Genomic DNA, 56,630 nt, shown 5'->3' with positions numbered 1-56,630 from the left:
GTTTAATTCTTCCAGAAAGCCTGCATCTGGACTAATTACCTGAAAAAATATTCTTGAGGGTTTTGCAGCAGATCTTGGGCAGATCTTGCACTGTGCGTCACCAAACTGTGCTCTTACAGCTGGTGGGAAAAAAAGACACCAATAGGGTGATTGGTGTGGAGGTTGTCCGCGTTGTTCTGATCCTCTTTGAGGGAGAAGACAGCCTAAGTAGGAATGCCACAGCATCTCAGGCTTCAGACTCTACTGCTAGGCTGTTGCCTGAGTTTCAAGCTGACACTTTGGGTTTGTTGATTTGCCTTGTTGGCTTGTTGGGTTTTTTAAATAAATGATTTCCCCATCACTACTCAGAAGCAGCACAGTTCAGAGGTGCGGTTGTCACCTACTTGTTCTCATCCAAGATAACTCCCACGCAGCAGCCCAGACTAGCCCCAGTCCTGTGCCATCCTGTTAAGTCTTCTTCATCCCCTTGCCCACAGCATCTTTCACGGAATAAACGCTCAGGTTACCTTGGCACCCATTAAAAGCAAACCAGTACTATTAGCACCATAATGACTAATGGTCATTAGGCACTACTCAGCACAGTGGGAAGTACTCTGTAATGAGCATCCATGGAAAATTTTGCAACCCTACATAAGTAGAAAAAACAAAACAAGCAAATCCTAAAAGGAGCTCATGTTAGAGCTCGGTTAAACAATTTTTTAAACAACTTGAATTCTCCTTTCTCATTTTGATTTACAAACCCCATATGATTTCTTTTTTGTCAGTCAGAAAATTTTTATCAGACAAATTGTTTCCTGGTAAAGCATTTGATAATGTACTTTTTGCCTTCCTTAAATGCTTTTGGTCTGATTTTGTTAAGGACCTCATCAAAAGATCCTCCATGTACAAAGCCTAATGAGGAAAGACACAGCACTTAGCTGAGGAACCTTCTCCCTTCTCCCTCTAGAAACAATTTCTGAAGGCCAGCCCAAATCTGTGTCTCAAAAAAAAAAAAAAAAAAAAAAAAAAAAAAAAAAAAAGTTTAGTTGCCAGATGAAAATATTCGAGGTGTCCCTAGCATCAAAGAGCAGCAAGTCAGATTAGCATAAGATTTTACTACATCCTCCATACCAGCTGTAGTATTTTGTACACACCTTTCAAATTATATCAGTCTTGAAGAGTCATGTCCTTGCATTCCTTTGGGGATTGGAATTGCTGCATACAAGCAGAGAACATAGCTTGGGGCAGAGTTCTTGTTAGAAACATCCCAAGAGAATGGAACAGGAGTATTGCAGATATGATTTTGGTGCAAAGGAATCATGTTGAAAAGAACAAATGAACAAACTTGCATAGGAACACCTCATATTTCAACAGCACCTTCTGACAAAAGGGCAGAGATGAGGACGCATAAAAGTAATGAAGAAAAAAAAGTAATTTAAATACAACACCCTCTAACTTTGCAATCTCAAGGATGTTAACAAGGTAAAAATATTTATGCCTTCTTGAAATTACGAATACGATTTAATAAAATATCTGACTTTCTAAGTGTTTGAGTTTTTGAGACTGACATGCATTTGTCTCATAGCAACTCATGCATAGCCGGACTGAATTAAGGCTGTATAGCTCAACTTCTTCATATTACTATGATGCCAATACTTAGGTCTTCTTAATCCTTTTGCTAACATTCCCTAACATGTCCTGCTTCTGCTCCAGCCCTCCTTGCATTTTTACTCCAAATGCAGCCCTCCCAGAAAACAAGAAAATAACTGGCAAGTCAATAAAAGTTCAGGGAATTGACCACTTCCCTAGAGTCATAGCCAAAATGACTCCACCAGACTGCTGAATTCTCAGGAATCAAATGAAACACAACATGCAGAACAGCTCCTGGTTTTGCCCTCTGAAAGCTGTAAAACAACAACAGCAAAGATGTGTTTTCTGGCTGTAGAGAAGGCCAGCTTCAGAAGGATATTCATAGAAGAGAAATTTCCAAAATTCGAGACATCTGTACAGTGTGACAGTCAGCCACCATTTATTGCCCAAAACAATGTTGCACAGTGTTATTCAGTTCAACCCTCCACAGTCACCTCCCGTTTCCCAGACCTACAGTTGTTACATTTGTTTCTGCCCTTCTCTGTAGCACAAGTTATAGAAAGATCCTTTTCTGTTCCCTTACCTCATCTTCTCCTCTCAAATATTTTTCTTACTTTCATTTAGTCTTGTGGTCTTTATGTAATATTTCTGGGTTTTCAGAACTCTTCTAGTCTATGTGCATGGTTTACAAAATATTCCTTTAGCCTTTTTTTTTTTTTTTTTTTTTGGTAGAACTGTGTTTGCAAATGGATGAATCATAAACCTCTTTTTTTTTTTTTTTTTTTTTTGAGAAATAATTTCTACCTAAAATGCTGAGGAGCTGCAGTTTAGCTAGAGTGTTTATGGATATCTTATGTCTGAGGGGAAAGAGAAACTTGAGGTCAAACTTCCATGGTCCTGGCAATGTTCAGAAGTAAATTTGGGGCTGGCGGTGGGCACAGGAGATGGGAGGAGGGTTGACTTGCAAGGAAATGCTTGGCTCACTGGGTATTTGATTGTTTTCAGGTGCAGTTCCATCATAAAATTAGAATTGCAGGGATTAAACTACAAAAAATTCTCACTCCAGTGTCTGCCAGAATAAACAATCTGAATTTTCCTGTTTACTGGGAAGAGCACACTAACAGCAAGGCTATAACTGGTTGAGAAGTTCACAGAAGTTTCTGACTTGATGATGTAAAATTGCTTCATCACTGAATGCCTTTGACAGTGAGTGAATAGAATGTTTGTTCCCAGCCTAGAACTACTGACTTGTACAGCAATCATGTAGCCAACCTGACCTTATTTGCAGAAAGGAAGTCATCACAGTGGAGTAGGCAGAGCCTCAAAGCAGAGCTGGTTCTGCCTGTACAGGCTGCCAGGCAAAGGCTGGAGCAGAGGATAAGTTGCCAGTGAAAAAGGCAAGACCAGGAGAAGTCATGCGGTGCTGCTTTTTAAAAAAATGACTTCCTGCTTGGGTGAATTGACACAATGTTAACATCTGATTATTACACTTATTAGAGAGATTCGGCCTCTGCCCAAATTGAAGCGCAGGTGAGACCATGTGCCAAAGTCAATAGTACAGATTTTATTTAACAGTGAATGTCTAGAGAGAGACAGAAAGAAATTGAAAAGAGAGGAGAGGGTGAGAAACAGCTTAAGTAGGAAAATAGTCACCAACCCCATGGATCCAGTGGCATCCTGTTGGTCCTCTTCACCCTGGTCCCAGTGGTGGGGGTCCCAGGAAACATGGAATTCAATGGATTATTATATGTTCAGGTGTGTGTGGGAATGCCCAAGCACCTCCCCTGCAGGGAGTAGACCTCTGATGGAAGGCCTCAGAAATGAGCTGGGGCGTCTTTGATGGTTTATGACCCCCTCTAAGACATGACAGCTGCCACCTTCATAACTGAGCCAAAACTCTCCAAACACCCCAAAACACTCCTCCTCCCCCTCAGCTGGGGGGAGAGTGTGTACACTTGGCCTTAGCAAATGAGTCTGCGGGCTATGGCCTCCCCCTGCCACAACCAGACAGAGCTGATTTTCAGGACAGCTGCTGACTTGACTTTCCTTGTGGATACATGCTTCTCCCCCAGCTTCTCCTTGTTTACTTCTCCTTGGACCTGAGATAATCGAAAATTAGTGATGCCCTGTGCTTTTGTATGGCCACTCAGCTGCCAGATTGCCCTTTCCCAAGGATGCCACTGTGGGGTTACAGTAGATGAAGGATAGTGGCTCACTACTGCAGACAGCTCCCCTTCCCCTAGAGCTTCACGGCTTGCTTGGGAATTTAGAGGATAGCTTGTAAACTAACAGAAACAATACAAATCAGGGACAAAGGGTCTACTTTGTTTCTCTATTTATAGTCCTCATTATTTTAAATAATGGTTTGCTGAAGACATCAAAACTATGACCAATACAGGATAAGAAAGCCTCAACTTGTTTCTGTCACCTTACAAAGACAGTTCAAATATACTTTTTAATAAACATTTCTAATCCCCCCCAACTCCTTCAGCCTAATTCTCCCTGACAACACAGTGGCTAGTCTCCAAGATCATATTTATTCTTTATCTGGTTGAAGAAAAGCTGTTGGAGAACAGCATATCAGACAATCAGGCATCTTCAGTAATACTGTGGCAGAGAAGTTTTAGAAGACCACAAGATACAAAGGTCTAATTCTTCTCTTGTGCTGGGCTCTGTGGACCCAATTTTGGGCTTTCAGTTTCCTCTGCATTGAGAACATCTGGGTGTATGAGAGGGGTGTGGGGGGGTGGGACAGGGAGCAAACATGGTGCAGGGAGTATATTTATCTACCTTCTTGTACCGGTTTGGCACTTCTCCACAAGTTGCTGGCTGATATTCTCCTTTAGAGGAAAAAAGATCCTCTCCTTGCCCCTGCTTACCTCCTTTAGATAAAGGTCCATCCCACAGGATGTGGACCTAAAAGCCCAGCCCACAGGACTTGGGAGCAGCTGAAACTGTTGCTGAGGAATTCCCTGTGGGTCTTGGAGTCCTTCCTCCTAAGCTTCAAACTTGGCAGCTACAGTGAGCTCCAGCAGGTTTTATGAGTAGAGGTGGGAAGGAAGATTATCATTTATACTGCCTGGATTAGGCAGTGTGCCTACTCCTTACCACCCTTATTACTTCTTCAGGCTTCAATCTGTACTGCCAAGGACCAAACATTTTCTGCATAAACATTAAATAAAGGAAAAACACAGTTACAAGTCATTCCAGAATGAATCTTGAAGGGGGAAGCAGGGGTGAACAGTGCTGCTAGTGACTTCCAATTTTTTGTGTTTATTTTTACTTTTCCCCTTTTACTTTTTTTAAAAATATGCAAGACATATTTTAAAATGTGACAGTAATAAAACAAAAAGCTTCAAACTGATTAGTTTTCTTGTGCTAACAAGCATTTTAATTTTGGTTATTTTTGTCTTAAATCAGAAAAATATCAGCAGTAGCAAAGAAGCATTTTGTTCATATACATAGATATGACTATTAAAGAGCAGACACTTATACTGAATATTTTTTCTTTAGAATATTCTTGCAAATACAGAATCATAGAATAGTCTGGATTGGAAGGACCCTTTAAAAGTTACCTAGTCCACCCTCCCGAAAAGGGCAATGACATCTTCTACTAGATGAGGTTACTCAGAACCCAGTTCAGCCTGGTCTTGAATATTTCCAGGGCTGGAATATCCACCACCTTTCTGGGCAACCTATGCCAGCATTTCACCACCCTTGTAAATAATTTCTTTGTTATATCTAATCTAAACCTACCCAGTTTCGGTTTAAAACCATTCCCCCTTGTTCTATCACTACACACCCTTGTAAAAAGTCCCTCTCCAGTTCTCTTGGAGGACTTCTTCAAGTAGGAGAAGGCCACAATGTAGGCTCCCTGGAATCTTCTCCAGGCTGAACAAACTCAACCTTCTCAGACCTTAGAAAAGAGGTGCTACAGCCCTGGGATCATTTTGTTGCCCTCTGTCCCTACACCATACCCACAAGTGTGGTGCATTCGCTTACCCTGAGTACCTCTTTGATATTTGAAATAGAGATACTTGGAATAGGAGCAAACCAAATCACTGCAGCTGTGTTCAAGACTAGACATTCAATACAGCCAATGGGAACAGTTGGAAATGGGTTGTATTAAGTAGCAAATTACAGCATCATTTGTTCCTCTCTGCCTTTAAAAAATGAACATTTTGCTACCTTTTCTGGTTATTCCTGGGTTTGTGGAGTTCTTTAGTATTATACAAACACATGACTCCCTTTATCACAGAAGGATATCGTATATTAGGAAATGCAAATTAAGTAAATGCTTTGTTGTCTACACTCTTAAGCTACAGAAACCTCTGTAGCATCAGGGGCACCATCAGAGACCCCTACAGGGACAAAGATGCCTGGAAGCTGATTGCTTTCAGATATTTATTCTTGCAGCCCTTATATTGCAATAGCATCTAGAATGGCTCTGCAGGTGGGCACCTCATCAGAGGATAATTAGTTCTCCCTCCTCAACAGCTTTGGGTGAGAGCTCTGGACTTAATTGCAAACTGAAAGGGAAAGCTGTGTGGTACCCACTTCAGCACTGCAGGTCCAGTAAGAAACAGAAAGTCATCAACTGTTGATATCCAGCAGCAAGGAGATCTCTGCACTTTCTTCTCTCACTGATGCTCTTGAAATCATCAAATAGGTACAATCAGAACTAAACAAAAGCAAAGCAAGTAATTTCTTTCAAATGTGATGCCCCACAACACAGTCCTCAAAACTTCCCAAAACAGTGATCAACTACATCATTCTCTCCCTCCCCCCACCTTTAGACCCCTACTCCATCTCTTTTTTATGGTTTCAAACTACTGATATTCAAAATCCAGCCCACACCTCTGACACCAAACGTATTTGCTGACGATACACACACAGTGTGCAGGTGGGTGACTTAAGAAGGCTCCTAGGTATGAAGTTAGCTTGGGGATATTGCACACCCTGCTGATTACCAGAACAATTTCCAAGGGGGGAGGTGCAGGGGAAAAAAAAAAAGAAAAACCTCTTAAAGGCTGTGTGCCCCTGTGATTTCCAGCTCTTTGAAAAAGTAAGAAAGAACAGAAAAGCACCCCTGGTGTGTGGTTAAGATAACTACAAAGGAACTATTCTTAGCAGGTTCCTTCAGTAAAATGAAGGGTGCTTTGATTGCATTTTTTGGCTTTGCTAATCTGGCAGATATTGATGGATAATTCAGAACAGCCAAAATCTTTGTTCTAAAAACATTGACTCATACATGTTACACGCAGATGTTTTATTGGGTTCTTAGTAGATATCACTGGAAGTTGCATTTCAAACATTTAAGAGTGTATGCATGTAGGGGAGGGAAATAATAGAGAGAAGCTCCATTAAGAGCAGCTTAGAAAGGAGTATTTATGCCCCCCAACATGGACACTCTAAATACAACCCCTCCCAGAACTTTGTTTCTGCCTAATCAAGTCTGAAAATTAAGAGAACCAAGATCCTTAATGAGCTATTAGGACCTTGCAGGCTGGTCTCTCCACCAGGTACAACTGTATTTGCTTGTGTGCAAACACTCCACCAGCCCCTGCCTCACAGACAGGGCAGCAGCAGCAGCAGCAGGAGCCACCATGCCTGCCAGAACCATCCCTGTCACGTCTGAGAGCTGGCCCTTCATCTCGTCCAGAGGTAGAGGGCTCCAGTGTCCCACCTCCACTGGGATTCAAGGAAGAATTCTTTCATCTGAGGCACCCCCACACCACAAGCAGGGCTTTATCTGAATAAATCACAAATGAAAGCAAGCAAGGCACCCACAGAGACTCTCAGCAGCACTCTTCTCCCTCAGAGTGCCCCAACCACTAAGACCAGAGAGCAGCTGAACAGGCACACGACTCCAAAAATAAAGAGACAATTCCATGTGGGAAATAAAGACACGCACACAAATCAGACACAGAAGAGCAGAGGCCGCAGGTTGCAGCAGGGGTTTGGGAAATGCAGTGCTGTGAAACTTGCAGAATTTCTGAGTCATTTGGTGTTGGTGCCCCAGCCTGATTCTCACCAGCTCCTGACAGTTGAAGCTTTTATGTACTGGCTATCCCACCTTGCAGCAGTTTTCTTAAAGAAAAAAAAACTCAGCAAAGAGGGTATTCATCCCTTTATAAGGTAAAAAAAATCAGTAAATACAATATCTCTTTCCAAGAACAAAATTCTTCAAGGCGGTAAGCATTTTAGTAGAGAATCTTCCTAGTAGAAAACCACACAAGCAGACAAATGCAATGTAACAAGTATGAAGCATAGAGAGAATTTCTGATCTGTCAGGAGTCAGAGCTGAAGATCTGCTGCCAAAGAGCTCTTTTCCTTTCTCAGCATGTCAATGGAATCAGTCACTGACAGAGGCAGGTATGACATATTGCAACAGAGAAGAGAGTCTCCTGGGCAAATAGGATCAGGTCATTCCTCTGTGCCTGTTTGCAGTAGTGCAAAGAGCTTGTTAAACGTTAAAGTTTCCCAAATCAGTTTTAGACAATTCACTGGTAAGAAAGCTACCCAGCCAAAATGCTGACTGCTATTCTAGTTTAGACTAGTGTAGTCTGAAAACAAAAAACCCAAGGCATTATCATCACTAGCTGGGAATGCAAGATCCAGGAGCATTTTCATTAACCATGTGAAGTACAGTACAGGAAGAGAGGTTCCCCTGGGTGGCCTCACCAGCTGAGCTAAAATTCTCTGGAGTTGTTCAGAGTAGTTTCAGTCATTCACATAAAGGCAAAGACAAGAGCTGTGCTTTTAAAGATGGATTCTGAAAAAAAAGCAACTACTAGAAAAGTGTACTCTTTAAAAGACCTTTATTTTGGTTGCATGGTTACAATTCATTTATGCTTACAGTTAGATTGTTCCCAAATAATATTTCATAGCTCACCATGTACACAGTGCATTCTCTATCAGTCTGGTGTGGAAGAACTTTATAAAATACAGATTAAGTGACTTTTCCATCTGTAAAATTTTCAGATTAGTTCATCAAGATTAAGTAAAAAGGCAAATAATTAATTGGCAAAAAAGTGTTTTTACATTTTTAATATATTAGTACAAAATGGCACAAAAGGAAAAAGTTCATTTTAAAGGCTAGAAGCATCAAACTTTTTAAACACTTTCAGTCAGTTCAACCGATTTTAACATAATTTCAAATACCAGTGTTGAACTTGGAATTGAACTTGCAATCTTTTCTTAAGCTGTGTGAAGGACATCACATACAACTTTGGACCTGTTCATGGAAACTCAATCACAGCAGTTTCAGAACAGTGACATTCAAGTGCAGCTAGAAGATTGGGAATTTCTGTTCTTCCCAGTAAGTCGAAGAAGTCACAGACTAGAGCATATTTTCATCTAGCCAAACCCACTCATGCACACTTCAGATGCAAAGATACCAGATGTGTGCAATAAAACACAGTATTTCTTAATGCAAGGACGGGAACAAAAAATCCACATCATTCACCCTACATACCTTTGCAGGAGGCTTCCAGACATAACCATACTCGATTGCCAGATACAGAGAAAAATGGAGCATCTAAAAGATTTCGAGCAAACTGAAGGATTAATTCACAGGCTTCAGGTATAAAAGAAAGATCACACCAACTTCAGCAACCTACATTTTAATTTTGAACCACCCATATCAAATGGGTCGCTGAATGTGATGGAAGGGAAAGAGAGAAGAAATACATTTCTAACTTAAATTCTGAGATGTGAACTTGTTGCCTCAAGCAACAATTCAGGAGTTTGTTTTGGCAGCAACATATATCAATATCCCAAAAGATAATTACTCACCCTGTCAACAAAAATTATCATCACTTTGATTAGCCCCCTAAACCTTAAGATGTTTTAAGTTAACAGAACAGTTTATGACCTTGACTGTTTATTTCTGGTAAGACAGCACTCACATCCGAGAGGGCAGGCAGTTATACTGATGGCAGTACTGAGAACATTATTTCTCAGGTTAAAACAAAAGGTCTTAGAAAAAAAGTGTGATGAAGTACAGAACCACTATTTTACTCAGCTTCACAATGACCAAACCATGACTAGGAATTTCCTTTCCTAATTTAAATACAAAGTACAAAGCTTTCTCCAGAGACTTATCTTGAAGATAACCATATGATGATTCCAACAAGAAATGCTCCAACAGCAAGTATAATAATGAGTATGCACATCTTCTTTCGGGATCTTTGCTGCCAACAGAGAAAAAAAACAAGTTGATCGAAAACTGTGCAACATCAGAACATCATAAAACTATTCAGATGCTTTTCTGGTCCTACTGCTTGTGCAATCTAACTAAATTGTGTCCTTACATATAAAGATGTTCAAGTCACATAAAGACGTTCAAGGAAAAAAGAAAAGCTAAGTTATCTACATTACTTTATGGCTATATTATTCAACACAATGATTTCAGTGGTATTTTCTGGTATGCATGATAAATTAATGAAAGAAAACACAGTAGTGTAATGAATGGATGTAATTAGAACTCTGGGGGAAGTAACATGAGAGCACAGATGACAGCACAGAAAGGAAAATGGACAATCAGTTGCACAACAGAGGAGGTAGAAATGGTCTGCTAGAAAGACTATTAATGTGTATACAGAAGGAAACAATAGATTATAATTTTAGACTGCTGTGTATCCATTCACAGTTATGTTAAAGGTCTTTTTGGCAAGTTTCTTAGGTACAACTTACTCTTAAAGAAAAAGAACCACCACCACCACCAACAAAAAAAACCAAACCCAAGAGGCATGACTAGAGACCCACTTATATAGATGTCACTACAATAAAATCCAAATCATGAAATCATGAGCATGTTGAGAGCATTCACATTTCCTATACAGGTCTGTAACTTGAGATACCAAAGCACTCAAGACCAGAGGCAGTCTGCCATCCTTTATCTGAAAGATATGGAATCTGAAGGTTTTTTTCACAGGAAGAAAGAAAATTACCAATGGGTTTTCTTGGGCTCTTGCTGATAGCCAAGGAATAACAACACTCAGATATTGGGATTCTAGGCCACAGCACCATAAGTAAAGCCAGGCTGTGCTGTACTTGGCAAAAATTCTTCTGCCTGGGTGGTTTTGATGTTTTGGGCTTTTTTAATTTTCCTCTCTGAAGAGCAGCATCTGTGTCAGCTCTTCTTTGAAGCTGACAATTCTCTGCCACTCAGACCACCAAATTTCTTAACAATTCTCTTCTAGTTTTATTGTCTCATTGCCACTTCTCCCACCATCAGGCTAAGATTTCTTCATTTCATTGTTTTACTTGCTAGAACTCAATCCGTTTGCTGGAGTATCTTCCTCCTGTGGCCATTCTCTCCTCACACTCACAATCTCTTCCTTCTGCATCCTGCTGCCCCCCTCTTACCAGAAATGCATTGAAGTCAAACATTTTCCCTGTAATACTACTTAAGCAAGGCATGAAAAACTTACTTCCACATACAATTGATCATCATTTCTACAACTGCTGAAGCAGCCTGGCTTTGCTCAAACTGCTCTGCTGTGTGAATGCACTCCACATGGCAGATGAGTGATGCAGAGTTCACCCAACCACAATCAGGAGCTGTGAGGATATCCACAGCCTCATCGCCCCCAGCACACCTTGGCCTCTAACACTTTCTTGAGGGGGTCAGGCCAGATATAATAGTTTCTGAAATTTTTCAGCACCTTGGAACAAGTATGAGTTTTCAAACAAAGGAGAGTTCAAACGCAAAGCAAACTACACAGTCCTTTCAACCAAACACAGGGCAACCCTGCAGTGTTTGGTCTCTCCTGCAAGACCCACTGAACAGAAGCTTGTCAAGTCTCCTTAACCTTCCTTTGAGATCAGAAGATCCTTTCCTCAAAATAAAACATGAAGTTTTAATTTTAAATTTTAACCAGAAAACTAATACCTTACACTGAAAATTTTGGCTGCTACTATTTTTTTTCCTGAACTTTTAAAGTATCAAAATAGGAGCCATCAACCATACTTAATGTGCCAATTAGTCCCACTGAGAATACAGTTCAAGGATGCACCCTCTCCCACACTTCTGGAATCAGCAGGCAGTCTTTCAGACATTCTGTCACTCATTTACTGTCCTAGCTACTACTAACACACATTAAGATGATTTTAAAAAAAAAGTCTAAGGACTAACTCTAACTCAAAGGGGAAGATTAATTACTAATAAGATTATTTCTAATAAGTTCCAAAAATGTTATAAAGAAGTGGCATTGAAAGGTATTTAAAAGGCTTTTCAAAAAAGTTTGACAGTTTGCAAGATGTTTTCAGCATCACAGTAGCAAAGAACAAAAGTGGGATATATACAGCTTTGGGAAGATTTTAGACAGCAAAAATTGGTGCTAACTGGCCACATCTTCAGAAGACTTTCCTGCCTATCTTCCCTACTCCTCCAGTGATCTCCAGAGGCTTGCTCTCCCATACACAGGAACCTTTAACTTCTTGAATTATAAAAGGATGAGTCTGTTTGTGTAAGGTTTTTTTGTTGGTTTGAGGATTTTTGCTCATTTGTTTTTTTTAAGTAAAGCTGTAACTCCAGGTGGTCTCATAGAATCTCAGAAGGCTCTGAAACTGTGTGGCTGGAAACAGCCTCACAGGAAACCCAAAGCTTTAAGAAGTCACTGACTTTTATTTTATAGTGACCTAGAAATACCACTGTAGTCTAACATAAACCTTGAAGTCTTCAAGCCTTGAGGAACTTGCTGGGCAAAATCCGAACTGCATAAGAAGGTGTAAGTCAGGACTACTGCAGCAGGACAGCTTCACACAGCTGGCATTACCTGGTAGTTCGCTGCTCTTGACAGCTGCTGGTTTGCTTGCTGCACATGTACATCTGCATTTTCCACATTGGCTTCTATGCTGTCTTTGTTTTGAAAGGAAAGATTGCAAATTTTGATTAGTCATAGCCCAGACAAAGGTTTGGGATGCTGAAATATACTTGAGAGCATATATAACAGCTGCCCCCAAATGCTGGTGTCTTCATAAGTATTCACCAATGTACCTTGTATTATGAAAGCTTGGCCCATCCTACACTTATGCCTGAGTTCATTTCAGAACTGCCCAGGCAATGACTGGCTGAATTCATGTCAGGTTATAGCTGCCCTGTTCTACATGCAGGGCTAAAACTTAGGTATCAACCAGGATAAAAATTGTCAGTACTTCTACCTTTTCTTTTATTCTCCCCTTTTAAAATTACCTTTTACTTGTCCTCCAACTTGCTACTGACTTGCTACTCTCTGCTCAGATTAAAAGAAGTCCTAAGGTTTATGAAACAGAGGCAACAGACCAAACAACACTCTGAGAGGCATGAGTCTAGTTTGGTGTTCTACCATATTGACCCAGATTTTATTTTTTTCAGTGGAAAACCTTGACTGATTACAGGCCAAGGTGATAAAAAAAGCCCTGAAAATATATGCTGGACATAGACAACAACATCACTTAGCAGCTGATTCAGAAAACGGATTCTCCAATCACATTTTATTAAAACAATAAACCTGTTTGCATGAAAGGCAAAATATGTATCTCTGCTGAATCTGCATACTTAGATCCATTAGCAAATACGGTAAAATGCCCCACATAAACTCCAATTTCATGTACAAACAGTTCAAAAAACTACCTTAAAGACATTTTATACACATGAAAAATTACATGTTTTAAACTAGATTTTAAGCACACTTTCTTACTGTATTCCCAGTCATCTCAGCCAGTCTACCCATTATTATTAGGTTGCACCTGATTTGCTTTAGCATTGATAGTGTCATTAGAGGAATTTTTCCAGCAAAAGGAAGTTCTATACTGCAGCTGTCCAGAAAAACTGAATAAAAAAATTTCAGGTAATATTTCAATTGGACTTACCTATCACATCACCTTGTTCGTGAATCATCATTCCCAGATCTTTGAAAATTTCATTGATGTCCATAATATCAGCCTGCAAAAAACCAATCAAATCATTAATGGACATCACACATTTTAGTACCAATGTGCATTTAGATATAAATACTGTTTCTTGTCCTCCAGGGTATGCACCCATGACTCTTTAGGATGAGGATAAAAAAAAAACCTTAATGTACTTAATTTGAAGGTTTTTCTGGTACTTTGAGATCAAGTATATCATAAGCAAGCTATCTATCAAACCAAATGATGATCATGTCCAGAGAGTATACTTCAAAACACATCACAAACAGGACCTCTCATTGCAGAGGGCTTGTCTACACACACACTTGTATTACTTTAACTGCAGAGAAAAGCCCATGCCAACATTTCTCAAAAGCTAGACATTTAAACAAAATTAATAAAAGCATTTACAGGAAGTATATTGCATTAGTTTTAGTACACCTATTTGAAACACAACAATTTTCCTAAGCACCACAGTTTACAGAAATTACCTCTATAATATGGTTGGGGTTCTGTACCTATATTATCCTACTACCACCTGGTTGAAGTGATAGATGCCACATTAGCAACTGTGGATATGATCTCTTAACTAATGACTGATACATGCTTACTTCAATTCACTGTAAGAAAGTATGGGTGGCAAGGGAGAGATTATTGAAAAAAATTATACATTGAATGGGTTTTGTCACATGCATCAGGAAGACTTCCCAACAAACTCCAGTTCCAGCAGCTTTCGTATTGGTGGTAGAGATGTGGATTACAGATTGGCTGGAAAAATTAATTTTGTCTTCACAGAAGTCTCTTATGTCAGTACTTCATCACACATGGCCATTTTTCATGTTGTTTATATCTTGTTTTTAAACGTTTTTAAGAAGCCCTTATTTAGAAAAGTTCCAATGAAACAGAGTATCTCTGCATTTCCAGAAATGTTAAAAAAATTCCACTTAAAAATGAACATGTTGAAGAATATATTGGGAAGACATGTGAGGAGAGGTATAATATTGCTACATTTATATTCACTGTTTAAAATGTTTCTGTAATATGACCATATTGGAAAAAAATCATATGTACTTTTTCTTGCAATCACATGAGCATTCTATTATTCCATAGCTGAAGTTAAAGAAAGTATACCAAAATATGGCTTTCATACAGTAGATTTCAAATGTACATTTCACATCTAAAGAGTGTATTTGCAGTTTTGAAGGGAAAAACCACACCCACAGACAAACCCAAACACCTTAAGATTCATGTCTGCAATTAATGCTCATGCTCCTTTAAAATGCCATTTCTTTGGAACATTAAAAGCATATTCTGCTGTAAAACCACTTGTACTTACTTCAAGCTGCCTAATGGAAGATTCCCTCTCTTCAATAAGACGGAGGTCATCTTCTGTAATTTCTTCATCTTGCACTTGTGCTTGCGGTTGACTATCAGACAAAAAAACAAAACCAAAACCAAAACCCATGCAGAATTGAACAAACACAATGAGAAATTATTCAGAAGGATAAAACCACAGTTAAGTACATAGCACATTTTACATTATAAGTTAATAAAATGTGTGTTTTCACCCTTGCCTATCCCTGGCTAACACAGATGGTATAACCATCACAGCTTTCGTGTAGCAGAGCTGCTGAAGCACTGCTGCACAGATCAGGTGGCTGACTGGAAATTCTAAGTATGAATACAAAGTCAAAGTTCCTTCTGAATTATAAACTGCGGAGTTTACATCTATCTGAGTAACAAAAAAGAATCTGAGACTGAGAAACAGTTCTTGGAGAGTATGGAAGCAATGGGAGCTCCCAGTAAACACTGGGACCCCCTTATCATAACAGTTTTACTTTATTCAAGCTGGACTCTTCTCCCCTAAGCTTGGGTCTCAGAAAACCCAAATGCAGCTTAGGACAGCTTAAGAAGATGCTTGCAGCCGAAGCATCAGGACAAAAGCAGGGGCACTGTGTGAACTGCTTCTTTTTATTCCCATCTATGCCATCAACGTATCTTCTCTATGCTAAAAACCAAAAAGTCATGGGCAGCTTGCTTCCCTGCAGGCTGCTTATTATTCTGAGCTACGTTAAAGCCTATTAAGTAATTCGACCTACCTGTCCCAAGAGACAAGTGTTCCTTCTTTGTAGTTATCTTCTGGAGCCCCACCCTACATGATCAGTGTTTAAAAAACACAAATTAAACATCATAGCCCTGAAAAGGGCACTGTCAGCATTTCTATAAGGAGTCAATACTAGAAAGTTTATACTAAGTCAAACTGAAACATGACTTAACACATTCTCATCCTGATTTTGCTTTATGCGCGCATAAGGCTGAAATACAAGCAGAAGCATTCAGCTCAGTAAACTCCCTGCTACAATTTGCAAGTACAGCAATATGTATTTGGCACAGAGTGAAAAGGCAAAATTGATATACTGACAAGGAAAAGCTCAACATCTGAAGCTACTCAGCACTTCTCCACCTTAATACTCCATTGAAATCTGTCAAGTCATTCTTCCCCATAGGAAAAAACCTATTGATATCAAAAGGTAGAGCAAAAGCATTTCCAAATCTACTAGAAGTTGCTTTTGCAAGATTACAGTATGAACACTGGGGCAGTTCATGACTTTGTGTGACAAAGGCAAGGAAAAAGTAACAGTTCTCCAGGGAGGTTATTACAACTTAATGCAGCCTTTACTATAAAATCATATAGCACATGTTCTGCAGCATTTAGAGTCAGCTATAGCACTGTGGAGGCAAATCTGACATTGAACACCACTAATACCAAAGTAAAGAATATATTGGCACGTTTTCTGATACTTACAGACACCCTTGAGCTGGCTCTTACTCTGGCTACAAAGTCTTTTTCCTTCTCAGCAGCTTGCCTTTGGAGTCTTTGGAAATTAGTTAGTGCTGTGGTGAACTCCCCCACAAGACGGTCTTTCTGTATTTTTCTTTGACGCTATAGGAGAAAAAGTTTTACCAAGTCAACTGAGCTCATGCTTTTCAAGGCTTTACTATTTCCAGTCTGCTAAATACCAAGGCATATATATTCTTTCTTCTAAATTGGTGTAAGGGAAGGCTGTCAACAAAACCATTTGCAATTCCATGGATAAACCTTCTTTCCTTCTGGGATCACATAACCACACAAATTACGGCATTTAAAGACGAAATCAATGTATTTATTTTCATTTAACTGCTGGAAATGAAAAATGAGCAGGGATAAGAAAGATTCTACCCTCCTTATTATCTGCTGATTGTAAAATCTACTGCTTTGGTGTGAAATATTTTGACACTGAATGCTAAAATATGCAGAGGTGACTGAATGGAGAGGAAGGGCGCAGAAAAGAATGAACAGGGCACTTCTTATGTATTTTACATAAAGTTGAAAATACATCTTGAACTGAATCCAGAAGTGGGTTCACATACTCCTTGAAGTGCTTTAGAACAGTCCAGAAATACTTGTTCTAACCTTTCAGGTTTGTTTTGTTTTGTTTTTTTTAAGATGTAGTGAAGGGAAGAGGAATATTGGGCACTCAGGAGAGCCTCTACAATATTTTCTTCAATATATACATACATCAACCCTTACAAATTTCTGAAAGGTTGTGATTTGCCATTCATTAATCTATTATTTATGCATTTTGTTAAGACATACCTTTGATAAAAGGAGTAAAATTAAACAGTAAAACATTTCACTGTGAACTTTTCAGCTGCAAGATAAGCAAACAGAAAAAAGACAAAAAACGAAAGATACTTTGGCTGAACTAGAGGTTATATACCAAGAACAAGTTTTAACATCGCTGTTAGAAGTTTACAGCTTGACAAGATGAGCACACATGGATTATGGCTTGCCATTTGAACTCAGTGTTTCAAGACTATTCATTTCCCCAAAGGCTCCTTGGTAACCAGCCACAGACCAGGCAAGTTGTTTAAGTGACAATAACCCAAATCCATGTTTTCTAGGATCCTGTTGTTCTTCCCTTATTTAAGTGACAGATTTTGCTAGGATAAGAAACCACAGGAGGGCAGACAGGAGTGTGCTAATCACAGCAGCCACTTCACATGTTTCTGCCTGAAAGATTTTACACAGACCTCAGAAAGAAGCAGTTTCAAGACTGCACAGGTTGTTTTAGTAACAGCTCCTGTCTACTCCTCTTCAGAAATGTGCCTGTGGACAAGACATAGCACACATGCTGATGGGAGTGATGCAGAACAGACATACTGTGCATAATCAGATTATTCAGACAGTGAATAAACAGCATTTTGGCACACAATTCCTTGACCCTGGAAGCAGTCAGAGTGCCGGCAGAGTCAGATACAGCATCCCTGCCATGGATTATGAAGTGTCCAGCTACCTGAAGTAGCAGAAAGGCATAGCATACTGCCTTGATTCCCACTACTCCAGTCACACTACCTCATTCCTGATACATAAAAACAACTTTGGGACAAGTCTGAACAGCAAGAAAATATTCTTATGTTTTAAGTAGCCCTGCATTGTGCAAATGTGTTGACTAACTAAACAGTGCTTTGAAAACAGGAATAAAGAACTGAAGTGACTCAAATACTTTACATGAGCCAACATGATAGTCAAACAAGCCATGCTCTTTGGTTTTATACCTGTTCACTTGTTGCAGGCAAAGATCCAAACTCTTTAATGTATTTGTCAGTTTCTTTGGCAAGTTGGTTGGTGTATTGCTGCTTCTGTTGCCTAAAATCAAATGCAAATTTTCGTTAGAGACTATTAGGTTACTTTGCTGAATTTCACTGATTCTCAAAAAAACACCAGTACTAAAAGCTTCTCTGAAGCACACAAAGCCATCTTTATTCTGTTCTTTGCTGTAAAGGCATGAAATCATGGATTCCAGGCAGGACAGGTGTGGAAGAAGGTATGTTCCTCAGCGTGACAGCATCATTAATAATTGCTCACTTTTTTCCCTTAGGTTTCTTCAATTTTACTCAAGTGCAGCAATACATTTGTAGTCATTATGAATACATGAATATACTTCTGATATTATCACATAGTCCTTCACCAATATTCACTTTTTTTTCTGAAGCAACTCAAATTCTTTACCTGCTTTGGCATCCTCCCTGCCCAGTCTATATGAAAAGGTTTTATCTGGAATGCTATTATCAAGCCACCAGCATCAATATTTAAAATAATCATATAACTCTTGGAAAGGCCAAATATTCAGACAAGTGAAAAATAGATAAAACCTCAAGCAAGCTTACTATATATAAATAAATTATCCCAATAAAGGGTCTGGAACATGTCCTTCACAACAGTTTCTGTGCTATTTAATTGTGAATTTATGCCTAGATCCTGCTGGGTTATTGCATAACTGTGTATGTTGGTCTTGACCCATTTCCAGTGCCCAGCAGAATACCCACTGTGGATTGCACCTGGCTAATGTTATGGGCCCTGAACTCAGGCTATTATGAAGAAATTTGGTTCACACAAAATGAAAATCATGACTTTGGTCAAATACACGCCTCCTGCTACTATTAAGTGGCCACAGCACAGCATGAAAGACACTGAAAATGCCAGAGTGAGCTCAACATGTTGCTTACATGCATTTGTGATGCTGAGATCAATGTGGTAAAGGAGTTGAATGAAAAAATTATACCGGTTCATTAGACCATGCAGTGAAGTGGAGAGCAGCTGCTTTCTCTGCTAGAGGCATATTAGTGAAAGTCCACCTTTAGGTGACTGAACTCCAGCAGAGCATCTGCCTTGGAGTCTGATTTCACTTCTGTTATGTTACTATTTTTTGGTACATAGTTATTCTATAATGTCATCCCTTACTATAACTTTCATCACTAAAAATGACATTCCCCTTCTTCTCCCAGTACCCCACCTCATAAAAAACACACCCCAGTATATTCATTGTGAATATATTGTGACACTTACACAGCTTGGAAGCATTGACTGGAGTGGAGGCATGTAGGTGTACATTTTTGAGCAGTGATATTGCTTTCTGGTTGTGCCACTTTCCCTTTGCTGACAAACAGCACAGGTTTTATAGATGTACTGATACTGCAGGCAACGTGCACAGGCAAACCAGCTGATTAGAGTTTACAGACTATCCTACTTTCAAAAAGAACATCTCGACATTTAAGTTTCAAATATTTCTCTATATTCACCTTTCTCAGGAAATCAAGCACTCTGCCTAGCAAAAATCCACCTCACCACCTACCAGGAGATTGTTTACAATGCAATGAAATGAAGTGTTTTTATGTGAAGTACTCACAGCTGTTGCCGCAACTCAGGCGTGTCCTGTGGTGTTCCAAGCTGATGTAGTATTCTTTGTATTTCAGCAGCTGTTTGTGAAGAGGAAGAAAAATTTAAATGGGGCACAGAAAATTGCTATTTAGTTTTATGCATTTTTGCTTGGCAATTCTAAAGCCATATAAATAAATAAATTAACAGAAACTGATATGCAGGACTACTACAAAGATTCCATTTAAGTCCCAGAACAACTACTGAATGATTTTTGCCATGTCAGAGGCAAAACCTGAGGTTTCTTATGAAGGATGGGAATGTATTCAAATCTTTAGGTAGAAACAGGCAATTTAAAGATTTAAAGAAGTATATTTGTCCTCCCTGTATTTCTGTGGCTCTGCCCAGGCAGAGTGGTGTACCACAGACAGATATTATGTGGGAACCTCATTTCATTAGCTCACTACCTATTTTTTTTCAGTAAACACAGTTAAAAATTCAGTAAGTGACAACTCCACATAATGAATTAAAAAAAAAAAAAAAGGACTTTTCCATACACTATAGAAGAGATCTGAAAGAGACAGAACTTCAGGTAAAAGAAAAAAATAAGCTATGAGTTACATTAACCATTTAGATAAAACTGGAATTCCTTAAAGCAGTTTTAGTAATAATATTAATTCTGATCTTTGCTTCATAACAAGTCTCCAGTGAATGTTGTACATGATACTGGATTATCGACACTACTTTACAAAACATCCCAGTGCTGACAACTGCTACAGCCAATTCTTTCTGTGCACACCTAGGTAATGAAAACATTAAAATGGGGAAGTTATGTTTACGTACATAAAAAATCAAATATTTAAGGCAGGTGTTTTTGAGAGAACTGAACGGCATAAACTACTAACAGAATTTCTGCGGGGAATAGCACTGCAAGTTGGGTTTCATTCAGGTCGTATTTTAACTGAGCTGAAAACCAGCAAAACGTAAGTGAAGATTTTTGATTTTTGCCTACAGTCACCACTGGCCACTGAGGACAGCCCTTCCCTGCCTCCTGCCTGCCGGCCAAGGCAGTGTCTGGCTGCCCGCACTTCTCCTGGGCAGCTGCAGCTGCTCACACGCACTGATTAACAGAAGTAATTAAGCTTCCTTTTTATGGTCAGAGTAAATGTATTGTTTTAACACAAACAAACAAAAAGATAACTGGCTGGTGTTATCTTCAACAACACAGAGCTTTAGTATCTATAAAACCGAACACTAATTATCCTGTATTTGTTCCAAGGCGCTCTCCCTTTTGATTCCAGAGCCGAGGAGCTCAGTTACTCCGCATGTACTTTTAAAAGGAAAGAAAACCAAAGTACCGGTGTGTCCTACCGCCACCTAGAGGTGCATTATTTAACTGCAAGCACAGAAAATGCAGGTTTGCGTTTTCAATAAAGGCTCCCTGAAACAAGGCCGATACTTAAAATATTTCCATTCCAAGTTAATTGCATATTTATCCTACTTCTGAAGCTGAACAAAAGTAGATAATTGAGTGAAAATTAAAAGCCAGCGCTGCAAAATTGGGCAGATATACAATTCCAGAGGCAGATTTCATGGCAGTTCAGGTCGTGATTCAAAAATTTAGCATAAAATTAAAACACATTTCACCAAAAAGTCTTTAGGTATGCATCAAAATAGCAAAATTCTAATGGGTTTTCAAATCACAAGCAGAAAAAATAAAGTAAAGGAAAAAACCCCAAGGACTGAACTGACACCATTTTTTCTGTGCTTCTTGTAATTTAGTATTTTCCACCTTAACCTTCCACAACAATGGATATTATTGAAAAAATTTAATTAGTGGTTTATATGAAGTAGACTGCATAGAAAAATGAAACACTGCTTATTCAGGTAAGTAAGCAGAAAAAAAAACAGAGCAGAAAAAGAAAATTTTGGCCAATAGTCTTCAGCACTCCTGAAGATGGTTCATAAAAAAGCCAAAAACAAGTTGGTAGGAGCAGTATAACAAAGGAAGTAGAGAAGCTGACCTTCCTGAAATCTTGATTTACGGTATACACCCGCAGGTTGATGAGTTAAATAAATCCAGTCTTTGCACCCCCTCGTATTAATATAAACATACTGGAGTGTATACAGAACAAAAAATACATTCTTTATAGTCTTATAACTCTTCTGGTTTGGCTTGTTTTTTTACTGATTTCTCACTGTAGCTACTTCTCATTCAAACATTTGATATAATATTATATTTATAATCACAAAGCCACCTAAACTATAGAACTTCAGTCTATAGTCATATGTTCATGAACAAAACAAAATTTTTAAACAGGCTTAAAGACATTACCTCCAGGATCACAGAAGGAAAGGGTCTTCTTCCCTCACATGTACTCACAGATCTCACAGAATCTGATTAAAAGCAAGAACTAGCTTTGTAACTTCTTAGATCATAAGACAATATCCCTTCCTTCCTTTCCTCAAAGGAAAAGCAGGGTAGCCTTAGTGTCTCCTCCTAAAGGTTAGACTGCAAAAATACCTCTGCTTGTTCCTTCTACTGCTCCATTTGTGAAACAAGCAGAGAGAAGAACCAAGCAGGCACTGAAGAGCAAAACTGCTGGAAACCTGGGATTACTCTTTGGAAAACAGAAGTCCCTAAATTCCCGGTTTCACTGCTGATGGCTGTATTTATAATGGTACTGTCTCCCTCATTTAACCAGCTTTTCAGCCTGTGTAGGGAGTTCAGGCTGGCAGATCACATCTCTGGCCCTCTCAATCCATCAGTAACACTCAAATGTCCCAGAGACCCAAAGGCTTAGGCCTAGCTCACAAAGCCGTAGCTCTGCACTGCAAACATACCAGTAACAGTCAGGAACCAAAGGTCACAGCACAGTTTTGACAGCTTCCTAGGTTACCTCACTCTTTATGGTTTTCCCCTTCCTCAGTTTCCCAATTCTTCAAACATCCCAAGGAGTTCCAAAAGACAGGAGTAATCTAAGCTCCCTGCTCTCCTGGACATTACCAGTCCTGCAATAGAGACTGACTGCATCTTGTGCATGATTTTAATCCATTTTAATGCAAAGTCAGACACTGGCTCACGTGAGCACTTAGGCTCCTTGGGCATACGTACATGGCTGCTGGACTTTGCTCAGGAGCTGCACAAGGGCACACACCACGTGTGCATGCAGGCGTTCTTCACCAAAGTCACCCGGGTATGGCAACAGCCTGCATCAGAGGCTGCAAACTCCTGCAGCCACTTCACACTGCACAGCAGGGTAGATGTGTGCATAGAATGAAAATCAGCAGCTTTGTCAGGGCTCACACTATACCTGCAGGAACAGCACCTTGCCAGCTGTGGGCTGGCAATAAAAGAAAGCAAGTCCACTTTGGAAACTGAGCAGAACAGGAAGCTGGGTACATGACACCATGCAAGCAAAAAGCATTTTTTTCCAAGCAACCGCTGTCTTGCTTGCAAAGGAACCTCATTTTTTTCACCTGAAAATTAGGCTTGTCTTAGAAAGAAGCAATACCAAAACACTGAGAAGACTTTTCATGTCTTTGCAGCATTCCTGATCTAGATCTCACAATACACAACTATTAGCTGATAAAAGCTACTCAGCTACTCTAAGGCTGGTCACATGCTCAGAAACAGGTCAGACATGGTTGATGATAAGCCAGAGAAACAATTAAGACCTAACCTGAATTCCTACAGAGAAAATTATTCAAGAGTCAGCTCATGTTTATTTTCACTAAGCCAAACAGTGGTTCCATTTCTAGTCAGTGGAAGCTCTTCGTCTGGTTAAGGAGAAAAAAAAAAACAAAACAAAAAAAAGAACCAAAAAAACAAAAAAGGCACAGAAAAAGGAAAGTAGTAGTCTGATATAAAAGATCTCGTTTTCTCTAGAAGAATTACAGAAGTAGAGATAGTTGCAGTGGAAATATTTACATTTTAACATGTTCCTGACTGAACTGTAATACACACAATTTTTTTCATAAATAAAACCATGTTTCACATACTGGATTACACAACTACCCTTGCTTTAGAGCTGGCTAGCAAAGAAGAAAGTTTCATCTCCTTGCTCCTCATCTTGTATTGTTTTTCAGCCAGCTTCGCAAAGCTGTTTCACTACTACAAGTAAATCCGTGTTGAAATAATTACTGGTTCTGGTCCTTGAAATCAGAACATTTAAAAGATGGGATAGAAAGTTTTAAACTTAAAGACACAAATAAATTAATACAACAAAGACTAAAATGTAAACAACTTCTTGCCTCTAAGATTGTTGGTGCAAACAATCTTAATCCTAAACTGTGAATTAGTAATCACTGTACAGGCTGCAATACCACAGCATTGCTCCAGTAGAAAAGGTGAAAAAATCCCACCCAAACCCTTCAGTAAAATCCTAATGTTTGAAAGGCAATGCACCAACTAAGAGAATGGAAATGAAAAACAGACTGCAGGTCACCCACATTCTCTGGCAGGGGTGAGAAGCATCCAAACACTGTTATTGATGTTTATCCACAGCATTAGCCAAAGGAAACTGAGGTTCTACTTTGCAATGATTACCAGTAACTCCAGCTACAGGAGAGAAACTTTCTTGAGTTAGCCACAATCAGCTGTCTTCCTACCTCAAACTCCATTCTATTTCACATTTGAAAAACCGAACTTGAAAACCTCAAGTGGCGATGACCAAGCTTGTTGCAGCTTTACAGATGGAGAATGACATGTATCAACAACATAACCCAGAGAGTTCTAAAAAATATACCTCAATATAGAAGCACGAAACTGGGGGCAAATATGTTTAGTGAGTGTTGCTTATTACCCCATTGCAGTAACCTCACTTCTTATTTGGATCACAAAAGATTGCTTTATAGACATCCAGCAGCTGTTTCCTTCAGTTTCCTTCAGCCAGACCCACCACACTGCCCAGTTTCATAAAGCTATGGTCTAATGCTTCCACAGAAAACGTGGCACTCACTGGATGTGCATGGAAGAAACACCAACAGCAACACGAGCAACAAACTCCGAGGCACTGCACCGCAGTGGACAAGAACCAGACAAGCAGGCAGAGCAAGCACAATGAAACTTGCCTCACAAAACAGCAAGGCTTGGAATCTCACAGGAAGAAGGAGCAGAACAGCCCCTCCTGAATGTTAATTGTCATGGTCCCACCTATGTCACCATCCTATACTTAAAGGACAGACAGGGCTTTAGTAACTGTCTGAGGTTCACAGGGCTAAAACAACAACAGGTATTTAAAGACATTGCTTTTCAGTCATTTTCCTTATTCCTGAGCCCAAGGAGAATAAACAGAATCAGCAAAGTGTTCCTTTGTGTACACCAAGTGCAACATTTGCTCCATGTGAGTCTTATGCTCCAGCTATGATTTCAGAAGGCAAATAAGCAGTGACTACAGCACCAGCACAGTCACCTTGCAGAAATGCTTTGTCAAACACCTCACACGCGCTGAGACTGGCTGGGTAACTATGAAGAAATCTCCTACTTCTTTCCAGCTGAACAAGTGAGTCAACAAACAGCACATTCAGTTACTGATTAATTCGTGTGGAATCTAATAAACTTCAGAGGAGCTTCAGAGCAGGTTACTGGAACAGAAGAATTATTCGTTAAAATTACACCAGTTCAAACTGCTTTTGCCTGGGGACAACAGACTTCCTCACTTTATTCAAATCCAATTCAATGTGTTTTCCTTCTGCACTTCAGCTGAGGGTATTTGACTGAGGATGAAGAGATGCTGCAGAAAACATTCCTGGATCAAGGAAAATGAAGAGAGACTTTTTACAAGGGCACCTAGTGACAAGACAAGGAGGAATGGCTTCAATCTGAAAGAGAATAGGTTTAGGAAAAAAATTCTCTACTGTAAGGGGGATGAAGCACTGGAACAGGTTGCCCAGAGAAGCTGTGGATGCCCCATCTCTGGAAATCTTCACAACCAGGTTGGATGGGGCTTTGAGCAACATGATATAATGGGTGGCATCCCTGCACATGGCCCTTTCCAACCCAAGCCTTTCTATGATTCAGTGATTTTGACTTAGTTGCAATAATTTCATCAGATTAAAGTCTTCTGTGTAAGAGCCTCTTTAAAGCTACTAGTCTAGTTCACACTCACTAAAGATTTACACAAATCACAATGCCACAGTGCTGTCTTGGTAGCCCTACTTTAACCAAGAGTGACAGTTTATTAGAAGTATCAAATCCAGGACACTAGTCAAAAGATACCAGCTTACACTAAGATCCCCAAGAGCTCACCTAAGAGGAATCAAATATCTAAAAACTTCAGTAATTTCGTTTTAAGTAATTTACTTTATTCTGTCTTAACTCAGTGTATAACACTGATTATTCTAAAAGAGAAGAATGCATCAGCACAGAAAAACAGTAACTCATATGTGTGGGAAGGAGAAAATAAAATGAGGACAGGCCTGAAGATTGTCCTTTTCGCTCTAAGGACTAAAGACTCAGCAAGCATGGAAGAGTAGGTAAACATTCCGTCTTGTAACCTTTTCTTTATATTTTGTTACAGCTTCTGGCATTTCTAAATAGAATCATGCCCCAGAGTGACCAGGAACACCAGCAACAATGTCTCGAGTTCAGGACCTGCCCTCAGTTTTTTCAGTGATGTTATCATTATTTCATTCTAGTGTACTCCCATTTAAAATGTCATTCAAGGACACAATGAAGTGGGATTGAGGTATTGCCTGTTCTGCTAATGTGGGCGTAGAACACACTAAATACACATTGTTTAAGTGCACAGTAACTGATCATGTGATCAACTATTATAGCTCAGCCAAGGGGAAGTCATTAAATCAATCACTTTATATTCTTACCCTAAAGTGTCCCTGGTAACTTCCTGAAACCTGGAAGTTTGAATATTTCCCTAAAGAATACCAGTAGCTTATTAATTTATGAAAATGAAGCATATTTCTGCAGTAAACAGTAGCTGCACGAACACCGTAACCCAACCCACTCACAAGAAGGAAGTCTGGCTTTTTAAGAGGCCAGGTCATTACTGCAGCTACCTCAGGAGCTGACATAGGAGACACAACGCACCACAGACCGGCCAACACAAGCAAGTAGCTGCTACTGCCAGGGTCACTCACAATCGATCACTGACCTCAGTTTATTCTGAGCCCTGACAGGAGTCCAGCTCCCAGCAGAGCAGTTTTATAGGAGATTTGATAGAGGACTCTCTGTATGATCAAGCTGCTATGCAGTCTCCTGCCCACAAGGAGGAAAATACAGCAGAACTGAGCTGGAACAGACTCTTTAAGTACCTTAGAGAGAGTCTGAAATACAACTCTCTAGAGAGATGCAGAAGCATGAGGACCCTGGCCACATCCCTTCTCCTCTGCTTCAAATGCAGGCCATTTTGCAAAAGTTGTCAAGGTGAGTCCATTTATACTTACTACATAAACAAAAGCAACAGTTGCAGTAAAATTGTGGATGTCTTCACTGGATACCTTGCTATTTGTAATATTTGTAATGCAACACAGTGTCAGTCAAGGAAAAACTTGGCTTTTTCTGCACATATTGACACAAACAGTGTGCTGGAATGTACATGGAAAACTCATTTTTCAGTCTATTCTGCTGCTAGTATAAATAAATCCCTGTCCCTCTTGTGCAATATCATCCAAATAAGACACTGTTTCATATGTAAGTTTTCATAGAACCAAAATACTTTTAATAAACAAGACAAAACACAGAAAAATATTAACAAACTCTCCAGATTCATAAACAAATCTGTGAGGCATGCTACCTTAAATATATATGCTATATATATATTATATCTGTAAGTATATATAGAATAAAGCCTTTAAGAACTGCATGCAAATGATTCAGGCTTGAAGTATTGAGAAATAGTTTATTTCTAAAATAACTGTGGGCTTCATAACTTCACCTCTTTGCAGAAAGACATTTAGAAAGACCCACATTAGCTAACTTTCTCCTCTATTCCTCAGCCTTGGAAAAAGTCCACAAAATGAAAGGTGAAAGGACATATTGGTGGTTAAAATCCCTAAGTAACCAGCCTTTTCCCGGTTTTATAGAAACTTCATTCTAAACCCAGAAGTCTTCTGGACAACAGCAATGATAATAATACAAAAATTGCTTCAGCTGGTATGTTCCCACAAAGTTATATCTGGTTAACTGCAGCTAACTGGAAATTTCTGACAATACCACCGTTAGAAGTCTCAACAAGCTCTACTGGAAGCCTGTTTTCTCTAGAACCACACCTGTACAAAACCACACTTTATAGACAAAACAGAATTTTGTTTCATACAGGCTCTGATTTCAACACCTCAGCGACTTCATTTACTTTTCACGTGCCCTTCTGTGTTCTTCTTTAGCCAAGACTAATCATGCGAACCTGCTGGTGTTACAAACATAGTGACAGACACAGCTTTTCACTAATGTTTTGGTCTTTTTAGATGAACAGTTTAACTACCTAGTGGGCTTAAACCACAACATAAAGGCATCTATCCAAAGTCTTAATATTTTTCAGGGTTTATGATTTTCTACAATTAAAGTTACAGGCAAAGTCATATGATCTAATTCAACTCCCATTTTAATACCATTCAGAGAGAACAGTAGCTTATACAAAACCTGAGATGCAAAAGAAATTGAGCAAAAGTGTTCTCACAGGACAGGTATCACATGACAGAGGGATCTCTGCTGGCTTAAGCTGACCTTCCAGGAATGTGCTGTATATGAATTGATGCTTGTGCTGCCTTAACAAACAGCAAAGGAAGTCAGCAGAAAGCAGAAGTCCCTATGAGAAAGTCCGTCCAGCCATATGTGGATTGTGGCTACTGAATTTTATTTTATTTTATTTTTATTATCTTGCAGCATGCAGACAATGTGTTTGTTGAGCTGGGCTGATCTTTAGTCTGCATGAGCAAGTCAAACACTCTATCACTGACCCACCTTGACAATACTGAGCAAGGGTAGATTATGCCATTCTTACTGGCTTTGCAACCAACTCTGCACAAAATACTGACAAAACCTGGAGGAGTTGGGAAGTGAAGGAAGGGCTGGGGAGGGAAGGAATATGAATGCATTACTTCAGTTAGCGTAGGTTCTCTAACTGCTTGACTACCGTTTGCAAACCAAAAAAAGAAAGTGTTTTATTACAAAATGTTTTAAACCTCAAGACTGGGTGTATTTTACCAATATCAGGCTTAGGTCTGTGTTCCCGAGCAAAAGGCAGCATTCTAAACAGCTTCTAAATGGACAGCTCCCAAAGCCCACCTCAAGATGCCAGTGGAGACTTGATAGTTACATATCCAGCCTGCACCATTCTCACTTTTCTTCAGGGACTCCTCCAAGTAACATATTTGGTAGCTACAAATAAAATATTAACTAAAAAGCAAAACAAAAGCATACTAGCCTGCTTCCTCAATGACCCACACACAGCAGAGTGATTTAAGAAGTATGTGGGGGAAGGAAAAAGCATAGCTGGCTACTTCTTGCACAGTTCCTGACAGAGGCATGCGTCAAATCTTTCCAGCTGAGCAGAAGAGGCACCTACTCCTTTAAGTACATCCTTCCTACATTTATAACTGTGGAGTTGTTCCTGTAGAGGAATGCAACTCTCATTTTTCTCCCTCTTGGGAACACCTTTTTAAATAAAATGCCTTCCCTCTTTTAGCCACACACAAATCAATTCTGAAATTTCTTTAAAGAATCAATTCTTTAAAATGCAGAAAATGGACAGATTTCAAAGAACTGCTCCCCCTCATCTTCAGTTGTGAGAAGTCTGAAATTTACGTATTTTAAAGCCTTTAAATGAGGCTTTTTGTTTTTGTTTAATCTACTTTCATCTTTCCACTTGTAGGAAGATCAGATTTATATAATTGTATGCCCTTCCAAAAGAGATGGAGGTAAAAAAAAAAAAAAAAGAAAAAAACCAATTACATATGGATTCAATGTGCTTGTCCTCCTAGGCATATCGCAGTAGGGTAAATGAACTTGCCTGATAGAAACAGATTTGTAAGCAGGCAGGATTTGTTTTGTCCCAGAGAAATATACTTTGCTAGCTCATCTTGTATCTGTGCATCACACTCATTGTCTATCCAGTTGCTGTAAATGAGTGACCAAGAGGAAATATTTCAAGGAAATATTGAAGGAACACATTTAGATTTGTCTCAAGTTAATAGCAGCTGCCATTAAGCTGCCGCATAAGTGAGAGTGCAACCTATGAAACCCAGTTCTAGAACAACTGCTCCTTCAGTAAACACTGATTAAACCACCTTGATAATAGGTTCTCTGTCTGCAAAGGCCAGACAGGTTGGAGCTTTACACCCTACATATATTCTTCCACATATTCTCATTCTTCATATTCAGAAAATTAGGAACAAACCTCAACCACTTTTAAATGCATTGGACTTTTAAAATATGAAATGTAGGTCACCTAGATTTTATAATCTGATACAAAATAGGCCTGGAATGAGAATTACAGTTACTTTGGGCTAGAATTCAGACTATCAAACCTTAATCATTATCTGTGTTCTAGCAAGACAGAAATTTAGCAGCTGCCCAAGTCTAGCTCATTATACACATCTTTGTCTTTATTATTTAAATCTGAAGTTCCCTTAGCTGTTTGCACATCTGCTTCTCATCACTGTTAACACAGACCCGAAACCAAATCAGCAAGACATGGCTTGCAGGCATCACTGACCTCACCGAGGTTCAGCACACAACACTGCAGCTCATCTGAGCACATGTGATTCAGACTCCCCAGACTTCAGAGCACTGCTCAGAGTCACATGGATATGCTAAAAACTCTAAAGAGTGGGCTTGAGAGCCTAACTCTCCCTCTCCTGCCTGAGGCCTGCCGCTCTCTTTGGATGTCAAGAGCAGCCTTAAATTTTGCAACTCCAGCTTCTCAGTGAAACAGTTGTAACAAAAGTAATAGAGAAACACCCCACAGACTAGTTCCCTAAATCTCAGTTTGGAGATGTTGCTGATAAAACGTAGGTTTCAGGCTGAGGAAAGAAGGCTCTATTCTCTAGATGTTGTTAAGTGATGCTATAATCACTTATTTCTGCAGAAATGCTGAAAATGTGAAAGAAAGCACAGATCCTTCTCTAAAGAACAGCTGAAAGAAGCTTCTATACACAGAATGCTCTGGGATTCGGGATCTCAAACACAGGCGGGTGTAAGAGAACTCACAGTACAGACAGCAGCATATGCTGCTTCCCATTAGCTAGTTCAATTTCAATCTTCAAGGTCCTAAAAAGGAGTCACCAACACCCCCTCCTCCAAAGAGACTCAAACAGCCCACTACAGATAGCACTTATTGCAGTAGTTGAACAAAGGTTTGTACAAGGCAGAAGTGATTTACAGCTCTCAACAAATCGTCAACAAAACAGTCAACTACATGATTGGATCAACAGATAATAAAATCTGTCATTCAAAGTTAAAAGGCTAACCAAGATGTTACCAAACACAAAGCTAGGTCCTCCCATTAACACAGAACAACCCAAACCAGAAAGAATACTATCTTGCAACTGATATAATTATTGAAGTAGTGTGTTAAACCAGCATAGAGAGGAGCTTTCCTAGACAATCACTAACATCGGGCTACATGAACTAGGAAAGAAGGGAGGGTATTAATACAACAGCAGCCATGCATTATGAAGTGTGAGTTACTCAATATACGTATTTTATCTTGAAACAGATCAGATTTATTACTTGGAAGGTGAGTATGTAATATTTCAGACTTGAAGAAATGTTACAGCAAAGATTGTTGTTCTCACCCATGCTACTTCCTATAAACTCTGGTGTATTATGAAACCTTGGCAGCATGGTGTTATCTAATATAGGAAGTTCTTCTGTATTTCTCCAACAAGTTAAAGGGCCAGCTTGTAGCTGGAAAGGCCAGTTTCCTTTCACCTCATCTGTATCTCATCTGCATCTCTGTAGTATTGTTCCCACTTTGCTTGCATGTCAGCAGAAGTGTAAATTAGTCCTGAAACAGTCTGGTGATCTGAAATGAAATTCTCTTCCTCTATTAATTTCACTCTGAAAACCAGAGTATCTACACACCTCCAGAAGAATTCAAATGTGTTGACACCTCTCACAAATTCTTAGCAAAATCAAGTCAACTGCTTAGATGGAAAACCATGCATTTAGGGTCAAGAGTCCTCTGTCTCTCCCCCTTCCTCCCTAACCAAGATCATAAATTGCAGTCTAAGAGACAGTTCAGCATCTGACTAGCACTATAGGTGCCTAAGCTTGCATGTTTCTGCCCATTCAACCTGGAATCTCCTGCAGCTCACACATTCCAATAGAAAGCTGGACAGGTATTACACATGGGAAATAAAAAAGTTAGAAAAAGGTACATAAGCCCTTAGAGACCTCAGTTCAGGAAGCATTTCCAGTATGTCCATAGGATCCAGATTCTCATAAAATCTAACAGAGAATGGACTGCAAGAGTAACTGAGTGGTTACAGTTCAGTCAGATCTACAAAAGAGCAAGGGTTTGAACCCAGCTGTGTACCTACCAGAACTAGGAAAGTGCTTGGCTGGAGCTTTTCAGGGCAAAGCTCTTGTTTCTGAAGCCATGCAGCAGTGGGGCTAGGAGACATTTGGACTTGGGTCTTGGAAAGGCAGTAGAACCTGTTGCTCAGACTTTAGCAACATAAATTTCAAAATACAAAAGACAGCAGGACTGTAGATAACTGTTCTGGCCTATCTCCTATCTATGCATGGACAGCTTGCTGTTCACGTGCCTTGGGGAGGAGACACACAGCAGAAGAGACGGAAGGGTAAAACTGAGATTAAGGAATCACTAAGTCCAGCACAAGACAGTTAATTATGCTCAGCAGCCTTCACAATACTCCAGTTTCAAGCACTGACTTCACTTTATGTTTTCACCTGACAAAAACCCCTTACTTTTTACATCTTGGAGCCTCAGTGTCTGTCACAGGTTGGCATCTGCCTCTGGAAGACCAAGTTAGAAACCATCAGACTGAATGAATTCACTGAGTAGATTTTAGGAATTAAAGCATAAGGACTTTTACAGAGTTGGTTTGTTAATTTTGGGTTGTGGAAACACAGCCCTGATGTACAGAAACTTTTCAATAAGGCAAAATTGCAATTTTTGTTCCTGTCCGTTGACATCTTAAGAAATTCTTTCTGGAAGAAAATACAAAATGTAACTGAAAAAATAGGAAAAAAACCAATCTGTGCCACTAATCTGTGCTACAAATACCAACTTCTAGAACTTGTCTTGTAAACAAAAATCAAAATTTGATAAAAACTGACATATTTTACTGATCAGAATTCATTTTAAGTTTTAACATTAAAATACTCATTTCTGCATGCACTCTGCTTCCTGCACAACATAAAACACACATACCAAAACCAGCCACATGTTGTTCATGACTACCTCCCTTCTGATGAACCATACATTTTGCATAATTTGTGAATCAAGTTGTATTTGCTTCATACACACACAAAAATAAAATGGAAAATGGAGGAAAAGGGAAAAAGGACTGAAAATCTCAGCAGCCTAACTAACCTCTAACTTGAATACCTCAGTTAGGTGGCTAAAAAAACAGGTGGCATGAAACTACATACTGGTATATTAAAACTTGCAGAATCTTTTTTACATATCTAAGACATATGCCCAAGGGGAAGCTGCAAGGCCACAGCTTCTGTCTCTGCTAAACAATTCAAGCTTCAGTGAATACTTGATGCAAACCTTGCTCAGTAAACACCTCAACCTACCATCTTAAGGTGCCCCTTAACTGGCCAGGACAAAACTGGTGAATACAGAGTGACACTATCTGTACTTGCTGTGGCAGATCACTGCTGACCATACACATGAAGGAAGGACTGCACATACTGGATGGGGCGCCACAAATCTGCCAAATGAGTAGGGAAGTCAGAGTGAATTCCCATGGATCAAGCTGAGAAACTCACCTTGAATGGGGGCACCTCATTACTAAAATTTTACACAAAACATGCACAAATGCAACTTACAGCATTGTGTGATCTTCTGGATGTTAGAAGTTATGCGTTGGGCTAGCTGATTAGGATCCCCAAAACCCGGTCCGTACGACATGGCTGAGTAGATGTGCTGTCAAGGTCATCCACAACAGGAGAAAGTCAGATAGTCTCTACCTACAGAAAGCAATAGTTATGTTTTGGTCATTGGTTTATAAAGGTCTTCATCATCTTAAAGAAGAATACATGGGAAAAGATTAAAGAAAATTCCATACACTAATGTTTATCCTCTCCAAAAGCACTGTACTTCAAGGATGGAGTTTATTCTTTGTCAAACTTCTTATGTATTTTCCCCACCATAATCAAAGAAAGAGTATAATTTTAATTTGTTGCCATTTCAGAAAAAAAAGCTGTATATTTAATCTGAAAATGCCAAACCCTCTAAAGAATTATATCCCAAACCAATTATATTGTTATTTACATACCATGTGTCATCCATCCCACCAATACAATCCAGCATATGTAACCACTGAAAAAAAATCCCAGCAGGTATCATACAAGACATCAGAAAGAAGGCAGCACCCTCTAAACATCAATCATTTGTATCAACTTCAGTTTTAGTTTAACCCAGTATCACATAAGTTCTATGAATTACTACTTTATCCTGTTTCAGCTACTGTGTTTGTCAATATGAATTAATTTTTCAACAGTTTAGATATTCAAACACATTTTTAGGGGTGTTTTTCCATCCATACAGATCAAATTTCAGCACAAGTTCATGTGCTCATATTCTAAATTGAAATTAACAAGACATAGATCACAGTACCTGTGCAAATCAAAACTGGCGGTTTATCTGCTCTGCAGTGAGAATGCAGAATAATCAAGCACACACACATCCAACACAATCCCACAATTTCCTCCAGGCTGTTGTCTCCTGCACATCACCTTCACAGCTGAACATTTTAAGTCCCCCACATTTCCACTGTTCAACCCAAACCATGTGCCTTCCAAGCAATGCCCTCTTCTCCTGGCCTGTCAGCTTCTGGTTAAGAGACACTGCTAAAACTCAAGTTTCAGGTATAGAGAAAAAGAAAGCACATTTAATGTGTGAAAAGAAGGAAATGAAAAGGCCAACTGCTTTGTCAAGTATGACAGCAGCTGTGCTACAATTTGCAAACTCAAGTCCTTACAAACTTTTTTTTAAATACAAGCACTTAACAGCCCCTGTTGCCAAATATTATTTCCTTTCACCTTTGGAAACGCCTGTATTAATACAGGCAGCAGTACCCTGGTTGTTTTAAAACATGACTGTTTTCGTACCTCTGTAATATGAAACGGTCTCTAGTGGAGCCAAGACACTGTACTGGTCCCGACATCGTACATCCCTCCCAAACTTCACCGGGGATGTAACTACAGAGGTCAGGCCTACCACTGCTGCCCTGCAGGTGACATCACCTGTGCCACATGAACAAGCTGCTGCTACCATGAAGACAAACTCTGCATGATTTTGAAGTGGCTGCTTCACTATGATCCCAAACCCTGCTTCAGACCCTGAGGTATCCCCCAGTAATGAACAACCTGACTGCAGACAAGCCAACAGGGAGTGTATTTGCACTCTTCTACTTGCTGCACTATCGCCCGCGAGTCATGCTAGCTGTCTGCAGTGTTGTTTCCTGTCTTTGTCTGTACCACATGCAGATTCAAGTTATTTTGACTAAAGTCTGAAGTCAGCCAGCCAGACAGCCTAAATCCCACTTATCTGGGGCAAGGCTGGCATTACAACCCTTGATTTTTTTGGAAACTCCAGGCAACATTGCACTGAATTTGTATTGTAAGACCAAACCCACGAAAACTTTACAGTAAATTAATGGCTCTATACCTTGGTGCATTGACTAAGCAAGGAAATCTACCAGTTCAGTGAAAAATACAATCATAGGCATAGAATCCAAAGAAACCACCTAAAAACTAAGTTTGAAAAAGATTTCTCAGAACTGCTGACAGGTTTTTCTTAAAAGTCATGGCTATTTCTAGACACCTTAGTAGCATGCTAACTACAGTGCTACTGGCTAAAAAACTTTTTAGTTAAATATTATAGTTAATGTTAAAAGTTAAACATATGTTTAATGTTAAAGTTAAAATGCCGCTGCTAAGGAGAAGAGATGGCAAAAGACCAAGTTACCTTGTGTAGAACTAACTGAAATAGTATTTCATGACTGCTTTTTCTTCTTTTGTATTCACCAGACAGCTCCCTGAAACACTGTTCTCAGGAACATCTTTACAATCTAGAGATACACACCGAATATTGCTAACTGTAAGTATCTTTAAACAAGTTACACTCCAGGACACTGACAAATGTACAGATTGTTCCACACATAAGACTTAAGAATTTTTCAACTTTCTACTACAGCCAAATGCAACAGATAATGAGATGTTCAGATGACAGACTGCAAAGTCCACAGGATATAGTTCAGCTTTTCATCTGCACACGTAGATCTAGCTGTTGACAGAATTCTTTGTATCAACTCACATACTTAAGAACTGAGATTTATAGTAAATTTGTAGGACAGCCATGTAAATTCGCAGCTGGTTTACTCCATGCACATTCTTCTGCTAACAATGCTATTCCTGAGTATTTTAATAATACAGGCTGGTGACAGAGTAAGCAACTGGCATAGGGAACAGAAAGAAAGAGAGGTAAGAGGACAGCCATCAGCTGTCATCACCTCCCAATCTTTGCCACACTTTCTCCTTCTAGTTCTCACAGCAACACGGGCATCTGAACCAGATGAGCACCCTACTTCCACTCACATCCCCTTCACTTGTTAGTGCTGAGTTACTCAAGCTCCTCTGAAAACACAGACAAGCTGAGCCCTTGGAAAGTCAACTGCTAATGACCTAGACAAGATCAGGGTTTCAACCACCAGGAAAAAAACAGGCATGCACCAAGCACTTCCTTCCATCCAGGGTGATAGGAGCATTCATCAAGACACTGAACTTCCATAGAAATTTCCCCTTTTCACTTTCACAGCATTTAACTACTCTGTTGTGACGTATTTTGGTATTACTGGCTGCACAACTTACAAAACAGGGAAGTTAAAAGCCTGCTGCAGTTGCGGGAAGTACACTTTGCCTTCAAACTGGGATGGAGCTGCACTTGTGGTAGTCTTCAGTTCCTCTAAAAGTTTCAGTCAGGTGTGAGTTTCTGATTATTTTATCTTCTGCTGAACGTCTCTGCCTCTGAATGTGAGTACACCTAGTGGCAATTCAGCTGGTCAAGCTACTGAAGAAAGTCCAAGGAACTGAGTCTACAGGCACAAATGAAATGAAAAATCAGAACATTTCATTAATATGAACTGAAGCAGGACCTCACTGTACATTGAGGCTTAAAGAATTCAAATGACTGCTACATATTTTTTCACAATTTCTGCATTAACTGGTTCCTACATCATACGGTCATTCCAGACCAAAACAAAAAATAAACCTTAGTATCAACATATTTTCTAGAAAGGTGTTTGTCAGGCTTTTCCATTGGCTATGAACATAGAGACAGGAAAGTGGGTACTCCTACATCTACACAGCTCCCCAGTGTCATTCCTGAAAGCTCCATCAGGATAAAAGGAAGCGATATGACAAGCACTGCACATGTCAGATCTCACAGCAGTCACCCGAATATCTTGCAGGCTCCAGTCAGCTACAGTTAATAAGCACCTAATCTATTTTGTATTTTCTCATTTAGATATCCAAAGAATCCTCCTTCTCCCAGAAATCTAGCCCATACACATTAGGATAAGAACCCTTAAGCAATAGTTTTACTGTCTGAGCAATGTTATAGCATCAGGACCTGAAATGTTTACATGGACCCTTAACTTTCAGAAAGCAAAAAGTATATACTGCATTCCATAGAACACTTGAAAATTTAAATCTGATCTGAATTTAAATCTGATTTTATGCCTTTAAGTATCCCAAGACAAATCATGGGGCTTTCCTTATGGGATTTTTTCTCCTAAATAAAAGTCACAGTAACAAAGCTTCTCCTAAACAGTATGTGGCTTCCTTTATAAACTACTGCCGCTCTCAAAAAAAAAAAGAAGTGCAAAATCCTTCAAGCAGGGTGAAAACACAGGCAAAAGTGATGAACTGCTGAAAGACTTGGGAAAAATTTCAGCAAGTCTCAATGATAGCTGCATAAAAGATAAGGACCTCCTGCTACAGCACCTGAGGGATTCTCATAACTGACTCATAGCAACTGACTTAGTAAGATACAGGTGAGCATTAAAGGTGAGCATTAAATCTGTCATTATTTTTGTTAGTGGATGAGGGAGGTTTTTTTTCTGGACTTATGTCTTTTTTTCCTTTATACTTAAGCTAAAATATTTAGAGACTGATATTACGTTTACCAGTTTGTGCTTTTGCAGCTCCTAATGTGCTGAAATCCTGGTCCACAGGCAAGCTCTAGGCCCCCAAAATACAAAACTGACTGTGGAGCATAACAAATATGCAAACACAGTAGCAGTAAAATTAAATTCTTCTTGCTTTCTTAAAAGCAAAGTTTCCAGATTTTTTTTTTTTTAATCCTCTAGTTTCAGGTAGAAGTCAAACTTAAATCCATATAGGGTAGGAAAAAGCAAGAAAAGTTTATTTAAAACTTCATCAACACTAACATAAGACCTGTCAAAGGGTAACTTCCTATCCACTCTGCACAATTCCCTCAGCCTTGTCACATTACTGATGCTGAAACCTACCAAAACCAAGCTTACATCATCTAACAGCTCTACATTTGGGGTTTTTGGAAATAATTATTAGATTGTGTCACTGGTCAGTGTTTTATTTTTCCTAAAAATGATTCTGTTGAACAAAGATGCAATTTAAAGCAGTGACATTTTAACTGCTCGGCATGAAAAACTAAATCACAGAAGCTTGAAATTCTATTAGGCCTAATGCATCATCAATGCTTAGCACATATGGATAAAAACTAACATGCTTACAATTGTCTGATTCATCCACACTGATATTTATGATGAACTAGGTGAAGGAAGCGCATAGCTTTCACAAGCCTAAGAGAACATATTACTGCTTGGCAAAATGCCTTAAGTAAGAGAATTATGTTCCCTAGGAGCTCACAAGGCATTTAAAGGCCTTACAATGAAGCAGGAACAGGAAAATGAACACTGGGAACTGGAACTATTGGGGAAGAGAGGGAATGGGAAGTCTGAAAATGGACCTGAGATGACCATTTCAAAGTGCCCAGTTTCTTGTGCTGCTGGTAGGCAAACAACACCTCATGGGAAAAAGATGGATGAGAAGCCCAACATATGTGGTGCGCTAGATATTCTCACTCAATTCTCCCTCATGGTAGCTTGTTCACATTGAACCAAGTGCTCAGATCAAGCGCACCGAGTGAAAAGTTACCTTTGCACAAAATCTGATTGCAATGGATGCCGAGCCTCTCTGAGGCCTATCAGGGTGCTAATGACTACACACAGCTCACGGTCTCTTTTCTTCTCCTCTTCCAAGAGTTTCACTTCAGTGTAAGCCACCAAGAAGAGTGCTACCCCATATTCTTCCATAACACTAAGGAAGGTGTCTTCATGAAGCAAACACAGACACAGCTCATAACAATGCCACCATTCAGCACCACTTTCTTCTAATTTTGACATATTTTAACTCTCTTTTTGGTCCCCCTTTCCTTCTTTTCTATTAAGAGCAATTGCACAACCCCCAAGCTCCAAGCAGAAGGGCTGCACTGCCGGCAAAACACAAGCCTGGATAATGACCTGACAGGAGGGTTCCAGTCGCCCTGCTGGCACAGCCCGCTGCCTTTGAACGGCTTGTGGAGGGGATCACAGCACAGGAGCACATTGCTTCTGGCAAAGTATCCTGGGATTTTATCACTGGGCTTCTCCAGTTAAGATGTAGTGCCCTGCACTGTATGCAAAGTGGAGTGAAACCTTCCACTGAATTGCTGAGTTCGAAGAAGCGCCCATTCCTGATGCAGCGGCGAGTGATTCACCAGGAAAACAGCGATAACGTCGGGCCGGGGGCCGGCGCTCCAGGCCCGGGCTCGCTATTTACATCGGCCGCTTTTATAATGTCCCCCCCTCCCGCTGACATGCTCACCTCGGACGTGGAACAGCAAAGGGAGCACTTCCACAAGGCGGGGGTGCCTGTCCTACCCTACAGTTCCACACCAGCTGCTGTAAAACACCCGCTGTAGGCCCCGACTCTCCCCCGAGAGCATCGCCGAGCCCAAAGCCCTGGTACCGGGGCTGTCACAGGGAAGGGTGCGGGGAAAGGGGCTGGTGCTGACACGACCGACCGCGCTCCAACACCGCGCTCCCCTCGCGGCCGCGGCTCCGGCCCCGGCCCCCGCCTCGCCCACAGCCGCCCCGCTCGCCCCACGGCCGGGCACGGGGGGGCGGCCCCGGCGAGGCCCTTCCCGCCGCCCTCTGAAAGGCTCCCCGCGCCTGGCAGCCCCTTCCCGGCCAGCCGGCCGGCCACCGCCCTGGTCACCCCCACCTGCAGCGGGCAACAGCCCCGGCGCCTCAGCGGAGCTCCCGCGGCTCTTACCCGGCCCCGGCGAGCCCGCTGCCGGGGGTGCGGCGGGGGCGGTGCAGGGCGTGGAGGGGCGGGCCGGGCCGGGGCCTGCCCGCCCCGCCGTGACGGGGGAGGTGGGGGAAGGCGCGGCCCCGCCCCGCCCGGGCGGCTGCGAGAGGGGGCCGGGCGGTCTCTGACGGGCGGCTCCGCCCGAGCCTGCGGGGAAACACCGCTGCTGATGGACCCCGGGGGCTCCCGAGGGGAGCGGGGCAACCCCGGCAGCCGCAGCCGTGTGCGAATGGAAAAAGTGGGGGTGAAGGGTGGGGAGAGTGTCATTTAGGGAAAAGATGCTGTTGCATCCGCCTGCAAGGGGAAAACATGGGCAAGGATACAATATTACAGTGAAAAATACGACGTTACTATGTTGATAGCCTGCTTTGCCAGCCTTGCCTTCAGCTTGGGTCAGTTCTTCTCTAAATGGGAATGGACAAGTCAAAGAAAATGAGTGGGAAACTGTAGATCTCTTCAAAGGTGCCTTTACATGCAGAGATACACAATATACAGCTGGGAGAGGGGCCAAGCGATGCCAGGAGCACGAGAAATGAAGGATGCGTTCTCACCGCTGCCGGTACCGGGCTCGGGGGACAAGGAGGATGGGGTACCCGCGGCAGCGGGGCTCATCCTGGCCCAGCTCTCTGGGAAGTCACAGGTGAGCCTCCAGGCTGCCTGCATGGCATTTGGGTCATTTCTGCGTCCTCCTTGCTTCTTCAAAGGGACAATGACAGGGCCAAATGCTCCCCAGAGCCCCGGGGCTGAGCCGCTTCATATATCTGCAGAATACCCCCATGCGCATTAAATACCACAGAGCAAACAGCCCGCAGCACCCGATTGCTGGGAATGCCACCTCCTCCACATAGCCCAGGCTCGCCTGAGGAAGAGCTGCAGAAATTGGGAAGTGCAAGTGTAATTCTGCTTCGTCATAGACCTCGGTCCTTGCTAAGATTTAGAAACAGCTAAAACAGTGAAAACCTTACTAGGCATCCTAACCCAATAATAACAGAGAAGTCTAATAAACTGCAAACAGAATGGAGCAAAGTTAAAGGCCTGAAATAGGCAAGACTACTCTTTACTTTACATGGGTGGTTCTTCCTGGGTCTCAAAGCACGCTGAAAGGAGAGACAACATACACTCCGAGACTTATACACCTACATAGAGTTCTTATGTTAATTGATGGTTGGAAATGTCATTTTCTCACTTTCATGAATTAAAGTTACTAAGGAAAAAAGCCATTCTGATATGCCTTTTTGCTGCAGGAATGCTGAATACACAGTCAATCTATTTTTAAAAGGCTATTTTTATTAGTGATTTATTTTAGCATTGCTACATGTGCAGGTGTTTCCCCCACGATCCCACTAGATGGTGCACTAATAAGAGTATAATGCAAATCCCTTCCAAATGAAGGCCCCGCCTTGATTATCTCTGTTTGTCATGTAAACTCCATTGACTGACCCAGTCACTCCTGCTTTATAAAACTTTAGCTGAGATCATTGTCAGTTTTCCTCCAGAAAACAGTACATCGCCTGCTATGTAATTTCCAAAGTGTATTTCCCATTTAAAAAGTGACCAATCATCAATGAGAAAACTTTTCCTGCAGATCACCACTTGGGTACTCTTTTTTCAGGCTTAGAGGTAAGACACAATCATAACTGATCAATGTTCATTCTCATTCTATGAAAACAAGGTATCAAAATGCTTTCCTAGTGAAGCTGTGTGCTTTATGAAGAAAATCCTGGTCCTCACCTGCTGTTAGCTCACTTACCAGAAGCATGCACCTTTTATTGTTAAATATCTAAAAGTCCTTGTGATAGGATTGTTTAAAGTAACCAGTTGAAGAATGATGTTACAGCCTGAGCGTGAAAAATGGATTATAAAATAAGCTTTTCATTGAAGTGTCTGTACTATAAAAATGCTTACATGGCCTTTTTAATAGAATCATAAAATAATTATGAAGGTACAGTTACTAGACTATTGATCATATTTATTGATCAGAACTGCTAAGAGCATGGTACACCCTCAGAATATTTTTGTTAACTCCTATAGATAAGCCATTGACTGGGAGAACATGCACTGTTTCACCCTTTTAAATAAAACAGCAAGATTCCTTCAGTTTCCTCTACTAGCAATGGTGCATGGACAGGAGTTGTAAAGAAGCCATCTCTAAGTGTTCTCATCAGAGATGCTGATGGAATTATGCTATGCATTTGTGTCCCTAAATGCGTTTCACTGGCTCCTCTCTAGAGCTCTCACACCAGCATTACCTGGGGATTGAGTTCAGAAACATCATTCACCTACCTTTGCTGTTTCTTGTGGACCATGACCAGATTTCAAATGACTGAATTAAATGGGGAAAGCTCTGGGTGAAGAAAAGGGGAAATGTTGAGCCCCTGCTATGCACAGTCACTGCATACCATGGAGGATGCTCTGGATATTTACTGATTGAAGGTCAGAGTATTTGTCATTTATATTCTTGTCGTGTGTGTAAAACTGAAATGAAAGGGATGTCACTTCAACCATGTCCTGTTTGAGGATCCAGGCCCAGTGTGGTGTAAAATGTCTGAAAGAGATGGAAGTTAAGCCACACCAGCATAGTGCAATTTTGAAAAAGCACACCTTTCTCCTAGCCCAGTATCCACATCAGGACCCACTTTCCTGACTGTATTTCTGCCTCCCACCTCCTGCTCCTGCCCTGGCCCCTAACCAGCAAACACACAGGCCCAGCAGCGTGGGTGGCACAAGCTCCAGGGCCCCAGTGACGCAGAAACGAGTCACTCATTTCTGTGCAGCTCCCTGGGCCTGCACAGTGTATGATGAAATGAAGGGGAGCAGCCCAACAGTGGCCTCATATTCCTGATGAGTGTCCTCTTTTCAAGGCATGAGCAGTGTGTAAGTGGTGTGTAATTTGGTATGGGCCAATTTCATTCTCTGCTATCACAACCTCACTTGCGCACATTTAGCTTTACATAGGAAGAGTAATGTTGCCAGTATTTGGCAAAGAGTCTGGCAGAGCTTCCCAGACAGTTATTACTGATGCATTCCACCATCAGCAAGAATTCCTGTTACTATAGCTGTCATCTCTGTTTGCTAATGTAATAAAAATACCCGCTCCAGAACCTGAAATGAGATTAGGTTCCTATTATACCCAGTGCTGTACATAATTATGATGGATGATGATTTCCAGCTTGAACAAATTTATGGGTTAATTATTCTGCAGAATGACCAGTAAAACCTATTTATTTAAAAAAAAAGAAAAGCATTGACCGTTTGCATGTTATTTAGGTTGGTACTTGCTCTGCAGCAAGAGTAATTAGCAAAGTATCATATGTTTTAAATAAACAGAGAATTCTATTCTCAATATTGATAATGTTTCCTACAAAAAAGGAAAAAACTCACTAGCAACTTATTTTCAAATCTTTCTTTGCCTTTCAGTTTAATTTTCAAAGACATGTTATACTTTCATCTGCAGTAGTGAAATGAGCTGGCATTATTATTTCAAAGCCAAAGGTTTAATTAAGTAGTACCTGAAAATACATAATTCCTGTAGCTTCAGACAGACCGTTTTGAAATAACAAACATTTATAAAAGGCATAAAATGAAACAGCATTACTTTGTTCAGATATAGAAATACAAACCTACAGAAGAAAAAATAATAAAAATAAAAGAATCTATGGATTGTTGACATCATGGCATCACTGTAAGTTCAGCAGCTAGCTCTGATAGAATCCAGTAGGTCTTCATTTGGAAAATGAGGTCATTGTTGAGCAATCAATATTCATTATTTTACAGCTCATCATCATCTTAATCTCATCATCATCTTTGTCCTCCTCTTCATTTTCAATTCATAATTAACTTAATCTCTTTCTGGAACTATGCAAAATAGAAGAAGAAACTCACACAAAGGGATCCTGACAGATTTTGGCTAGGTAAACCAAGCAGACATCAAATGTAAGGAGGCACAGGGCAGAGTTATAAAGATGAGGAAAAGGTTGTTTCATGATATTTCCAAAATGTGGTGCCAGAAAATTGGGAAAGTGATCTTGGCTACTCCCAGAATTTTAGCAGCATTTCCTCCTTGCTTTTCTGCTCTACCATTGCTATTGTACACATCATTACTCTGAGTTCTGCTTTTCCCTTTCTCCATCACTCCAGCCTGCAGCTTAGCCAAAAAGGAGATCTAGCAACAATCACAAGATGATATGGCACAGTCCTTACACAGCAGCACAGATGGTGGTCACCCACTGAGGGGCTAAAGCTCATCCACAGAAAAAACTGATAAAGACAGATTATTCAACAGGACTCAAAAAAAAAAAAAAAAAGTGACTAATTGAATGCATTCATGGCATATACCCTTTGTAATCCATTGAGAACTGGTAGAAAATATCTCAAAAACCAACCAGCAACTTGGTGGACGTTCCCTTTCTCTAAAACCTTGGCTGCAGTGAGTTCAGAGTAAAAGGTGTCAATGTAAGATGTTGTTAAGTTGCCTCTAGGACAGGACTCAGTTTGAGGCTTGCAGATTCCTACACAGCTAAATGTCAAAACTTCTGTTAGAGCCACGATTAAGCCTGATGACCCACAGATAAGCATCTAGTGCCATTTTAGATGTCCAGATGTGTCCCATCAGGCTCCCAGCTACTGCTTCACTGGTGCAGGATGCTAGCACTGTGTAGGCATCTCAGGTTCCTAATGACATCTTAGGTGGCATTTGGCAAATGATTCATACCTTCTGCATAGTCACTGACCACTACACCCTGAACTTAAACAGCCATTCCAACTGTAGCTGTAATCAGGACTTAGACACTTACCAGAATTATAAACACCTACCTGTAAATTTAAGAGTCTTAATCTCAAAACTCATCCAGTGGTCTAGGTCTTCCACAGCTTTCCTACGTCTTTCTGTGATAATTTGGCACCAGAACTTTTATAAGAATCCTATTCTGCCCTTCACTCTTTAGCCTGATCCTGTGGGTTTGGTAACCTTATTATAGAAAATCTGCAAATATGTGCAGAGGGGACAGGTTTTTACCTTCTGCTACAGCATGAATAGACAGAGGAACAGTAGAAACAGCTTTGGCTTCTGTTCCAAGAAACAATGTATATTAATTTAGCAAACTAGGGAGACATCACACACTGGGAGAATGGAGCAAGATTAAATTACATTGCAACTCCAAGCACAAGGCTACCTATATGTTGCAGTTTAAAACCACCAAAATTTTATGATCTCTCTCTATTCAGGAAATCTCCCAAAATATCACATAAGTGTTCTTTCTTGTCTCCTTCCTCCAGATATTTTCTTTAGTTTCAAATATTTTGAATACTCATATTTTCTCTCTCACCATTGTCATAACCTTATGGACAAAACCAAAAAGGATTTGAAATAAACAAATGTGAGAACATATTACATCATCTCAATGTAACTAAATTGTACTAGGAAATGAAACTGTTCATGCCATTTCAAAAGGAAAAAAAAAAAAAAAAGAGAGTTTTACCATTTTTCTTATTGCATATATTAAAACATGTAGCAGCTACAACAACCACTGTATTGCACTGGTGTCCTACAGAATATCTACTGTGCCATTCCTTTTTCTAATTCTTACACATGTAGAGCCTGATTCAATTGCCTGCTGCATGTAGTGAAAAACTGACCACTTTTCAACAAGTTGTCAGGCATCTGTAGGTCTCTTACTGTTAGCTGCATGCTTCCTATAGCTGTTTTTCTTCTAGTGTTAGTATTTTTTCCCCTCTCTTCTTATCTGGCCATGGAAAAAGAGACCAGTTCATGATTAAGAGAAGGCTCAAATAATGACAATTTACATCTTTCTACTTTGGAGCAAGAAGAGCTTTTTAACACATATTAACTTACAAAGTTAAGAATGCTATCACAAAATTTAAAAATGCCCATCATACTATTCCTTCTCTTTACCCTTCCTTCTTCAGAAAAAATTGCTGTCTTAAACTGAACTTTTGTTGAGTGTGCTATGCAGCCCCGCAATCCACAGGAAAACCCCCAAAAATAGGGTAAGTGTGTTATCTGATATGGCTCAATCTGCAGTGAAGTCATGCATAGCCAATGTCTTTTTTTATTGAAACTGCTGCACATAACATCTAAGATCTAAATATCTCTAAGTAACCTCTGAATCTGAGTTCCTTAAAATAGAACAAGACAATTTCAGAGGATTATTGATTTTCTAAAAGGGCCATCATCTGTGCCCCTTTGCTGTGAATATTTTTCCTCACAGCTACCAAAAGAGCTGATTTGGGATCTTTAAATAGAATATAATATTTTGAGAAGGCTATGGGCTTATTAAAATGACCTAAACGGAGCTAGAACACTCATATCTCAAATCTTCTGTCATGTGTATTACAGCCCTATAGCCCATAGTGCTGGCTTTTTCTCTCCCTAAGCAGTGAGCACCTCTGAAGTAGTTAGTTGAGTATTTTATCATTAATGCAGAGTGGTGGGAATGTTTGTAGAGTAAACACTCTCTCAGTTCCATTTAAAATCCTGCTATGTGTAGCACACTCCTCCTCCAAGACAGGGGGTCTCCATAGGGTATGCTGTGTAATTTCTCTTCATACTTCTTGCACAAATGGCAAGATTTAACCTTAAGCTTTGTAACTGGAAAATTCTAGTCTAAAGCACTCGCAACAAATTCCTCCACCTGCTGCATCCTATTTTTATGTAACTTTTTCTTTTATGTTTTTCTGCTTTTAGTTACATTGGTCTGTGTTCTATCCATTTAAGTACTCGTGTAGGACACACCTGTATGATCAGCTTTAGAAGCAGCACCTCGGTAAGCGAACTGTAGAAACTTAAACCATATTTAAAGGTGAATATGGAGAGAAATCACTGCCTTCCCCATCTGTAGCATCTTTGTCCAAATTAGTCAGCTGAGAAACTAGAGGACTAAAACCAGAATAATTTAGTTCAGAAAGTTGATAAAAAGAATAAATTCAGATATTTTGTCTCTTATCTTTGAAATTAAGAACTCTTATATTTACTTCACTCTAGAGTTGTCTTGATACAAAAGAAGTGTTCTTTCTTTCAATTTATTGATATTGTTACCCATTGTCTCTTTTTAAATTTATGACAAATTTGCAGGTATTAATCCCATAATAAAGTGAAAATCCCAATAGTTCATCATATTCAAAACATTCTATTTCATAATTTTTTTCTGTCCAAACTTTTTTTCTGATTGTGACCCCAAAGTGCAGTTTTTAGTGATTAGTGATGAAGTACACGAATTGCAAAATATTGACAGAAAATGCCAAAATACACATAGAAAAGTGTTGAATAGTTGAACGTGACAGCCTCTGGTTCAATAGTTCCCTGCAGAATAATTAATAAATAACAGGTGTTAAAAGTAATCCCAAAACTCTACAAGAGTTCTGCAGGTACAACCAATACAGCCCTTCTCCAGAGTTCGCAATTTCCTTTGCTGTTGTTTGCAGTGAGCAAAACATAAGTAAACTGGGAATAATCAAACCAAAATAAGCAAGGTGTTAATAGGACTTGTTAATTCACATTTCAGAACAAAAATTAGAAACTAAGGATATTTTGAGCTGGCAGAAAAGGAAGGGAGAGGGGAAGGTAAGGTGGTGTGCTTCACAGCACTGGCAGAACAAAATAAATACAAGCCATCAAGTAGTCCAGCCTGTGGAAAGCACCATATACCAAAACACAGCTACCTGGACATGGCCCATGCAAAGCTGCCTTTTTACACTGAGCAGTGTTTTAGTGGTAGAAAAAGGGCAGAGGTGGCTGAACTGGCCTGGGCAAGGGGCAGAAGAGAGCAAGGCAGGTTGAAGCAGACCTCCCCACCACCCATATTCTGCTGGTTCCAGGCACCTGCACAGCCCTGACCTGCAGCCAGACCACTGGTCCCAGGCTGTGCAGATATCACTCACTCCCTGCAATTTCCATCAAAGGAAGCAGAAATGGCCAATATAATTGCCTGCAATTCCTTCTTTGCTTGTCTGATTGTGAGTCTGTGAGATTAGAGGTGATGTTCTGGTCCAGGGCTGCTCCACAGACTTTAAACATCATTTTCAAACTCTGTAGAAACATATCTTCTTCCTCCCTGAGTGGACCATGCTACACTGCTGGTCGCATTGCTTGAATGAGATGTTGATTTCTGCTAAATTGTCACAATGAGAAATAAAAATCACTATCACTATTCTTATGGGCTGATAAAAAATGATCAGCCCACAATATCAGAAAAGCCAGATGCACCAGAATGTCCTACATCACCAAACAGGGTCATCTTCCTTCTCTACTCACACACTAGAGGAGCTGCATGGCAGCACCCAGCCGTCACTTTGGCATCTTTTCAGTGGGAAAGGGGCACAGTGCAGTAACCACTGTGAAGACAGAGCTGAAGCTTTGCCCATGCAACATTTGACAAGTATGATAGGGTTTTTATTTATATTTCATTTACTCCCTTTTTGAAAATCTAACCTTTAATTCCTCTGAGGGAATGTACCTACCTTCCTAATGATAACTTATTTGCAGAAGCAGTGCAGCGCAGCACATGGAGAGGCAGGCAGTTTTTCAAAAAGTAGACCATCATACCATAAATCAACCCACATTTAAAATATTTTTCAGCTACAGAATGAAAAGTTACATTTATAAAAGCAGGCTAAGGTAGGTTTACCATGTCTGCAGTCCTGTGAGTCGGTAAAGATGATGGAGTATTTTCAATTGGAAAAAGTTTTGGCTCCATTCTCATCCCCTAGTTTGTTTGGAAAGATTGGTGTGACTAGGGTGCTAATTTTCAGGCAATGATAACTAAATAACTACCTCATATGACTTAAGCATGAGTGTTTCCACTGACTCATGGATACAATGGTTCTTCAGTGTCTTGGCCATGTAACTTGTGACTCTGTACACACAGCAAAGTATCTGGATAATATATCCTGTATATGTTTCAGTGTGCTGGGTCATTTCCTGGAATCTTGCAAGACACTTCTTAGGTTATTATCTTGCTGTATCTAAGTCCACTCATAGGTTACCTGTTACTGGATGTGGCAAATATTTGCATAAATGCAAATACTGAAAACTTAAAAGAACCTATATAAGTATTTGCAAAGTTTTCTGAAAGTAATTCCAGAAGTTGCTAATTAATTTATAATGAATACAACAGGAAGGCAGTAAAGTACACAGAAAATAGCAGTCTGAGTATTGCAACTGCAATGACTATTTTCAAAGTTTTTTTAAATCAAATGATAAAGCATAAATTATAGACCTGCAGGCAGAACTGAAATAACCTGTCCAGAAGTTGGCATTGCACAAGTCCTTAGGTGCTGAGGAGTTAATAAAAATATCAGCTATTGGAGAAAGGCAGTCAAGAACAACAACAAAACCAACCAACGAACCAACAACAACAGCAAAAAAAGACAAACCAGTTAGTGTTTAACCCTGAGAAAACCAAGCTAAAGGTGAGCAAGAATAAAATTGACAGGCTAAGAAAATTCTTTCATAGGGACGCCAGTTTTGGTGATCTAATGCAATGGGTGAAAGATGGTATAATTACAGTCAAGAGAGAGAAATCCAGCAGGAAGGTGAGGTGCTACACACAACTGCATCACAAGATGTGCAGGGTTTGCAGGACGGAGCCCCAAGGTACCAGCTGGATTTTATGGAGCCGGCTGTGCTGTGGGACATAGCATAACACTGAGGAAATGTCAGTTTTGACAATGGAGCAGGCCAGAAACTTGGGGGGAGAGTGGATTTCTGGAGATGATGGATGGAAGCACCCACAGACATATTTCCCACCATTTTGGACAGGATGGTTCCCCACCTCTACGTGCACACAGCACAGGGACTAAACCCATGCTTTGCATTTCTGGGCCCTGAAATCTTAACAAACACCAATACTACACCAGGTGTGAGGTACAGAGGCTGGATGAAGTAATGATTTGGCAACTTGAGATATTCAACAAAGTACTGCAACACAGTCAGTCCTTGGGAAGAAAACCAGATAAAACAATTACTTACACATTGAAGAAAAAGATCTGTTGGGGAAAGTTTTCTTGGGAAAAATAGGTCCTTTAGAACACAATCCCTTCTTTGAGTCAAATCTTGCCTCTCCTGATTTATTTAGAACAATCTCTATGCCTTCGGAAGATCTTTTAAACCATCATGATTACAGTGTTACATCAGGTCTACAGAAAAATATGACAGTCACACGTGTTGTGACAGTTCTGTCAATCAACATCTGATCTGAAGGATGAGGGGACAAAACCTGGCTCTTGGCTCTGCTGGTGTTGGGTACCTGCAGTGTCAGTACACTTCAGTCATGCACAGGCTCTGAAACTAAAGTGTCTGGGGGTAGTATCCCAAGTGCGGGATGGAGGGCAGTCCTGATGGGGGCTGGTGGCTGAGGCCAGCTGCCTCCCTCCCAACTGGTGTCACCTGCAACCTGCTGCAGTGGCAGCCTCTGCATGCTGGCACAGAGCAAGAGAAAGCTGTGCTAAATCAGAGTAAAAAACCCTATTTGCCTGTTTTTATTTCCTCTCGTGCTTCAAAAGGCTCCCTTTCTCTTCTTCTCCATCTTGGTCTAGTCTGCACCTCAAAGCACTAACAGATTGCTTTTTTGTGTGTGTTTAACTATCCTTTCTCTTATTAAATAAAACCCAAAGCAGCTTGGACTCCTCTTTTTTCTCCATCCTTCATTTTGGTAGAAATGAGTAATTAAAAATAAAAGTGAAAACATTCCTCCTTTCTTACAGGGAAAACTGGAATGTTCTTGGTTTACGTACAGATAAAAAGATTCATGGCTGTCTTTTGAGAAACTGCACATCTTTTTTTATGTCAGTGTTCCCTGCAAAATCTCATAAATGCTCTGTTGCTGCTGCAGCCATGAAGGCTGACACGCAACTGATCCAGAAGGAAGATAATTTGATTAGGCTATGTAAACAGAAGAATAAATAAATTACTGTAATATATTACTTTTATAGCTATATATGCCTTTTTGTCAGGAACTTTTTGGAGCAGTTACTTTCATTTGCTTAATTTTCACTAAAGCTGATTAAAATGTTGTAGGGTTTTTTGTTAAAAAACATTGTAACTGAAAAATGGATGCTATTAAGTACTGATTCACCTGAACTTTTCTGACTTCTTTGGCATATTTTAGTTTTGAGTAGAAAAATTAATGCCTGTAAACCAAAATTTTTAATTTAAATATTGTATAATTAATTTTGGAGCTTTATGCCAAATATTTGTTAAGGGCTCTGCAGTACTAAGGTGTAAAATAAAAATAAACACAGAGCTTGCAAAAGTAAAACAATCTATTTCTCAGTTTTCAGATGATGTTTTTGCAACCCAAGGATATAACCTTTTTTTTTTTTTTACCCTTGTTTTGTTACAAGGTGTTGCTGACCCTTTTTGTTAAAGCTGCTTTTGCCTGTGGATTCCACAAGAGGGTAGGAAATCCTTCCTCAATATTTCGGCTGTGACAAAAAAAGATTAAAAGAAAAGAATAGAATTTAACTCTTCTGACCACAAGCAGGCACTGCAGATATACCTACAAGTTCCTGAGCTGCAAATCATTTGAGAATAAAAATATAGCACTTTTTTGAATAAAAATCACTGGCTTTGAAGAGAACTCTGAATGTTGTTTGAGGTGTTGTAAGAGGGAGGCTGAGTGCAGATTTCCTGGTTGGGATGATTTTAACCACATGTAGCTGTTCTGCATGTTCAAACTGGGATGTACCAGAAAAGAAAAGGATCATGGAACTGCTCTCAGACTGTTGCCCTCGCCTGGATGTGGAAGCTTGAACTTCCTCCTGAAGGCAGAATTGCCCTTCCTCTGAGGGCAACATCAGCTCTTGCTGGAATCAAGACATCCTAACCCTTCTGGCTGTTTCCCTGAGGAATAAGAACACCATCTACATTTGATATAGACCAGAATTAATGCTAAAACAGTCTGCTGTGTAGTGTTGAAAAATACATTACTATATGAGTATGTGTTTCAAGAAAAAAAACCCCAACCACCCCAACAAAAAAACCCGACAAAAACCAAAAAAAACCAGCACAAACACTCAGGTTCTCCAGTGTACCAGAAGGTGTGGTTCACAGAAAAAAAATCCCTTTTATTCTGGTGTGCTAGGTTTTGTGCCAAGCAGTGGAGTATTTTTTAGCAGCAAGTTTAGCACCAACATCAAGCTTAACAGCAGGGAGGACAACATGGCATGCCACAGAGTCACTCAGGAGCCAATCATAAAATCCATATTGCACTCATACTGAAAATGACTATTCAGTAATTCACTGTTTCTTCTTCATTTCTGGAGCTACTCTCACTAGTAGAATCTATTACTGTGACTGATCTTCAGATAAAATTTTTATTGTAGGAAAATGTGGATTAAGTATTTTGCCTCTTAAGATATATTTAAGTGTTTTCTGAAACCACTGATGGAAAAATCCATATAGTAATGGACTGCAGAAAGAATTTAGATACCCAAGCCAGTTTAGAGAATAAAACAGATGTAAAAGAGTACAAAAAATTAAAAATGGATCATTAAGATCGCAAAAAACCAAAGAAACCAACATATTAAGAAACCCAGCATAACAATGCTCAAAGTCTTAACAGCTTTCCCGTCTTTATTCTTAGAAAGCTCATATTTCTTATTATTTTTTGAGAGCCTGTGTGCCAGGCTTGACTCTGATGTGTGCCTTTGGGAGACTGTAAAAATTTTAACATAAATCCCTATCGTAATGCAAGCAGGAGCAAATAAGCCAACTGTAAACAAAAAAGCCCCCCACAGTTAGTTGAACACAATCAGGCACAAGCCCGAGCATTTAATCAGCATTTCATAGCCCTCAATTCCAGAAGCGTGAGCTTCTGAGAAAACCACACCAAAAGCAAAAGCAGCGGGCGCTGGCCTGCACACGGCTACGATTTGCCTTAAGGCCATGGGAGTCATGGTGCTGGAGTCATGCAGAAGGTGGCACATTGCGTAAAACCAATCCACAGCAATGCAACAAAGATGCAAAATGGAAGCTAAACTGAGCCTCAGGTCAAAACTGTAATGAACCCTGCAGAATATAATCCCAAAATCCCAGCAGTTCTCTACAGACCTCACCATGCTGTAGGGCATAATGGCAAAGCCCAGCAGGAAATCTGTGACAGCCATGGATAAGATGAGGAAATTTGTTGGAGAATGAAGCTGCTTGAAATATGAAATGGAAATTATTATGGCCAGATTCCCAAAGATGGTGAAAATGAAGACTGCTGTTATGAATAGATACATTACCCCTCATACTCACACTGACATACAGTTCTCAGGACAGGATCTGCTTCCAAACTCAGAACAATCAGTCAAATCCTTTGAGATATTTGGAGAAATCATAATCAATCCTTTATTAGATTTTTCTTTTGGAAGTGCAGTTCCATTCAGCAGATTTAATTTTCATAAATTTCCAAAATATTCCAAATCCTAACACGAGAATACAAGATAAGGGAAGTCAAGCGCATGAATTTTATTACTAAATGAAATGCAGTAATTCAGAGGAAAATTTTCTCTTGGCTTAAATAGGGACCAACTACAACTAATTATTCTTCTAAAATGGTACCTGAAATTTAGTAACTGGAAGCTATTATAAAACTAATTGCAAATAATACTTAAAACAAAGCAGTTGAAAGTTGAAAGAGTTATGTTGAAAACTTAATTACCTCTTAAATTAACTAAGCCATATGATAATATACATTTTAATTTGTATCTGGAGAATTTTGTAAAATATGGTTCTTGTATTTTGTATGCATCATAATAATAGTAAATTTAAAGTGATAGAAGAAAAACATACATAGAAAAAGAAACCCCTCAAGTGACTTCAGTCTGTAAATACTACACAGGATTTCTGTGTGTCTTAGAATACTGATTTTTTTTCCACAGGAGAAATGTTATGCAAGGTGGTATACCTCAGCTTTCTTGAGATTTCAGTTAATGAGCTACTCACCTAGATGCTCATCTTAAGGGTCAAAAATCAGTTGCCAAACACCCACTTACCAAATTATTTATGCTGCTAAACTCACCTGCTGTGCACCACAAAGTACCAGTAATGAAGGCATTTGATGGAAATCAGTTGTAAAATTGGTATGATAGTCAATATTCTTTTCTGTCCCTACATATACACTTGTTTTCTATCATTATAATCCCACTGACTAAAAGGGTGTGTAGACAGGTTGAGGTTTATCTCCTGTAATAGACTGTGGTCCAGCTGCAGTAATTATAAAGGAATACGCTAGTGAATAATTTCAAGGGGCAAAAAATTCCTTTCGTTTTTTCTGGGAAGAACTGGACCCATTTCTTCCACCTCTTTTCCTGATAACTTGTTTTGGACAAAGAGCAAATTTAGAAGCAGAAAGAAATACTCTTCTCCACAGAAGTTTGACCACTTAAAAGGAACATAGGATGCAGCTCAGACCACTGATCTTTTTTTCCAATAGGTATCACCCTGGAAGGAAGAAAATACAGAAATTGTACATCAAACGATTAAAAACAGATATGGGCAGCCAGTTTTATAGGCTCATCCTCCCTGCATCTCTTAATAATACCATAAATAAATTCTTTAAGTAGACATTTTTCTGATTTGCTATTGTGCTGCAAAACTGCAATGTGGATAACAGGCAGATCCCCTCAATAATCTGGCTCAGATTAATGAAAAATGGGATTTATTTTTCTTTTACGACATTACATTTAATTCCAAGTAGATTTTGACTTAAACATATGTATGCAATTTAAGGGTTTACACCAACAGGAGATAAAGAAAGCCAACTGTCTGTATTCCCAACACCATTATTTTTGTTTGCTGTATTAATTCCTTTACCCTCATATATAGGGGAGCTCTTTTGGTGACTTAAGGTAGACACAAGTCATATTGTGCCTCATTATTTCCATGGTGGGCTTAAATACTGATTGAAGAGAACTATTTGATTATTTTTTACTAAGTACTTTTATTTCTCTGGGCTACTTTCAGTAAAACAACAGTAGCAAAAGACAAGCTCAAGTTTTCTCAAAGATTTGTTTTCTCCTCTTGTAACTGAGGAAGTCCAAAGGGTATGGCATGCACTCTATTTTCAGTGATCCCTCTCTAACTGATAGCTTTTAGTCGGTGTGCTATGAGCACCCAGTGTTGAAGGAAATTGACTTTTCCTATACCTATGGGAAATAAGAAGTTGAGACATCTAGGAGCATGCTGTAGAGTTCCCATTGTCTAAGTTACGTGTGGATCCAGTCTCTTAAGAAATTAATTTGTTTTACAAAGCCTGTTGCACAATCATTTCATAGAAACATTTTCAATTACCCATGCAGCTAGGATTTAAAGTGGCAGCATGAAGGTGAAAAGATCTTATTAAAAAACCTACAAAGTAGGGAATTAAATGTAACTGGTTATGCAAGACCATGGAACATTATGCAAGACTCAGTAAATATTATGGGAATTGAATTTCACAGAATCACAAAGTCACAGAATTGTTGAGGTTGAAAGGGTATGTCCTGCCCCATCATCCAGATTATTAATGAAGATGTTGAACAGGATTGGACCTAGCATTAACCCTTAGGGTACATCACCAGTTGCTGGCCTTACAATCAGACTTCATGACAATGATCAGCACCCTCTGGACCTGGCCAGTTTTCAATCCACTTCACTGTCTTCTCATCTAGCCCATACTTCATTACTTTCTTTCTGAAAATCTTATGAGAGAAAGTGTTGAAAGCCCTCCTGAAGACTAGGTAGATAATAAGAACTGCTCTTCCTTTGTCTACCACACCAGTCATTTCATCACAGAAGTTAATAAACTTTAGTCTATGTCTAATGAAAAGAGATTAGGCAAAAAGTGCTTACAAGTAGACAGTCTTTTTCTGAATTAAGTCTTTAAGTGCAGTGTGTGGAAGTAGCATCGTAGGTAATGAAGATGACCAGAAAATCTGCAGAAGTAGAAGACTTTTGTAGAACACTGTGTCCTATGTTTGACTGCATCCAGTATTTTCTCCCTTGTTGAATGGATATTAATGCATTGTAGAGGACAGAGAGTGCACAGTGTGCACTGCCTGAATGAGTTAATGATTTAAGAAAATCCACACACTTTTCAATATTTACACATTTTGACAGCTCAGTTTTTCTGTTTGGACACTACACTAATGTATTTTTTTATCTAGGAGTTTGAAATACTCCATTTTGGAGTGACACTCTCCTTTGTGAGGTTTCCAGAAGGGTCCTGCTTGGACAGTTGGTGCTCTTCTTTTCCCATCCTCCTGCCTCTGGTATCGGAGAGACCATGAGATTTGGACACAGGTGGCACCACCATGCATGAAGCACTACACCAAAACATCAGGCACTAAGGCAGGATACAGGCAGCAGTTCAGGACTCTGGAACTTGCTGTCAGTTTTGTACAAAGTGTGAAGGTGACATTGCAAATGGTCCT

At 39.9% G+C, this 56,630-nt stretch overlaps 2 protein-coding genes across 8 annotated transcripts; both read right to left on the bottom strand.

Moving 5' to 3' along the window:
• Positions 1 to 8,404: 8,404 nt before the first annotated feature.
• STX7 (syntaxin 7) lies at positions 8,405 to 40,222 on the bottom strand. Of its 7 annotated transcripts, none has more exons than XM_082277252.1 (11): positions 40,182 to 40,206; positions 36,696 to 36,919; positions 33,651 to 33,791; positions 19,698 to 19,767; positions 18,067 to 18,157; positions 16,274 to 16,411; positions 15,567 to 15,619; positions 14,804 to 14,894; positions 13,429 to 13,501; positions 12,354 to 12,436; positions 8,405 to 9,764 (listed from the first exon to the last, which is right to left on the bottom strand). In XM_082277252.1, the coding sequence occupies exons 3-11, from the start codon at positions 33,730 to 33,732 to the stop codon at positions 9,672 to 9,674; spliced, it is 774 nt and encodes a 257-aa protein (XP_082133378.1). In that variant the 5' UTR covers positions 33,733 to 33,791; positions 36,696 to 36,919; positions 40,182 to 40,206; the 3' UTR covers positions 8,405 to 9,671. The 7 variants fall into 7 exon arrangements, with proteins under 7 accessions (XP_082133378.1, XP_082133377.1, XP_082133383.1 ...); XM_082277251.1 differs by having other exon boundaries at positions 40,131 to 40,193; XM_082277257.1 differs by having other exon boundaries at positions 8,405 to 9,759; positions 40,131 to 40,193.
• A 12,296-nt stretch (positions 40,223 to 52,518) lies between these two features.
• On the bottom strand, positions 52,519 to 53,612 carry LOC309570124 (trace amine-associated receptor 2-like; the record flags this gene model as incomplete). Its single annotated transcript, XM_082276751.1, is given in 5 exon segments — positions 52,519 to 52,724; positions 52,727 to 52,970; positions 52,974 to 53,457; positions 53,459 to 53,481; positions 53,484 to 53,612. Coding segments are annotated over 5 exon segments (1,086 nt in total), but the record flags the coding sequence as incomplete, so codon positions are not given.
• Positions 53,613 to 56,630: the final 3,018 nt, after the last annotated feature.

This window comes from Coloeus monedula (assembly GCF_965178545.1).
Source record: "Coloeus monedula genome assembly, chromosome: 2".
Classification (NCBI taxonomy): Eukaryota; Metazoa; Chordata; class Aves; order Passeriformes; family Corvidae; genus Coloeus; species Coloeus monedula.
The sequence above is the reverse complement of the archived record's forward strand: the minus strand, read 5'-3'. Positions and strand labels throughout refer to the sequence as shown.

What these genes read in the sequence shown, in the direction of transcription:
- STX7 (XM_082277257.1), bottom strand. Translation starts at nt 33,732, where the DNA reads ATGTCGTACGGACCGGGTTTTGGGGATCCTAATCAGCTAGCCCAACGC. An exon ending in CTTCCATTAGGCAGCTTGAA is followed by an intron (nt 13,502 to 14,803) that starts GTAAGTACAAGT and finishes GGTTTTTTGCAG; the next exon opens with GCTGATATTATGGACATCAA. An exon ending in CGAACAAGGTGATGTGATAG is followed by an intron (nt 12,437 to 13,428) that starts GTAAGTCCAATT and finishes TTCAAAACAAAG; the next exon opens with ACAGCATAGAAGCCAATGTG.